This window comes from Mustela erminea, chromosome 2, assembly GCF_009829155.1.
Source record: "Mustela erminea isolate mMusErm1 chromosome 2, mMusErm1.Pri, whole genome shotgun sequence".
In the NCBI taxonomy this organism is placed as follows: Eukaryota; Metazoa; Chordata; class Mammalia; order Carnivora; family Mustelidae; genus Mustela; species Mustela erminea.
The window spans coordinates 133,706,112-133,778,200 of NC_045615.1; the positions used below are offsets into that span (position 1 = coordinate 133,706,112).

General features: G+C 34.2%; 1 pseudogene; it reads right to left on the minus strand.

Moving 5' to 3' along the window:
• Positions 1–28,893: 28,893 nt before the first annotated feature.
• LOC116582608 lies at positions 28,894–29,250 on the minus strand (annotated as a pseudogene).
• Positions 29,251–72,089: the final 42,839 nt, after the last annotated feature.

The following is a 72,089-nucleotide window of genomic DNA, read 5'->3' on the forward strand; positions in this document are numbered from 1 at the left end:
TTCCACTGGTTTAGGGGAATATTATTGAGACAGAATTGAGCTTTTCTTTCAGGATTGAATTCTGAAGAGATACCATTTTCAGTGAAAATGTAAAATATCTTTGAGTGCCTAATAATTTTTTTCATTCATTTATATAACTATTAACTTATAGTATATTCTGTTTCCTTCTAAAAATTCTATATTGAAAAGCCAGTTTATCTGAACAAAAGAATAGTCTAAGTAGTAACACCTCCATTACTGATTAGGTGAAATATTCCCAAGGGAGACAATGACAGATTTTGCTTAGATGTGCACATTCATTCATTCATTAAACATACATTGAAACCCTACTATAGACAGAAGGTTGTTCTAATCACAGCAGTAAATAAAATTACCTGACTCTATGGCACTTGAGAGAGACCACTGGTAAATAAATATAGCAAAAAATACAGCAAAATGTAACATTATATTATAATACATACATTACATTACATTATATTGTATTACATTATAATACATACAATACATTATATTATAAATACAGCAAATAAATAGAGCAAAAATATAAACAATGTTTTGTCAAAGAGTTCTGAATGATATAAAGGAAAAGAAAAGGAAGGATGGGTCTTCGAGACACGTTTTGTAGAGGAGAGACAGATTCTTGTTTGACTATGGTGTTCAGGAAAGGTTATGAGGGGGTGATTTTGAGCAGAGATCTGAATGAAATCAGGGCAAGGAAGAGCTCTGTAAATTCCGAGGCGAGATCCAGGCAGAGGGAAGAGTAATTCCAGAAGTCCTGCATCAGATTTATGAAGAGCATGTAGGAGAAAAGTAAAGAGTGAACATGATACAAACACAAAGAAAAAGAGGTCTGGTTCTTAATTTCACCATATCATGTTTATAAGATCTAAGTGCCGATGACAAACTCCACATAGACATCCTACTGCTTTCATTTTAAAAGTATGACTGGTTATTGGATGGAGATGATGGAAGTAAGAATAGATATTGACTGACCAGGTAAGGGGAAATGAAACTATAGGATAATAAGACTAATGTCTAAGATTAGATATTAGTGACAAAGGGGCCTTTGTCAAACCTCTGTCAAATCACTAGTGGCTTTTACTTCTGGCTTGTGGTCTGGTTAAAAGCAGTGTTGTCTTAATCAAGAAATTCATGGTTTTCTTGCAATTATTTGTAACCTTTTCTAGGTTATATTTAGATTGTAGGAATTCCTGTTTTAAAATAAGTAATTTTGGGGGCATCTGGGAAACTCAGTTGGTTGTGTCTGCCTTTGGCTCAGGTCATGGTCCCAGGGTCCTGAGATCAAGCCCTGTGTTGGATTCCATGCTCACCTGGGGGTCTGCTTATCCTTCTCTCTCTGCCTGTTTCTCCCCCTGCTTAAAGTCTCTCTTTCTGTAAAATAAATAAAATCTTAAAATAAAATAAAATAAGTAATTCTAAACATTGTCTTGATAACAATACCTATTGCCCAGATTCAGATTTTAAGCAAGCTGATAAAATTTTTGTCTGATTTAGCTATTCTATTTCAGGATGTATAGAGAAAACTGGGAATTCAAATATTTTGTAAGTAGTAAATTCAGGTGCTTTCCTAGCAGGGTAGAAGTTAAGGTTAAATGAGATAATGCACTAGACAGCACTTTGATCTCTTTAGAGGAAAGTTATTATGTAAATTATTGTATTTCTCTTGTTCTACACTTTATGTAGTTTATGCATAAAACCAGGTCACTTAACATGCTTTTATAAGTATTTTCTTTTATACCAGCAGAGTTATTTTTTATTGACAGACAATGTGAGATAGGTTCTTACCCAATATTTTACTTTTGTTGTATATTGTTTCTCTCTAGATACATGAAAAATTTGCCAACAGAAGACATTTTAATATACATGATTTTCTTCTCTTAAGAAAACACAGTACATATGTAGTAAATTAAGAATTGAGTATTCACTTTCCAAGGGAATTCACAAAAGGAATTTATTCATCTTGGAAATCCTTAATACATTTATAAAATGATCCAATTATGAAAATATTCCATTGAAAAATGTATTTATGGGTATTTCAGAAAAAAATATAAATATATATATAGAGATGTATACAATATATAGATTGTGTACCTTGGAAATATTTTATAATATACTATATATATATATATATATATAGTATAAAAACTATACTTGTGAGTTACTTTGAAACCTTCAATACAGTCTTCTTTAAAGAACTTCTTTAATCTCTGCTTCTGGTCCTTACTACAAAAGAAACATCATACTACACACCTCAGAGATAGAAATATGGCAAGTCAAAGAAATATTTTATACATGTGAGTGAGCTAACATGATATGCTCTGTCAGCTGCCATTCTGCATAACTGTCAGAGATTTCCCCAGGTTCAACTGCAAAGCTTGATTTCTCACTGATTACTTCTGAAAATGTAGCTTCCTCTAATTCAACTTAAATATCTCAAAACACAATTTTATGATACTATTTCAAGACTGTACTTCAAAATCCAACTGCATTATTATGCCAAATAATTTTGGCCATGAAGCCATTCATTTATTTATTAATCCATCTATCAAAATAGTATGAGAGACATCAACATTAGACCTAGGAAGTCATAAACATGAGGTCCCTTCTAATGAGAATCTCATATTTCAGTGATGGATAAATAGTTTGTGTATACATACATGTATGTATACATACATGTATATATATATATTACATTTTCATACATACACACGTGTGTATGTTTATTGGTACGTAAATGTGTATACATACACACAACAAATAATGCTGAGGTAAAGATATAAACAAAGAAGTTTATTATTTGTACATAGACTGAGGAGACTGAGGAGACTGAGGAGACTAAGCCTCCTTAACTTAGGTGATACTTATCAGACTTTACCAAAGTTGAGTAAGTCTTAGATCAAAAAGGACATTGTAGGACGATATGAACAACACTAGTTTGTCTTCTCTGACTAGAAACTTTTGAGGAAAGAGAAAAGGAAAAGAACGCTTTTTTCTGCTTGCACTTGTACTAGATGCAAACTCTGTAATTAGAAAAAAATATAGGTATATAATTATTATACAATTTGTCATGGAAGACATAGTAAATGATATACTGTGAAATCACCAGTTGTTTGCTTCCAGAAGCAGCTGAGAAGCCTTAACAAGTGTGGACACAAAAATGCCCTCATACAAAATATATTTTCATCTGTAGTACCAACATGCTTTCGTTTGTAGGTATCAAAATATATGCACAGACTGACTTCTGTTTCTGGAGTTGGCTTCTAGTTTCTGTTTCTTTTCGTTTGATAAATCACAAAATACATTTGCCCTTGTTTATGCAAATAATAATCTTTGTGTAATTACTTCTGGGGAAGGATAGATGTTCCTCCAGAAAGTGTTGCTTGATATTGCTAGGTATTTTGCGTGATTCATACAAATGGCAACTAGCTGCTGCTACAGCTTCTGCCTCTTCCACTTGGGTATTTTGTGGTTGGTTCTGAAGGACGGGTGGATCTGAAGGTCATGGTTTTAAATCTCCTCTGAAGAAAGAATCCCTTTCTGCTTAGAGACTGATGTGACCTTGGGTCTGCCCACCGTGTCCACTCTGCTATTTTCTTTACACCAACTTTGAAGATTCTGCTCTAGCAAAAGTTCATGGATATAACTGTCCAGTCCCTTCCTATTAAAGTCATGTTACCCTTCCAAATATAATGGAAGAAATTATTAAACTTGTGCTGGATGTCAGGAAAGTCTTCGCAGAGGAGACATAAGGAGGCATTTTCCAGTGCAGGAGATACAGAAGACTGACTACATGATCATTGTACAGACACAGTGCACAATAAAGGCTAATTAAATGAAGGACTGGACTGTTTCTTACCTATCTGTGGATGATATTTCTTTCCCTTTTCCGACAGGACTTTTGGAGAAATCACCAGTATAGGAAGACAGGGGAGAAGAACAAGTTCTTCCTGGCTTGTGGGTCTTTATACCTGGTACTCCCTCTGCTTGCAACAGTTTATACTCTCCCTACACATACACTGGCCCCATCTCTTACATTCACACCCTTCAGTTCTCATTTTGAGGTAACTGAGGAAATCTCCTACCAATCTTTGTGTTTTCTCTTTCTTTAGTAAAACACAAAGATTGGTAGGAAGAGTGAAGAGCAACTGAGGAATGAGCAGTGATTTTTTTACTGCACTGGAATGTTAATGTGAAAATTTGACATATCATTATAATTGTTCAGGTTTGACCAGATGTAAGTACTGTGGTAAGTGTATTGTGGTAAGTGTCTTCTTTTCCTATAATCAACCATCAATGGCTCAAATTCCCCCCTTCGGCATTAGGGCATGTCATATATGCCCCCGTGCATTCTGCACATTTTGGTCATAGCATTGACCTCATTCAACATCCTTATCCCTTCTATTTGCTTCTTACCACCACCATGCCCAGAAGGAAGGGACAGTGTTTATTTTATTATTGTAAAATCTAATACCTAACTACAACTTGACGTATAGCAGTATTTCTAAACCCTTCTAGAACAATTCAGGGTCAACAGTAACTGCTCCAAACAGCATCCAAAAGTATTCTATAAATAAATAAATAAATGCATTTATGTAGGAAAAACAAAACCTACTTTCAGTTTTCTCATATCAATTTCATTTTCAAAGCAACCCACTTCTTTGTCAGGACTGATGTCACCAGTGTTGATATTACTGAACCAAAGCAAGTTTGGAGTATTTATTTATTATATTTTTAAAGATTTTATTTATTTATTTGACAGAGAGAGATCACAAGTAGGCAGAAAGGCAGGCAGAGAGAGAGGGAGAAACAGGTTCCCCGCTGAGCAGAGAACCCGATATGGGACTCGATCCCAGGACCCTGAGATCATGACCTGAGCTGAAGGCAGAGGCTTAACCAGCTGTGCCACCCAGGAACCCCAGGTTTGGAGAATTTAGTGTTACTATGCCTTAAATGGTGGCTAGAGGTTCCCTCTATCTCTAGGGATATGGAATAAATTAATCTCATGCCCTCTTGATTACATTCTCGTCCTGGAAACTTTCTGTCTTTGTCTTTGTGGCTATTACAAAGATTTGCATTCCAACTACTGTAGATCCAAACATCAAGGTTTTCCTATTATCTCTTACAAAAGGGGGAAGGGTATCTACCTTTAGAATAAGGATGTGCTCTCTACTGGGAATATCAAAGCTACCAGCTAAAAAGCCTTGACTCTTTTTTTCCCAAACAAGCACCCTTTTGAGGTAACTGAGGAAATCTCCTACCAATCTTTGTGTTTTCTCTTTCTTTAGTAAAACACAAAGATTGGTAGGAAGAGTGAAGAGCAACTGAGGAATGAGCAGTGATTTTTTTACTGCACTGGAATGTTAATGTGAAAATTTGACATATCACAACAATTGTTCAGGTTTGACCAGATGTAAGTACTGTGGTAAGTATATTGTTTTAGGAAAATACTATTTCACCCCTCAAATGCAATAACATAATTGACAAAATATTTGAGTTCAATTCCTCAGCTGATTGGATTCTCTAGGAGGAAGAAGCTGAGAAAAAGTTAGCAGTGTAGATTCACAGGAGAGTGCCATCTGTGAAGGGAAAGGAGATCAAGTATGAATGGGCAAAGGAGCCATCAGCCCAAGGTGTAGACCTCCCAAGGGTATTATGACATGAGAAACCTCTAGAGTGAAGCATGCCCACAGTTATGGACACTGCTAGGCTTTTAAACCACCACTTTGATCAATCAGTGTCTGGGGTTTGCCCAAGAATAGCATGACCTTGAAGGCTAAGGTAGACTCCAAAGAATAGACAGCTGGAGGATTCCGAATGATGCGCATGCTGTGCAGTTGGACAGCAAGTATATTTTTTGAGGGGAAGCTGACCATTTTGTATCTCTATATGCCACAGTTCCTAATGTGAATTATTTTTTTATTTGTGTTTCCCTGCCTACATTATTTTAGAATGCATCGAACAGAAAAGAAAGTTTGATAAATATCAATCTTGAAGCTTTAAAACAAAGACCCCAAGAAATTTTCTAATACAATCCACTTCTGAAATATGGGCTAAGAAAATTTTGCTAGTTTGACCAACATAGAAGACAATAAATTATTTAATGACATAGATTTCAGATGGTAACTTTTTAGAATCTAATATACTCAATTTATCTAGATAATTAATTTTTATGAGATTCACCAATTACAAATTCTATTTATTTAATTTTATACCCCATATAACATTCTGGCATATGCTTCAAATGTAATAGCAATTTATATCTGAATAATTTATTAAAATATCTCTTAATTTTATAGTTAGATGACATGAAATATGTGTAGAAAGAATGCACAAATAAATGAATAGCTGTGGCAAACAGGTTTTCTTTTTGAGGAAAATATTTAAAACTAAATGAAATTTGGATTATATATGCATTCAATAGCATTGAGGCATTAAACATTAAAAGAAAGAATGACTTGTTTATTCCATTTACTGGAGAGTTTTGTGATGTGGGTTGTCTCTAAGGAATACTAAATGCATTAGACATCTAGACAGTAACAAATAAAAAATAAATAAAAACCCTCTCAATATTCTCTTGATGAAAAATCTCCGTAAGTCCCAGAATTTGCCATTGCTTTACTCCACAGCTCTGATTTTGGAAAACACTTGATTCCAAATTTTCTTTCTTCTTATGTATTATAATCTTTGCCATCGTTTTATGTTGAACCTGTAAAACAGTCAGAGCAAAATACTATCATCTTTAAGATTTTTTCAGTTTTTAAACAGAGACCTATTTCAGAAAAGAAATCTAGGACACCAGTAAATATTTCTATTCATTTTTCAACTAGATACATTGCAAGCATTATTAACAATAGTTCATATTGATATACCCTGTACCAGATATTGTAACTCAGCACTTACCACAGGTTCTCTTATTTAATAATTCCCACACTGGTATCAGATAAATGTTATGATTCCCATTTTACCATTGAAGGAATTCTGGCACAGAGAAGCAGGTGATGTGCACCAATTTACTAAGTAAGCTATAGTGTTAGTGTGTAAAACAAAATTTGTCTAACTCGCATACTAAGGTCTCTCTAAAACATTATCTAAGTATACTTGCAAACAAATAAATTAGTTTTTGATGCATTTAGTTACATATACATGAAATTGCATTTACTAACTGATAAGGAATGGAAAAGCAAATAGGTAGCAGCTCTGATGTTAATAAGAAGGAATTAAATCACCAAGGAATATAAAAATAATTTTCTGATACCAGGAATATGAAAGATAATACCAACCTCATAAGTTTCTTGTGAGAATTAAATGAGAATAGCTGAGATAAAATAAAAGAAGATGCTTATCAATATTATTGAAGCAGGAGGAGCACTCGAATATTAGTTTCTTCCTATCCATGCCTTCTCAGTGTAGGCAAAGCCAAAATTGTCCTATATTTTTATTTTGAATTATTTATCTATTTTATTGTGTTATGTTAGTCACCATACAGAATGTCATTAATTTTTGATGTAATGTTCCAAGATTCATTGTTTGCGTATAACACCCCCATGTTCCATGCAATATATGCCCCCCTTAATACCATTACCAGGCTTACCCATCTCCCTACCCTCTCCCCTCTAAAATCCTCAGTTTGCTTCTCAGAGTCCATAGTCTGCCATGGTTTGTCTTCCACTCTGATTCCGCCCCATCTTTCATTTTTCCCTTCCTTCTCCTAATACCCTATGTGCTATTCCTTATGATCCACAAGTAAGTGAAACCAGATAATTGACTTTCTTTGCTTGACTTATTTCACTCAGCATAATCTCCTCCAGTCCCATCCATGTTGATGCAAAAGCTGAGTAATCATCCTTTCTGATGGCTGAATAATATTCCATTGTATATATGGACCACATCTTCTTTATCCATCTGTCTATTGTAGAGCATCTCTGCTCTTTCCACAGTTTGGCTATTGTAGACATTGTTGTTATGAACATTGGGGTGCATATGGCCCTTCTTTTCAGTACATCTGTATCTTTGGGGTAAATACTCAGTAGTACAATTGTGGGGTCATCGGGTAGCTCTATTTTTAATTTTTTTAGGAACTTCCATACTGTTTTCCAAAGGGGATGTACCAACTTGCTTTCCCACCAAAAGTGTAAGAGAGTTCTTTCTCCACATCCTCTCCAACATTTGTTTCTTGCCTTGTCAATTTTTGCCATTCTAACTAGAGTAGGGTGGTATATCAAAGTGGTTTTGGTTTGAATTTTCATGATGGCTAATGATGATGTACTTTTTTTGTGTGTCTGTTAGCCATTTGTATGTCTTCTTTGGAAAAGGGTCAGTTCATGTCTTCTGCCCATTTTTTGACTTGATTATTTGTTTTTTGGATGTTGAGTTTGAGATTTTTATAGGTCTTAGATATCAGCCCTTTGTCTGTAGTATCATTTGCAAATATCTTCTCCCATTCCATTGGTTGCCTCTGTGTTTTGTTGATTGTTTCCTTTGCTGTATAGAATATTTTGATCTTGATGAATTCCCAAAAGTTTAGGGACTTTTGTTTCCTTTGCCTTTGGAGACATGTCTTGAAAGAAGTTGCTGTGGCCAATGTCGAAGAGGTTACTGCATATGTTCTCTTCTAGGATTTTGATGGATTCCTGTCTCACATAGAGTTATTTCATCCATTTTGAGTTTATCTTTTGTATGGTGTAAGAGAATGGTTGAATTTCATTCTTTTGTATATAGCTGTCCAATTTTCCCAGCACTATTTATTGAAAAGACTATCTTTTATCCACTGGATATTTTTTCCTTTGTCGAATATTATTTGACCATAGAGTTGAGGGTCCATATATAGGCTTTCTATTCTGTTCCATTGATCTATGTATCTGTTTTTTTTTTTTTTTTTTTTTTTTTTTTTTTTTTTTTTTTTATGCCAGTACCATGCTGTCTTAGTGATCACAACTTTGTAATATAGCTTGAAATCAGGTAACGTGATGCCCCCAAATTTGTTTTTCTTTGATGATATTTCCTTGGTGATTTGGGGTCTTCTGTGGTTCCATACAAATTTCAAAATTGTTTGGTCTACTACTTTGAAAAGTGCCGATAGTATTTTGATTGGAATGATGTTGAAAATATAGATTGCTCTGAGCAGCATATACATTTTAACAATGTTTATTCTTCCAATCCATGACCATGGAATGTTTTTCCATCTTTTTGTGTCTTTTTCAATTTCTTTCATGAGTGTTCTGTAGTTTCTAGAGTATAGCTCTTTTACCTCTTTCGTTAGACTTATTGCAAGGTGTCTTATTGTTTTTGATGATATTATATAGGGAATTAATTCTCTAATTTCTGTTTCTACAGTTCATTGTTAGTGTATAAAAAAGCTTCTGATTTCTGTGCATTGATTTTTGTATCCTGTCACATTACTGAATTTCTGTATGAGTTCTAGTAATTTGGGGGTGGAATTTTTTTGATTTTCCACATAAACTATAGTCATCTGTGAAGGGAGAGGGTGTTTTCACTTCTTCTTTGCCAATTTGAATACCTTTTATTTCTTTTTGTTGTCTGATTGCTGTTACTAAGACTTCTAGTACTATGTTGAACAGAAGTGGTGAGAGGGGCATTCTTCTCATGTTTCTGATCTTAAGGGAAAGGCTTTCATCTTTTCCCCATTGATAATGATATTCACTGTGGTTTTTCTTAGATGGATTTTACAAAATTGAAGAATGTGCCCTTTATGCCTATGCTCTGAAAAGTTTTAATCAGGAAAGGATGTTGTATTTTGTCAAATGCTTTTTCTGCATCAATGAGAGGGCCATGTGGTTCTTCTTTCTTCTTTTACCAATTTGTTCTATCACATTGATTGATTTGCAAATGTTGAACCACCCTTGCATCCCAGGGATAAATCCCACCTGGTTGTGGTAGATAACCTTTTTAATGTACTGTTGGATCTCTTAGCTAGTATCTTGCTGAGAATCTTGGCATCCATATTCATCAGGGATATTGGTCTGAAATTATTTTTGATGGGGTCTTTGCCTGCTTTTGGGGGAGGGAAATGCTGGCCTCATAGAAAGAATCTGGAAGTTTTCCTTCTGTTTCTATTTTTTGAAACAGCTTCAGAAGAATATTTGTTATTTATTCTTTGAATGTTGGTAGAATTCTCCAAGGAATCCATCAGGCCCTGGACTCTTATTTTTGGGAGGTTTTGATCACTTCTTCAATCTCCTTACTAGTTATTGGTCTGTCCAGGTTGTCTATTTCTTCCTGTTCCAGTCATGGAAGTTTATAGGTTTCTAGGAATTTATCCATTTCTTCTAGGTTGCTTAACTTATTGGTATATAACTGTTAATAATAATTTCCCATGATAGTTTCTATTTCTTTGGTGTAAGTTATGATCTCTCCCCTTTCATGCATAATTTTATTAATTAGGGTCCTTTCTCTTTTCTTTTGGATACATCTGGCTGGTGGTTTATTGATCTTATTAATTCTTTCAAAGAGCCAGCTTCTACTTTCATTAATGTGTTCTACTGTATCTCTAGTTTCTAATTCATTGATCTCCACTCTAATCTTAACTATTTCGCTTCTTGTGCATGGTTGATTTTCCAGATTTTTGTTGATTCTCCAATTTTTTTAAGGTGTAAAGATTGTGCATTTGGTTTGTTGTTTTTTTTTATTGTTGTTTGTTTGTTTTTTTGTTTTTGAGTAAGGCTTGGATGATTAAGGATTTTCCCCTTAGGACTGTCTTGGCAGTATCCCATAGGTTTTGGACTGATTTCTTTTTGTTCTCATTGGTTTCCATGAATTGAATTTCTTATTGATTCTCCAGTTTTTTAATGTGTAAAGATTGTATATTGGGGGTTTTTCTGTTTTTTTGAGTGAGTCTTGGTTGGCTATGCATTTTTGTCTTAGGACTGATTTTGCAGTATCACATTGGTTTTGGACTGATGTGTTTTCATTCTTATTGTTTTCATGAATTGTTTAAGTTCTTCTTTGATTTCCTGGATGACCCAAAAATTCTTGAGCAGAATGGTCTTAGCTTCCAACTGTTTGAATTTTTTCCAAGTGTTTTCTTGTGATTGAGCTCCAGTTTCAAAGCATTGTAGTCTGAGAATATACAGGGAATAATCTCAATCTTTAGATATCAGTTGAGACTTGATTTGTGACCCAGTATGTGGTCTATTCTGGAGAAAGTTCCATGTGTGCTCAAGAAGAATGAGTGTTCTGTTGTTTTAGGGTAGAATGTTCTGTATATATCTATGAGATCCATCTGTCCAGTGTTTTATTCAAAGCTCTTGTTTCTTTGTTGATTTTCAGCTTAGATGATCTCTGTATTTCTGAGAGTGGAGAGTTAAGGTCCCCTACAATTAATGTATGATTAAAGAGATCATAAAGTGGTCCAATGTATCACTGTTGGGGTCTTTCTCTTTTGTAGAACTCCCCTTAATATTTCTTGTAGGGCCAGCTTAGTGGTTTTTGTTGTTGTTGTTGTTGTTGTTTTAAAGTTTTCCAAGACCAGGAGGTCTTGGAAGCTCTTTATCCCTCCATTTATTCTAAATGACAACCTCATCAGATAGTGTAATCTTGACTGCATATTTTTCTCATTTAGTACCCTACACATGTCTTGACAACCTTTTCTGGCTTGCCAGTTCTCTGTGGACAGGTCTGACATTATTCTGATGTTCCTCCCTCTGCACATAAGGAATCTCTTCCCCCAGCTGCCCTTAAGATGGTTTCCCTGGTTTGGGGATTTGCAAGTTTCACTACTACATGCCTGGGTGTCAGTCTGCTCTTCTTGATCTTGAGGGGGGGTTTGTTCTCTCAGCCTCTAGGATAGCAATGATTGTTTCATTCCCCAGATTAAGGAGGTTCTCAGCTAGGATTTTCTCAAATGTAACTTCTAGTCCTCTCTCTCCACCCTCTCAGGGATCCCAGTAATTCTGATATTAGAACATTTCATGATGTCATTTATTTCTCTAATTCTGTATTCATGGATCCTAGGCTGTTTGTTTCAGGCCTTCTCCTGATCCTTCTTTTCTAGCAGTTTGTCTTCTAGACACAATTCATTCTTCCGCCTCATTTATTGTAGCCGTTAAAGTATGTAGATTAGATTGGATCTAACTGATAGCATTTTTAAGTTCTGTCAGATCAGCTCTCACTTTTGCCCTTAGAGAATATATGTTGCCATTAATGGTTTCTCCAACCTGGGTATTGTCTGCATAACTGTTACCCTGAAGTCTATTTCCAACATTTTGCTTATATCCATATCCATTAGTTCTGCGGCAAAGGTCACAGTCTCTGAATCTTTCCTGTGTTGGGGGCTCATCCTCTTAGTCATTCTAGTGAGGGGTGGTTGAGGGAACATACAGAGTCCAAACTATTGAGCACAACTTAAGCAAGATGCACCTTTTTTATAGGGACCTTAAGTTTGGCCTCTTGTTCTTCCAGCCTGTCTTCTGGGGAGGGGCCTGTTGTGCTGTTATTCAGGCAACCCTTTTTGGGAAGACTTTCCCTGTACCCTGTGGGGGAATGGGCTCAGTAAATACCAGTTTTGGGGGGCTTTTGTTCTCTGACAGCTTTTCCTGGGAGCTTTCTGTGTCTCTTCCAAGAGTCAGAGTAGAAGTGACCATCTCTAAACTTCTGTTTCAGAACAGAAGAGAGAGATTGCAGTCTGATCTCTAGAGAGCCTTCCAAGCCACACTGACTCCATTTTTGTCTGTGCTGCATTCCCCACAGCAGCACTCCCAGCCCACGCTTCCAGGTCCAGGCACATCTCTGCCCTTTGTGGTCCTAAAACCTCCAGCTGCCCCTAGTTCACATGAGCACTTTCACAGCTCCAGGTTTCAGTCTGGGGGACTGCGCTGAAGTCCTTTCCCCACTGCTACTGGTCTGCAAGCCAGTCCCCACTGTGGGAGGCTTTTGTGTTCCTTTGTTATTCCACCTTCCTGGCACCAGTGCTTATGGAAGCTGCCCCTTCTGTTTATCTTCTGATATCTGACCTCAGAATTGCAGCTCCCCACTTCATACCTTGAACCAGCTCCAGAGCTATTCTGTTGGTATAGATCCAGATATATCTTCTTAGATCTCAGGCTGATTTTGTGGGTATTCAGAGTGGTCTGATAGGTATCCAGCTCAATTCAGGCAACTGGTTGAAATAGGGCACCCTACTTCTCCACCATCTTGCCCCCCTCTCCAAAATTGACCTTTAGTGGTAGCTTAAAAGATACCAAAATAGATTTTAGAAAAAAAAATGTGGGGTCATTTAGAAGACAGGTAAGTCTTTCTCTATTATCTTAAAGATACAAATTAGAATTAGAAAACAAACACTAAACCACAAAATCATTCTAAAGAGGTACTACCTTCATTGGATAAGTCAAAGCCTATGGAGTTAGCCAAAATAAATAAATAAATAAATAAATTAAATAAATAAAAAAAATAAAAAGTTTCAGTAGGGGTAGTTAATTTGTTCTTTGAGATAAAATATTAACTTAAAATTAAATTGCAAACTTTGAAAACTGATGTTAACAAAGTTAATTTTTCCTCTCAAATTTGAAATTTTAGAATGATTCTTTCTTATTTGTAATGAACTCAGAGTGTGTTCATAAGTAAATCTGTCCTTTCTGAAATATTGGAATATTGGGAAAAGTTGAATAAAACTTCTGGTAAAAAATAGACCCATAAATTCCAGCCTATGCAGTAAAGAAAAAAAAAAGTTTTAAAAATATAAAGAAAAAAATCACAAATATTTGCAAAAGACATAACTGTTTACAAATCATGGACTTTAAATGAAAAATCATTAGAACTTAGACAACAATCCAGTGTTAAGAATTCCAACTGTGGAGACAGAGGAACTTGAATTGTCTTGTATCTTCCTGCACTACTAGTTGTCATGCAATAATCACTTTAGGTTCAGTTTGTTATTCTCTCAAACAGGGATAATAATATTACCCCTCCCTTTTTTGGTAAGAATTAAGTGAAAGAGTGCAGGAAACAAATCATATCATATGGTATATAGCAGGTTTGAAAAAAAAAGCTCTGTCAATGTAAATTCATGTATCACAAGGTAGATGTGTAATCAATAGCCCAAAAATAATTATTTTCTTATTTCTATTATTATTCCATAAGAAAATATAGAAGAAAATTGTAAAATGCTTATACATCAAGAAAAGTTTGAAACATACATAAATAAAACTATGCAACTTTTCCATAGTCTGTAAAAGAAAATCTGAATAAACAGGAATAAAAAGAGTGATATACCCTGTTAGTCACATAATACTTCACACCAAGATAGTCTAAAAATTCTTTGCCATAACAACCACAATTCTACTTTACAAATATGCAAATTGATTATAAACGTATGTGAATGAGTGTGTGCATGAATATGTCTAAGTACTTTTTAAAAAGAATAACCTATCTTCTTTATCCATTTGTCTGTTAAAGGGCATCTTGGCTCTTACCACAGTTTGGAGATTGTGGTCATTGTTGTTATGAACATTGGGGTAGAGATGGCCCTTCTTTTCACTGCATCTAAATCTTGAGGTTAAATACCCAGTAGTGCAATTGCAGGTCATAATGTAGCTCTGTTTTTAATTTTTTGAGGAACTGCCACACTATTTTCCAAAGTGGCTGCACCAAATGATGGTTTCACTTATTTGTGGAGCATAGGAATATCATGGAGGACATTAGAAGAAGGAAAGGAAAAGTGAATTAGGGGAAATCGGATGGGGAGACAAACCAGGAGAGACTGTGGACTCTGAGAAGCAAACTGAGGGTTTTAGAAGGGAGAAGATGGTGAGATGGGTGAGCCTGGTGGTGGGTATTAAGGAGGGCACGTATTGCATGGAACACTGGGTGTGGTGCAGAAATAATAAATCTTGGAACACTGAAAAAATAAAATTAAATTTAAAAAAAAGGATAACAATAATGATAGACATATCTTAGCAAAAGACAACATAATCTAAGTCTTTTGGTGAAGTGTTGTGATCACCACAGAGATATATACAAATAGATACATGAACAAAATCCATTTAAGAATGTATATTTTAAATCAGGAGGCAAGAGATGGATTTAGGATAAACAATGGTCATTTGAATAAAAATGAATACAGATCCAGTGACGCCTGGGTGGCTCAGTTGGTTGGATGACTACCTTCGGCCCAAGTCATGATCCTGGAGTCTGGGGATCGAGTCCCATATCGGGCTCCCAGCTCCATAGGGAGTCTGCTTCTCCCTCTGACCTTCTTCTCGTTCATACTCTCTCACTGTCTCTCTCTCAAATAAATAAATAAAAATCTTAAAAAAAAGAGAATACAGATCCTTATTTTCCACGTTATAGAGATGAATTTCTAGATATATTAAGGAACTAGTTTGAACAATTGAAATAAAAAATGTATTAGAAGACACATGGAAGACCATTTTTATAATCTTAGAGTGTGGAAAGCTTTTTAAACTTAACAGAATCCAAAACACATGAGGGAAAAATACTGACAGATACGAATACACAAAAAACTATATTTTACAAAAGAAACAAAGCTAAGAAATGTGTGATTATCCAAGAAAAATGTTAACATATTGGAAAGGGCAACTGTTATTTGTGCCTTTATATGAACACTGAAAATAGATACATGGAAATCTAATTTAAAAAGTCAGTATGAAGTCATTAATCAAAAATAGATTTTTAAATAGTCAATGCATGTGTATTTAACCTCACAAGAAATGGAATGAATACAATAAAAACAACAAAATGATATCACTTTTTACCAACTAGGTTATTGAAAATTAACAAGTCCAAAAATATTAGCATAGAGGCAATGTGGAAATGGAATGAGACTTGGTAGAATGAGATTGATACAGTATTTTTTAGAGAGTAATGTGACCAAATCTATAAATAAGTTTAAATAATACTTGTACCTTGTCCCAGAAAATCAACTTGTAATAAGCAGTTAAACACAAATGTATGCATATTTCACAAAATATATTTACAAGTATGCTCATTGCAGCATGGAAACCTTTAACAATATGATGTAAATTCATACATCATCATTACAGAATATTAGAAACTTCTTTAAATGTCAATCAATAATAAAATTATTATGTTTATTTTTATGTACGTGTTACCAAATTATTTATGCTGTGACATGGTGAAATTTAAGATATGTTATTTTGTGAAATAAGAAAGTTCCATGATAGTAAACATGAGGTTACTCCATTTTGTTGCATGTACAATCAGACATAAGCATCCACAGCCACACATGTGTGCGTGCACATGTACGTGTGTGTACATGTACTCCTCTAGTTGTGCCTCCACCATCAAATAGGAAATGGGAGGTGGCAGGAAACAGAAAGGGGTTTTATGTCTTTATTTTATATTCTTTGCTATTGCTTCAGTTTTTTTTTTGTTTTGTTTTTTTTGTTTTTTTTTTTTTTAAAGCAACATTCTGTTGTTATGTAGGGGTGAAGAGAATACGAACTACAAAATTTTCTCACACAAATCAGGGCTTTAAGTCATCTGACTCTTTTGATAAACTTTAAGATTGTTGTTTCTTAAACTATATTCCCAGAGATACTAGTGTCTAATGAATTGCACCAACTTGTCCTTATAATAAAATAGAATATTGGAATTTCCCCCCCAATTCATTGAAAAATAAAAGTAAACACACTTTTCTCAATTTTGTGTTGACTTATGTCAGCAAATCTGTGGGAACAAAAAACTATGGAACTTGAAAGCAGATCAATCTGGATTGAAATATTGATGGTTCTATAAAATGTGTTAGAAAGTTACATAACATAGCAGGTATATAGCTTTAGTCAAAGAAGATGCTCAACACATAATAGATGATAGTATCAATTTTTTCCTCTGAAATGGTACACAAAATAATGAACTAGAGATGGTAAGCTTTGCATCCAAATTCCTTCCCTCTGGGACATTGGGGAGGCTTTCTCAACCAAGGCTCTTATCTACACCACCAAATACAGAAAATAATTTGATCGACCAATCTCAGTTCCCCCATGTATCCATGTAACTATTACTATATTAGATGCCTAGGAAAAAAGTTAATCCATTATATAAAATGGATGATTTAGCTTGTTAGGGCTTAATTGTCTAAAGAATCTCCTCACCCAGTGAGAAAGACCGACATGTGTGGAGCCACAAGATGGAAATGATGTAACTTCCTGAATCACCACATAGATTAAAGAAACTCACAACCAACCAGGACATCTTTTTTGGGTATTTACAGAAAAGAAAAATAAATATCTAGATTGTTAAAGCACCGGAGAATTGGTATTTATTTTTTATCACAACTTGCATTAACCTAATTAAAATAATAGATCCTTAACCATAGTACTGTGTAATTGTTTGTAAAATCAAGAAGCAGCGATCAAGTACACATAATATGCCAGCTATTGAAATAGGAACTGGGAACAAAATATTCATAAGACTCATTTATATCTGAAATGAAATTTGGTTTAAGAGAGGAAGAGTAGAAATATACATATGAGCGGCACCTGCGTGGTTCAGTGGGTTAAAGCCTCTGCCTACAGCTCAGGTCATGATCTCAGGGTCCTGGGATAGAGCCCTACATTGGTTTCTCTGCTCCGTGGGGAGCCTGCTTCCCCCTCTCTCTTCCTGCCTCTCTGCCTACTTGTGATCTCTGTCTGTCAAATAAATAAATAAAATCTTTAAAAAAAGAAATATATATATGAAAATTATTATTAAATATATTACTATTTATCAGTAAAGATGTAATAAATATTAAGTGTTTAATAAATTTCATTAAATGAAAGTATACTAATAATCACAAGTAGCAATTACATAGTACAGTAAAACTTTAACAAAAATAAATATATATATTTCTTACAAAATTAAAGAGTTTAAATGAATTTTCAATAAGGGGAAGCTGCATATGTGCCATTAAATTTCAAGGTGATGGGTACCTGGGGGGCTCAGTGGGGTAAAGCCTCTGACTCCAGCTCAGGTCATGATCTCAGTGTTCTGGGATCAAGCCCCGCATCAGGCTCTCTGCTCAGCAGGGAGCCTGCTTCTCCCTCTTTCTCTCTTTGCCTGCCTCTCTGCCTACTCATGATCTCTCTCTCTCTCTCTGTCAAATAAAAAAATAAAATCTTCAAAAAAAAAAATTTCAAGGTGAACTAATGGAACATAGATTATGTCTTGCAAACTTTCATGGTCAAATTGCTGAAAAACATCACCACTTCCTCATATCAAGGAGATCATATGATAGTTGTCTTTCTCTGCTTGACTTATTTCGCTAAGCATGATATTATAGAGGGCACGGATTGCATGGAGCACGGGGTGTGATGCAAAAATAATGAATACTGTTATGCTGGAAATAAAAAAAAAAAATAAAAAATAAATTAAATATTAAAAAAAAAAAAAAAAAATTGCTGAAAAACACAATCATTACATGTGCTTGAGGATATTTCTACCTTCGTATTAGGGACAATAATGCTTTTTTACTCATTCATTTGAAATATTCTAAAACCTTATTTCTGTCATTGTTTTGACCACAGAGTAATTGTTTTTTACTAAATTATCCCATTAGTCTTTATTGAATGGTATCACAGGATTGTTGTATAAAGTCAATGCCATAATGATTAAGAACAATTCTATTACATTGCACAGGCATCCTTTTTATGAGAATGTGTGGAGAATATTATTTCCTGTCTCTATTAGAGAGACATCACATACTTCCTTCAGCAAAACAACAACAGCAACAACAACAACAACAAAAACAAACAAATAAAAAAAAACTTTAAATTTAATGGGCTGACTTTATTTTCATTTCCTGGATTTTGCAGATAAATGCTTTTTAAGGCAAAGACTGCCAATTGCCTCCCCTAGCACCCCCAAAATTCATTTTTCCTTTCTTTTTATAGTCAAGAATCCCAAACTTTAGAATGCATATTGTCACCAGAACATTGATTATAACATAAGAAATTTACTAAGATTTTCATGAAATCGGTTCTGTTTATGGATGAAACTGAACCATGAAACATGGTGGGGAAATGCGTATATACTAATATAATATCTAGAACAGTTAAGTGTCGCCAAACTACTCAGTAAACTTCACTTTTCTCCTTCCCGAGAAACCCCTCTACTGTACCCTCTGACATTTTTAAGTTGGGATAGAAAAGCATACCATTACACAACTATGAGTTTGACCAAAATCTGCAATGCTGACATGACCAAATGCTGGCAAGGAAGTAGTGTCACTCTTTTTCATTGTTGTTGGGAATGCAAAGTGCTTCAACCACTTTGGAAGACAGTTTAGCAGTTTCTTACAAAAGTAAACATATTTTTATCATAAGGTTCAGGAACTCCTTGGTATTAAGCCAAAGAAACTGAAAACTTATATCCACACAAAAACCTCCCTGTGGATGTTTACAACAGCTTTATTCATAATTGCCCAAACTGTTCTTTTTATTGAGACATCTTTGACATATAAAATTTTTATGTATTTAAGATGTACTATTTATTATCTAAATTTTTTAAAAAAGATTTTATTTATTTATTCAACATGGAGAGAGAGATCAGAAGTAAGCAGGCGATCCGTTAATATCTAAATTTGTTTGAATTATTGCCCCAGGCTTATAGCTGGTATTCATAATCCAAATTCATTCCTTTATATATTTCCACATATGATTCCAAATTATCTGTTAATAATGTAAATGAGGTCATGTGATTTTCTTATTTAAAACTCTTTATTGGGGGGCGCCTGGGTGGCTCAGTGGGTTAAAGCCTCTGCTTTTGGCTCAGGTCATGATCTTAGGGTCCTGGAATCGAGCCCCACATTAGGGTCTGTGTTCAGCAGGGAGCTTGCTTCCTCCTTTTTCTCTGCCTACTTGTGATCTTTGTCTGTCAAATAAATAAATAAAATCTTATAAGAAAAAACATCTCTTTATTGGGTTCTCATTCCTATTAAAGTACAATCCAAACACCTGACTTAAAAGGACCTGCATGATCTAGTTCTCCTCTATTTAGGGTCACCTCTTCCACTTTTTCTTTATGATCCATACACGTTTGTCTTCTTATGGGATCATTCTGATCCTCTAACACCTCAAATATATTTTTTCTTAACATGTGTTTATAAAAATAATTTTTATTTTTGAACATTTTTTCTTATACTTTTATACAATGGAATCCTTCATCTGTTTTAGACTTTTGCTCAATTTTTTCTTTACAAAAATTCTTACCATCATTAGCCTTTCAAACTTAGACCCTTCTTCTTCCATCATTATAATCATCTATCTCTGATTCTTATGTTTTTTTCTCCATAAGTTTATTTTATATTTTATATTGATATAGTGTTTTTTACTATTTCTTCCACTAGAATGGTAACTACATGAGGGCAAGCGTTAGATCTGTCAGTTTACAAACACACCTCCTGAGCTAGGAAGGAAACAATGAATGAAATTTCATTCATTTGTTGAATGAGAACAAAATTCTTGCTAAAATAGAATTCCTTATGGTTTGTGCTGGCCAAATATTAAACTGTTAATAACAACATAGAGTCCACTCTACTCACGTAACTATTTATAATAATATTTGAAGAAGTTACTTACTATGAGACTTTAAAAAGATCACAAAATAATGTGCTAAAGGTGACTCACATTTTCTTTCTTTCTTTTTTTTTTTAAGATTTTATTTATTTATTTGACAGAGAGAGAGAGATTACAAGCAGGCAGAGAGGCAGGCAGAGAGAGGGGGGAAGCAGGCTCCCTGTTGAGCAGAGAGCCAGGACTGGATCCCAGGACCCCAAGATCATGACCGAGCAGAGGCTTAACTCACTGAACCACCCAAGCACCCCTCACATTTTCTGATATAAAAAGTTAACTAGATTTGATTCCACATATAATATATAAGAAATCAGAGGCTATACCAAGTTTCTTGCTATAAAAATTGTAGGAATATGCTTTTCAAAGTCACTTGCAAAGACCCCTAAGCCACAGAGCTGGACGTCTTCAGGTAGAGCCAGGATCCTCTTCTATAATCATCTGCCATTGTTCCATTCTAAGTTATCTCTGCTGGGGTATCCACTTCGTGCTTCAGGATGCTCGCTCGTTACTAAATACAGCAAGTCTTTTATCAATGTCTGAGTCCTGTAAGAACTGAATTTTTATAAATTGATTGTTATGGAAGACTTCTTCGTAATATCTTCTGCTTAAAACTAACTACATGTTTTACATTTGAAAGAAAGTAGCTGCGTGATACCCAAGTTCTTGTTTTCTCTAACCTGAGAAGTGTGTGTATGTGGAGGGGGAGCTAGCTGTGTTTCCCACTGTAATCAGCAACCTCTGCTTCTGGGTGATAGGAGAGGCGTTTTAAATCTCTTTGATGAAATGAGCCATTTTCTGCTTGGTCTCGGCTTAAAATGGATCCCCCATTGTGAAGCAGCAAAAGCATCATTATACATCTTCCATAACACTGTTAAATTTCCCCTCTAAGAAATGCTAGGAAAATGTTACAGCAGTGTGTTTAATCACTCCATGGCAAATATTGTGCTGGTATCCCAGTATTTACTTACTTTAAGAAACACATTTTAAGTAAAAAACATTCATAGTACAAGAGCAATTTAAGAACTTAATAGCACCAGACTACAAAATTTTATTTGTACTTCTACCTTTAATACCCATGGATTTGGACATAAACAATAAATAGCTTTATAAACAAATGACTGATTATCATATTATGCTTACCAACATATAATTGAATATGTGTAGAAATCAAGAGAATGAAAGACTCTATATAAGCATCCAAAAAAAGTTTCTAAGAAGAGAAACAATTAGGTATTTAGTCAAGTAATAAAGAAGAAGATACTAAAGACCACAGGGAATAATGTGAAAAACAAAGTGGACAGCTTTTGTTATAGCAACAATATAATTAAGGATGTAAACAAGAACTAATCTCAGAATTTATTCTAGGTATTAAATAGGCTGCAGAAAATTCTATAATTTATTTCCTAATAGAATTAATATTAATTAGACAAGTATATTAATACTTATATGGTGAATGGTTTCTGGGCAAACAGCAGGAACACAGGCAAATAAGAACACAGGAAGGGACGCCTGGGTGGCTCAGTGGGTTAAAGCCTCTGCCTTCGCTCGGCTCATGATACCAGGGACCAGGGATCGAGCCCCACATTGGGATCACTGCTCAGAGGGGAGCCTGCTTCCCGCTCTCTCTCTGCCTGCCTGTCTACTAGTGATCTCTATCTTTCAAATAAATAAATAAATAAAGTCTTAAAAAAAAAAAAAAAGAACACAGGAAGTTGGGAATAAGGTAGAAGGACTGGTTAATGAACTTAGAAAGAGAGGACATGGCACACTCTACTATAGTGGTTCTACAATTGTGTCGGAGTCGCCTGAAGGGATTGTCAAAATTCAGGTGGCTGGGCTCCCTCCCCAGAGTTTCTGACTTAGCAGGTCTGAGATGGGACATGTGTGTTTCCCTCTCTGACAAATTCCCAGGTGCTGTTGTTGCTGCCGATCTGGGACCACACGGAGAACTGTAAGCTGGTTAAAGAGAGAAGTTCAACACAACATGCTCTAATATTATCACAGCCCCAGGATCAGTAGCACTGTATACAATGTGTGATGAAGAAAAAAAGGACAAGGTCAGAAATCTGGAGATATGGAAGAACTGAAGAGACAGGTTTAAATTTGAGATAAGGCAATATTTTCTAGGATTTGAGTTGTTGAACAAAGCAGAGGTTCAAAACTCTCAGAGAGTGTTGGCCCAGTTTAGGAATTGAACTAGATGCTCCATTGGTGAGAATTGTAGGCTTTTCATGAAAAATCTTAATGAGAAAGTAGACTATTCGAACAGTAGAATTTAAAGTGAATCTGCTGTTTTATACATTTAATAGAAAAGAGTTTGTGGCTTATGAAATTCATAGGTTTATATGGGTATCTACTGTACAATTTTAATTTGAATGGTGTGTACTACATCCACAGACAAGTATATAGTCACTGCCCAGGGTCACTGTTGACCAGGAGGCCAGCATCCATGAGGAAGGACGAGGCGGGGCATGGAGAGCATCACACTGCCAAATAAGAAGTCGGGACACATCTCTGAATCTGGTAGTCACCACGTCTGAACTTGACAAATATCTTGTAAAGATTATAGTCATGGTTGCTATTACGCATTCCAAATCACACATGAGTTTCTTTTTTTGGCTAATTTTAAATCAGAGACATAGAGGAAGGAGCATTTCAAAAAGTCAATTTCCAGCGTAACCAAGCCACAGAGAACATTCCACCATGGTCTACACCTTGTCCATTTGGCACTTATACACATCATTTTAGCCATATGTAACTTCCAAATAAACACAATAGGTTTTTTTTTTTTTTTTTAAGATTTTATTTACTTATTTGACAGAGATCACAAGTAGGCAGAGAGGCAGGCAGAGAGAGAGAGAGAGAGAGAGAAGCAGGCTCTCTGCTCAGAGCCCGATGTGGGGCTCAATCCCAGGACCCCGGGATCATGACCCGAGCTGAAGTCAGAGGCTTTAGCCCACTGAGCCACCCAGGCACCCCAACACAATAGGTTTTAACTAACGCAATTCAACTGTCCCACGTTATCTATTTCCTCTGGCCTCAGAAAGCACCTCAGATGACTATGGTTTCTTGACTGGCACAGTGACCCCCATACTTTACTCCTTAAGGTTCTGTACCTTTAAGAATCCTGACTATTTGATGTGTATTTTGCCATTGTCATCACAATATATAGGAGTAAGCCTTCTGCATTTCATTCATTCTCCCTACTTGCATTGTGTAGCTGCACTCCCTTCCCCTTAATAGCTGGGAAAGAGGTTGAGAAAGGAGATGGTGGATGAAGACAAAAATTGTGAAATAGACTAATAAGGAACCTTGCAGTGACCAGGGATGATGAGATGTCATGAACTGAGGCAGATGATTAACCTAATTTATAATATTTGAAAGTAAAAAAGTTTATAAGACAAACCCAGGATTTTTTTTTTAAGATTTTATTTATTTATTTGAGAGAGAGAGTGAGCAAGGAAGAGAGAGAACATGAGCCAAGGGAGGGGCAGAGGTAGAGGGAGAAGCAGACTCCCCACTGAGCAGAGAACCTGACGCAGGGTTCCATCCTGGGACCCATGACCTGAATGCAAAGCAGCTGCATAACTGCCTGAGCCACCTAGGTGTCCTCAACACACAAGTTTTAACATGGGATAAATGATCAATAAAGATGAATTTGCTAAAATGGAGTCTCCATCAAGAAAGGGACTGTCTATGTAAGATATTAAACAATGCAACAATATACTCTGGAAAGGTAGAATCTGACTTGCTTTTATAGGCCCCCAGATTATAGCACTGCTGTATTTCTTGCATTAATCAGAACTGGCTCAGGAACTGGGTCAGTACAAGGCATTGTAGAGATTGTATTGGTGAAGCAAATGTAAAAAGCTGAAAACAAAAGGAACAGAGGTAGTAAAACATATTGGGACTGACAGTTACCTTTTTTCTTCTTCATTTGTGTATCGAGCTCCCTCAGATCCTGGTGAAAAATTAAAATGAATAATTCTTTAGCATAAATTATAGATTAATTCTTCTGATAGTCTAGCATAAACTAAATAACTAATTTGCAATCCATTTTATAACGCCATAGGGTTCTTAGCTTGAGGCCCTGGCTATTTAATTTTTGCATATTTTAATAATGAATAAAGTCCTACAATGTTTACTGCATCCTTCTCTGGCTTGCGGAACTTAGATCTTTGTCTTTTTCCTGAATTATAGCGGCTCTGGTGTCATTAGCCTTTTTCAGTTGTGAACACCTGGAACATTTAAGTTGTCCTTTGCAGCATGGTATCTTAGCACATATGATTATGCATTAGCCCCCAATTTTATATCTTCCAAATGCTTTACAGCCTATGTTTTATTAGTTGCTGTTAAAAAACAAACCTGTAAATCATCTCCAGAATATTAGCTTTTTTTTTTTTTTCCTGTTTGTAAAGGGAGGAAAGCAACATATAAACCAAGCAGCTTGCCATCAAAGCAGTAACATCAGGAACAGAAATCTCTATTCCTCTGAAGCGAATGTACTCAACGTACCACCCACAATATACCTCAAAATCTGAGGTATTTTTAGAGAAACGAAAAGTTGAGCAAAGACCCACTGAAAATAACCAAATCGATAGTATAGATAAAGTTATTATTCTAGATACACCAGTCATTCGCTCTACTCATCATTTCCAAGAAACCTGTGGTTTTACTCTATATGTATTAAGCATTTTCCAACTCTTCAGTTTTCTTTATCTTTGTAAGCATAGTTCCTGGTTGGAGAAAAATTTAAGTCTGAAGTGTTACTTTTTTTTCCCTCCACTGGCATAGAAACGTGGTCAAACCCATGACTATTTTTAGGTTAGCATTTCTTTCAAATTCATGCTGTCTGATTTATTTTACTCTCAACCTGATCTCAAGTACTCTACATTCCTCTGCACTGTTCTACCAAATACAAATCTAATATTTCACTGTAATATATTATTCTATTCTGTAGCTCTTGGCTGTGCAGCAAAGCATCATATGTTTTAGCAAGGTCTTTAACTGAACTGTGAACTACAAACCAGATGGAAAAGCACAGATTTACAAAACTCCAAAACCAAGTATAACTCAAATATTAATTTCTTGCTGAACCATAAACTGAACTGTTATTATTTTCTTATAAAACAGCCATTTAGAATGTCAGTTTTCAGTAGAACTAAGCCAATATATTTTTTTATTCTGTTGAACTGGCTGATCAATTATTTTTTTCTCGTCTTGGAAATATTCCTCTAGCAAGTCTTTTCATTCCTATTCCTGCACTCAGACCCTAATCTCCATACTTAATTACTATTAGGGTTTTCTAGTTTCTTTTTCTAGAGTTCTTTAAGCAAATGGTGTTCAAATAAACATACTAAACCCCTCTCGTCATATCATTCCTTTGAGCCAACACTTTTAAGGCCACCGTAATATACTTTTATCAAGTTTGAATTGCTTAGGAACATATTAATTCTTATCCCATCTAATCCCATTCTGTCAATTCTGTCTATACTAAATGATTTTAAATTAGGTTATTTCTATTTTGTAAGGACTCAACTGAGACTCAGGGAGAAGTTAAAGGTCTTGAAAATGTCACTCATCTAGAAAGAGGGGGAGTCATAATTTGATGCAAACTGTTTTTGTTTTTAATTTATGCTTTTCCCATTACCTGCTTCATATGTCATTATCTGTATGCTGTCTCTGTAATGAAAAACCCTAATCAAACTCTATTGAAAAACAGGGGAATTTATTCTTCGCAAAAAAAGTATAGTTTCTAAACTGGACTGGTAAAAAGACTCAGCCTGTCCAGGACTTCTTTTTTTTTTTTTTTTAAAAAAAACAATTTTTTCAAAAGATCTTATTTATTTATTTGACAGAGAAAGAAAGAGAGCCAGAGAACCCAAGCAGGGGCAGGGGCAGAGGGAGAGGAAGAAGCAGACTGCCTGCTGAGCAGGGAGCCCCACGTGGGACTCAATCCCAGGACCTTGGGATCATTACCTGAGCTAAAGGCAGATGCTTAACCAACTGAGCCACCCAGCATCATTTCACAACTCTCCTCCCCCTCCTCCTCCTCCTCCTCCTCCTCCTCCTCCTCCTCCTCCTTCTTCTTCTTCTCCTTCTTTTCTCCTCCTCCTCCTCCTTCTTCTTAATTTTTTTTTTTTAACTTCAGTCATTACAATAGGGAAATCTTTCAGGATACAGGTCTGTGAATCATTACTCTTATGCAATTTACAGCACTCACCATAGCACATACCCTCCCCAATGTCCATCATCCACACTCTCCCTCCTCACCTCCTCCAGCAGCCCTTGGTTTGTTTCCTGAGATTAAGAGTCTCTTATGGTTTGTCTCTCTTCCCATTCCCATCTTGTTTCATTGTTCCTTCCCTTATCCCCATGAACCCCCACCCAGCCTCTCAAATTCCTCATATCAGAGAAATCATATGATAATTGTCTTTCTCTGATTGACTTACTTTGCTTAGCATAACACCCTCTGGTTCCATCCACCTGGTTGCAAATGGCAAGATTTCAGTTTTCTGATGGCTGCATAGTATTCCATACACACACACACACACACACACACACACACACACACACACACACACATCTTCTTTATCCATTCATTTGTTGATGGCCATCTAGGTTCTCTCCATATTTTGCCTATTGTGGACATTGCTGTTATAAATATGAGGGTGAACATGCCCCTTCGGAATCACCACATTTTTATCTTTAGGGTAAATACCCAGTAGTGCGACCTCACAGCTCTCCTTCTTTAACGTTGGCTCCATTCTTGGCAGAATGCTCCAGTCATGGTCCCATGATGGCTTTTGTACCTCATTATTTACATATGTATATGAATGGCAATGTTTTAGAAAAATATGATAGGACAAGAAGAATTTAGATCCCCATCATTTAGTAAAGCAGTATAGACAATATTGACTGAAGCTTGAGCCACATTCCTTGCACCTTGCTCAAGTAGTGAGATCAAACTATGCAATGTATAATTTGAGCAAGGAAATGTGGACACCTGGATAAAAATCGTTGTGTTCTTCCTATAGAAGAGGAACTGGATGTCAGTCTATTAAACCCACTGAAGGACTACTCTCTGATAATGCATGAAATGCTTTTGCAGGCTGATCTATATCAGTTGCAAAAACCTTCTCTGATCATTCCCACTTCCATCACTTTGCTCATGATGTCTGTACTAGACAATTCTCCTCCTTTCTGATAACCTGCCAAATCTAATTATCTTTCCAGCCCTAAGTTAAATCCTATCATCTTTATGAAAGCTCTCTTAATCACTCCATTCTTGATCACTTTATGCCACTGAACGGCGACAGAATGTATAGTCGTTACAGGTCTTTAGAATACTCTTTGAAGCAAAATTTCATTTTTATAATTTAGACTGTAAGAGCCTGTTGAATCCAGTTCCATTTTTATTATGTTAGTTTAGTTTATTATGTTAGTTTAGTTACTGAACCTTCTGAGTCTTATCTTTTAAGACCAGCACAATAATAATATTTACCTCATGATGATGTTGTTGGGAAGCATAATTTATATACTACATGTAAAATTCTGATAACTATTCCAGATACAAATTAAATGTACAGAAAACTTCGACTGTTTTATTTGTTAACCTCTCTACAACCAAGATGATGCCCAGTGGAGTTCTAGTTATGTACTTAGTACATGGTCAATGAATGTATCTTGGATTTTCTAAAGCTAAATTAATGTTCAATGTAGTAAAGTTGCCTTTTGAAACACATTCGTTTAGAGGGCAAATAGAACAGGACACATGCTACAAACTGAATGTTTTGTGTTTTGCTAAAATTCATATGTTGAAGCCTAATCCCCAGTGTGAGCCTTTTCAGAGGTGATTAGGTCATGTGTGTAAAGCCCGAATGCCCCTCTAAAAGTGACCCCACAGAACATCCTTACCCCTTCCCTTATGTGGGGAACACCATAAGAAGGCAGCCATCTAGAACTAGAATGCAGGATTTTACTAGACACCAAATCTGCCTATGCCTTAATCTTGGACTTCCCAGACTCCAGAACTGACATAGGTTTCTATTTATCAGGGAAATAGGTTTCTGTTTACTAGCCACCAATCTATGGCATTTTATTCTAGCAGCCCAAATAGACTAAGGCACTGACAAAAGAAGAAAACAGGAGGACAATATGTACACCAAAGCAGAATTACAGAAGGAGAAAGTGAATATTAAATGATGAAAATTCATGATTGAAAATTACATTTTTCTATTATATTTTTTATTTATATAAACACTGTATTTTTAACTTAAAAATTTTTTTTTTTATTTTTTAGAAAAAACACAAGACTTTATTATTCTCATTACAAAGGACAGGTCTCTGCAGGATGAGGTCGGGAATTCTGATGGTGGGAAAGGGACCTCGACTTGCCAGCAATGAGCGGGTTGACAGGACCATGACGACCCAGTCACCACGCAGGAACATCTTGCAGATGTGGTCCTTACTGACTGGCTTGAACTTCTTGCCTGTGATACTCTTGGGGACCTTGGTCCACATCTTCCTCACATTTTCCACCACCACGCTGCAGTGCCTGTCTGTGCCCTTCATATGGTGGCTTCTGATGAGCCCTTAGGTGTTGCCCTTGACTGATGGTGTGAACACAGAGTGGACCCAGGTTAAACTTGTCCTTCTCCCACTTCTGCAGCTTTTCTGGGGTCATCTCAATCGGGGTCTTGTTGAAGAGGCACAAGGTGGTAGTGGCTTAACCCTCCAGGTCAGTGCCATCTCTCCGCATTGCTCTAAACATTGTATTTTTAGAGCAGTTTTAAATTCACAGCAAATACCAGGGGAAAGGTATAGAGGTTTTTCATATGCTGTCTGCTCCCGCACATTAATAGCTTCCCTGTTATCGATATCTCGCACTGGACTGGTACATTTGTTACAACTAATGAACCTAAATTGACACAACATAATCACCTAAAGTTCATAGTTTATATTAGGATTCACTGTTGATATTGTATATTCTATGGGTTTAGACAATTGTATAATGACATATATCCATCACTATGGTATCACACAGAGTATTTTCATTGCCCTAAAAATCCTCTGTGCTTTACTTATTTCTCCCTCCTCCTCTCTCCAGTGTCTGACAACCACCGATCTTTCTACCATCTCCATTGTTCTACCTTTTCCAGAATGTCATAGAGTTGGAATCATACAGTATACAGCTTTTTTTAAAAAAAAAGATTTTTTAAAATTCATTTGACAGACAGAGAACACAAGTAGGCAGAGGGGCAGGCAGAGAGAGAGAAGGAAGCAGGCTCCCTGCTGAGCAGAGAGCCCAATGCGGGACTTGATCCCAGGACCCTGGGATCATGACCTGAGCTGAAGGCAGAGGCTTTAACCCACTGAGCCACCCAGGTGCCCATTATACAATTTTTCCAGATTGGCTTCTTTCCCTTAGTAATATACTGTTAAGATTCCTTCATGTCTTGTAATGGACTGAGAGTTCATTTCTTTTTAACACTGAATAATATTCCATTGTCTAAATGTACCACAGTATGTTTATCCATTTATTTTCTGAAGTGCATATTGGCTGCTGCCAAGTTTTGACAATTAGAAATAAAGCTGCCATAAACATCCATATGCAGGTTTTTGTGTGAACATAAGATTTCAGCTCCTTTGAGTAAATACCAAGAAGTGTGATTGCAGAAGTATGCTTAGTTTTTTAAGAGACTGCCAAACTGTCTTCCAAAGTGGTTGTACTATTTTGCATTCCCACCAGCAATGAATGGAAGTTCCTACTGCTCCATAACCTCACCACCTTTTGGTGTTTTTAGTAACCCAGACTTTGGCCCTTCTAACAGATGTATTGTGGTTTCTCATTGTTTTGATTTGCATTTCCCTGATGATGCCCCGCCTTGAAGCACCTTTTCATATGCTTAGTCACTATCTGCATATCTTCTTTGGTGAGGTATCTATTAAGATCTATAACCCATTTTTAAATCAGGTTATCAGTTTTCTTATTGCTGAATTTTAAAAGTTCTTTATATATTTGGATAATAATCCATTATCAGATGTGTGTTTTGTAAATTAAAAAAAAAATCTTTTGGCATTGTCTTTTGCAGAGCAGATTTTAATTTTAATAAAGTCCAAGTTATCAATTATTTCTCTCATGGTTCTTGCCTTTGGTGCTATATCTAAAAAGTGAGCCCCATTTCCAAGGTCATCTAAATCTTTTCCTATGTTATTTCTAGGAACTTTATAATTTTTCTTTTTACATATAGGTCTGTGACCATTTTAAAATTAATTTTTGTAAAGGGTATAAGATCTGCATCCAGATGCATGTTTTTGTGTATCAGTATCCCGTTTCAGCAGCATTTGTTAAAAAGACTATTTTTGCTCTATTGTACTACCTTTGTTCCTTTCTAGGTTCTCTATTCTGTTATGTTGATCTTTTCTTTTCCTTCAACACTATGATGTCTTGATTATGGTAGTTGTATGGTAAATCTTGAAGTCAAGTAATTCAGTCCTCTAACTTTTGTTTTCCTCCTTCAGTATTGTGTTAGCTATTCTGATCCTTTTTCCTCTCCATATGCGTTTTAGAACCAATTTGTTCAAATCTGCAAAATCTGAGACTTCAGTTGTAATGCTTGGAATCTAACTGTACCATTGGGAAGAATCAACATTTTATATTATTGAATTTTCTTAACCACAAACACAGGATATCTCTCCATTTATTTACTTCTTTGACTTTATTCATCAAAGTTTTATTGTTTTCCTCATATAGATCTTATACAGATTTTGTTAGATTGTTATTTATGTATGTTATTTTGGGGGAGCTAATGTAAATAGTATTGTGTTTTAATTTCAAATTCTACTCAGTCCTTGTTGTTATATAGGAAAGTGATTGACTTTTATAAATTAACCTTGTATCCTGCAAAGTAGCAAGTTTTTTATTTCTAGATTTTTTGTCAGTTCTTCCAGATATCTACATAGATGATAATGTCATCTATAAGCAGAGACAGTTTTACTACTTTAAAAGTTAGTCACCAAGAAGATAAAAATGCTTGCTACTTTGGCAACGTAAGAAAATATCGTCAATGTTTGGAAAACAAAACAATCAGAATTGCAATGAGTGATTATAGAAATTTCTATTTAAAGATGACCATGAGAAGACATTATTACTTATTTTCTATCCTTTGAAATTTACCAGTATCACACCAAAATTAGCTTCTGAAAAAATATTTTTAAAGCTAATAATAGAAGTCATAGACAAATGATATGCTATGATAACACCAGAAAAAAAAATAGAGAAATTCAGTAAGTGTGTAGAAGAATGTTCTACCTATATAACAATTAAAGACACACAGTTGGAAATAATAAATACTTTATTTAAAAAATATTATTTATTGGGGCGCCTGGGTGGCTCAGTGGGTTAAAGCCTCTGCCTTCAGCTCAGGTCATGATCCCAGGGTCCTGGGATCGAACCCCACATCGGGCTCTCTGCTCAGCAGGGAGCCTGCTTCCCCCTCTCTCTCTGCCTGCCTCTCTGCCTACTTGTGATCTCTGTCTGTCAAATAAATAAATAAAATCTTAAAAAAAATTATTTATTTATTCTTTTATTTATTATTTATTTACTTAAGAAAGCGAGAGTACAAATGGGGAGAGGACAGAGGGAGAGAGACAAGCAGACTCTGTGCTGAGCACAAAGCCTGTGCAGGGTTCCATCTCATGTTCCTGATATCATGACCTGAGCTAAAATCAAGAGTTGGACATTTAACTGACTGAGTCACCCAGGCACCCAATAACAAAATACTTAATATTTCACGGGAACTAATAGACAAATTACTAATATATTGTGAAAGAAAATGAAAAAAAAATATGCACTCACATCAATTTTTAGTGAAACCATAAATCTGTGTAGATTTTTAGAGAGCAAAAGCAGTACTATCATGATTCTTTTAAAACATGCATATCTATTGCCCCCTAAAATTTCTCTTCCAGACTTCTGTCTTACAGAAACTTCAATGTGAAAAATATTCAAGTTGACTTGTTTATCTTGTTTTTTAGATTCCATACATAAGTGAAATCAGATGGGATTTGTCTTCTCTATCTGATTTATTTTATTTAGCATAATGTACTCTATGTCTTTCCAAGTTGTTGGAAATGATAAGATCTCATTCTTTTTTTATGGCTGAGTAATATTCAGGGGAGGTTAGTAGGGGAGGTAAGAGGATGAAAATACAAACTTCTAGCTATAAGATAAATAAGTCACAGAAATGAAAAGTATAACATAGGGACCATAGTCAATAACCTTGTAATGATGTTTTGTAACAACCAAACCAATATTATTGGTGATGGTGACTACATTTGTGGTAGTGGACATTTGGTCGTGTACAGAATTGTTGAGTCAATATGTTGCACACCTAAAAGTAATATAACATTGTATGTTAATTGTACTTCAATAAAAGTATTTAAATTCAGGGTGCCCGAGTGGCTTGGTTGGTTGGGCATTTGGCTCAGGTGATGATTTTAAATCCTGGGACTGAGCCCTGCATCAGGTTCCCTGTTCAGTGGGAAGTCAGCTTCTCCCTCTGCCCTGCATCCTGTTCACACTCTCTCTCTCCTTCACTTTCTCTTCCTCAAATAAGTAAATAAAATCTTTAAAAAAATATTTAAATTGAAAATATAATGCGTAGTATTGTATGTGACAGCAAAAAAACAATCTATCAAAAAGTGACTAGTTAACAAAGTTACATATGAGATAGAATCTTAGGTAGACATGAAAAAATCACCAAATATGTAATGACTACTTTATGTCATGATACCAGAAGATAATCATTTATATTATTTAAATAGAGAAAAACATGGTAGCCCAACTTTTTAAATACAGAAAAAAATTCATCCCATGTAAAATTTTTGTATACATTGAACTACAAAATGGCAACTCTCACTATTTAGACTAGCAAAATCTCACACAGCCCCTCAGCTATTACTATGACTTTGGGGGGTCAGAAGTTCATTCTGTTGCTAATTTGATGTTTTTAGACTTTCAGAGGCAGGCATGGTAATTGCCAACCAGAGGCAATTTCAGCTAACTGTAGATGTAGGCATGTCAACACTAGATAGTAAAAACGGGAATGAGATCAGGGCCTTTCTATTTTCCCTGTAAGTAGATTTCACTGTATGTCTTAACACATTTTGTCCATAAAGAGCTCTAATGTATCTTGGCTTATAAGTAGAGTGCATTAAAAATGTTGCCAACTTTTTTTCTCAATAAGTAAACACTGTTTCCCACTGTCACTTAAAATAATCTCTTAGAAACTTATAAAGCAAAAGGAGCAGATTCTTGTTTAAAAAAAACAAAAAAACAGTTTAGACAAATACACATTCTCCACGCTATCTAAAATATTCTAAACTAGAAAGCAGAGGTGAGATAGAAGTTAAAAATAGCCATAAAAAAGATAAAGACAATAGTTTAAAAATCATTGTAGGTAAGAATGTTTTAAATATATTTTATTATATATTTTTGATGCCAGTCTTGAAAACTCAGAATATGTTTTTGGTTTTGGATTTACGTTTTGGTTAGGGTGAAGCAGAATGTCCTCCCATATGTGGTTTAAAACAGGTGCTATAAACTAACACAAAAGCTTGTATATGAACCAAGACTAAAACCTTGATTATGGGAGACAGTATTGTTCTTTGGCTATTTTTCATTTTATTGAGAGATAATTGGCCGATAACATCATATCAGTTTAATGATAAGATAATAATTTCATATAGTATATGTTATGAAATCATACCATAATAAGTTTACTTAACAGTCATCACTTCACATCATCAGAATTTTTTCTTATTATGAGAATTCAAAAGATTTTTTTCTTAGCAACTTTCACATATACAAGACAATACTGTTAATTATATTTGCCATGCTGTACAATACATCCCCAGAACTATTTTTATCTTGTAACTGGAAATGTATACTTTTTGATCATCTTCACTCCTTTTCCACACCCCCACCTTCTGCATCTGGTAACCACCAATCTGTTCCCTGTTTCTATGAGCTTGCTTTTCTCTTCTTTTCTCTCTCTCTTTCTTTTTCTATTTTCTTTTTTTTTTTTTTTAGATTCCACAAAAGCAAGATCATGCAGTATTTGTCTTTCTCTATTCTTTTTTCACTTAGCACAATGCTTTCAAGCTTCATCCATGTTGCAGAAATTCCAAATTTGATGAGGCTGAGTAATATTCCATTGTGTATATACACTGTATTTTCTTTATCCACTCATCCATCAGTGGACACTTAAGTCATTTCCATTTTTGGGTTATTGCAAATAATGCGGCAATAACCATGGGGGTGCAGATATCTGCTTGAGACTAAAATTTCATTTCCTTTGGATATATACCCAGAAAAGGAATTATTGGTTTTGTGCCAAAATTGACTTAAATGCTATATATGGCCCCCTCTAAGTTATCATTTTAAAAATAATACTTAATTATTGTCACTAGCAGATAGATATTATATATAAATTATTTCACTAAACATCATTTTAATATATTTTTAATTTTTTAAAGATTTTATTTTTATTCATTTGACAGAGATCACAAGCAGGCAGAGAGGCAGGCAGAGAGAGACGGGGGGAAGCAGGCTCCCCACTGAGCAGAGAGCCCGATGTAAAGCTCGATCCCAGAACCCTGGGATCATGACCTGAGCCGAAGGCAGAGACCTTAACACACTGAGCCACCCAGGTGCCCCTATTTTAATATTTTTAAAGTATTTATTTAAAATTAGTTTGCTTTAAAGGATAATTTTTTTAACTTCTCCATCCTATTTTTTTTACTATTGACATGAAAATCATTAAATCATCAAGTTTATAAAAATAAAATCTAATTGTGCATTATTATTATATATAATTTGCTGAATGAAGTAAGCTATAACTAAATCATCTATTAAATTTCAAGATGGCTAATCAATAGTTATGAAGCTAAGATTGCTATTGACCAAACTTCCCTTAATAACTCTTGCTGAATAGTGTTCTAATCTATACCTGTGCACCCAGTGACATTATCTATTTCTATTCAGCTTTATTGTTCATGTGCTATCCTGTGACTTTTCTCTTATGCTCTTAAATACTAACTGTGGTCTTTTCTAATTGTAGATCTAAACACAAAATAATTGTCTAATTTTGTACCTCTCTCTACATTTTGTACACCTCTCTCTGGACGTCTCCTTGATTCAAAAACCTTTAAAAGTCAGTTCAAATTATTACCCATCACACATATCATTACGATATTTTTTGGTAATTATGTAAACAATATTTGTTATTTGATTTTTTGAAGAATTTATAGATGTTGGTGTATCTTAGTTTTAAAATGTGATTAAAAAAACGCTCACTGTGTCCATGCACAGAGGAGCTTTCATAAGAGTTATTGTTATATACAATAAATAAAGATGTAGATTTAGATATAAAATCACCTTTAAAGATTAGTAGTATTATTTTCTTTCTTCTAGTTTTCTTTGGCTTATTAATATTTGTAGCTTTATGGATATGACTGACATGTCAAAACATGCCCTGGAAATGGTCTAGCAACTCTCACTTCCAAAGTGGAAAAGTTAGAATAGAATCAACAATGCCTAAGGAAACATTGTCTACAATGGGAACAATGTAACATAGACAATATGCCTCCTTTAAGTATTCTCCATTTTTAAAGAATAATGTTTACAGAGTTTTACAAGGCCTTCCATGAACTAATCTTTGACTTTTTACTTTCACTACCCATTGAAGAAAGGACTGGGGCTTGGAAACTTGAGGAAAAGGGATCAGGTCGGAAGATACTGTAATTGTTATTATGAAAGTTGATAAAGCTTGAACTAAGGCAGTAAGGATGCAAAAAATATAGCAGGAATTCAGAAGAAACTTTTGATAGAATAGAGATACTTTGCTGATTAGCGGGAAGTAAGGAGAATGAGCGCAAAAAAAAAAAAATGTGAGGCAAAGGGAAAGTGCATGTCTTTTCCTTGAAATGAAGATCTGTTTGGTAATAAGATCCTAAAGCTGCATAGAAAAATGGCACATTTGAATGTGTTGCATTTGGGATGAGGCTAATGATGTGATTTCAGTTTATACACTACTGAGGTTTTCTGCCCAGGAATGAGAATGTCACAGAGGGGGAAAAAAATAGCATGTAAAGCTATATTCTTAATATTTAACAAATATATTGCCCATTAAATGAAATATAATTTGAAAAGTAGAGTCTAGAATCTGTAGACATGTTTCAAAAATTGGAAAATATTTCAATGTAAGACCTCGTGACATATCAAGGTGTCGCAAAATAATACCGTTGAATGCTAAATTATGTATCTATAGAACAATAGGTAGCAAGTACACGTACACAAAAGTCAAATGTTATCACGTTTTCCACACAAAAAGGCATAAAAAATGAAAACAAATGTCAATAAAATCTCTCCATTTCAAGTTTTCCATCTCAATAGTTTTTAACCTTTGATACCAAGCAAGAAACAAAGGAAACAACAAAAAACAAGAAGTTAAATGAAATTAATGGAAAGTCAGAAATATGATTACAAGAAAATCTTGTATGTATTACTTTTTAGTTGTAGGAACTTGCCACGTATTTTGTTAGTAAAGTCTTCCTATTTTACAAAAATGATTAAATATATCTGTTTTTGTAGAATTCTTTAAATAGCACCATGACTTCCAGGCACACCACCTGCACCCTAACAAATGTGAATTACAGCTAGGAAGCTACCCTGAAAATAGGTGGGGATCAAAAAGAATAAAGAAACAAAAACGAGAAAGGCAAGGGAAGGGTGATACAAAGGAGAAATAACTTTGTTTCTTACCTTTCTATTCTGTTCCAGTCTCTGTATTAGGATTGATTCTTTCATTATTATATCTATTACCTTCAACTCCATTATGAGATGGCATAAATAATTTTAATAATCAGGTGAGAACCTGAAACCCAGAGAAGTTCACTTATTTCCCTTAGCCTCACAGCAAGCAAGTATCTGAGATAGTTTAGTCTGATTTCAGTCTGTTTTGCTTTCCCAAAGATAAACTATTTTGAAGGTATAAAATTAAGAGTGGTTAATCAGCTAAACTCAATAGCTTATTAGATAGATTCTGGTAATTTAAAATTTAATGGAAGAAAATGGCTAATACTTTTATTTGGGGGCTAGTGCCCACTATTTACACCTCCTTAAATAGTTCAAACTCATCTGGTTGTGCTTATTTTGCTCAAAAATTAAAAACAGTTTAAAAAATGCACATTTTAAACTAGAATAAAATAAAAACATGATAAAATTTCAGAAAACCAAGTAGAATTCAAATGAGATAGACACAGATCTAGTGACCACATTTCAACAGACTAGAATTAGGATACACTCCTTGAATTAAGATTAAGTTTAGTACACAGCCACTTAATTTAAGTCTACCTTAACCACCACTGGGGAAATGCAGCTGCCATTCTTTAGAATAAGAGCTTTCACAGAAGGTCTAGTATATTTTAGCATAGTAGCACGATTCAAAAGCTGGGACTAAAGATGGGAGTCTGACCACAAAACACAAAAATTTGACTATTGCCTTTGATTCAGTGACAAAATGGCCAGGTATTAATTCCAAGAATTATGTCAGATATTTGCTTCACTGAGTATCATTTTCTTCTTCTCTGTTCTGATCTCAGCTTAATAATAGAATCTAAGACTACTCTCCGTCTGTGATCAGATTCTTAGCTCAGAACACATAATTTACGAGGCCTGTTTCCTCTCTTTCCTGCTCATCCAGCCACAGGCACTTGCATTAGGATTCCGACATTCTCCACCTTTCTCACACACACACTCGAGGAGAAGAAAACAATGTTTCTATCTTGAGCTCTGATTGCCATGGTACACAGGTGTTATGCTTAAAACATCTCAAGTATAACTTTCCAACATATTAGATGAAACTTGAAACAAACATAAGATATTTAAATAAATCCATAAGTGGTGACTGTAGGGTTGGTTTGAAGGGAATTTATGACCCTTTGACCAGGGCCCTGTCTCATTTATACATAATGGCATTTAGTACAACACATAGCATTCATAGAATAAATGTTCAATAATCAGATGATTAGTTGAAAAGAAACATTGATATCAGTAAGGTTCTTAGAAGTAAGCAAATGAAGCTGACTCCACCTCATTCAAGTAGCAAAGGAATAAACTGAAAGATTGCAGGGAAAGTTTGGGACATGAATCTTGTACAATGGGTAGGGACAAAGACAGTTAGGGGAAAGTGAAAACAACAGAATTACTCTAGAGAATGAGTTTGGTGAAGTCACCACAACCACAGTTTTGAAGCAGATACCGTAACTCGCTCCATCATTATCACCAGGTGACCCACACTGGACACCTGACTCTGCCTCTTGCATTGTTCTCACTATTGTCCCTTGAAGCTTGATTATGTGACTAACGAGATTTGGCCATCTCCAGTATTAGCTGCTTGTCTGACCATGTCTCAGCTGTTCTGTTTAATTTGAATATTGTATCTATTTAAAATATAATAGCACCAAAGTAGAGATCAGGCTGGTTAAAGGAAAACTGGTTGGAATATTTAGCTTAAGAAGATGAATAAAAACTGTTTTAAATATTTAAAATACAAACATATGAACTAATTTCAAGTTTTTCAGAGGACAGAGCAAAGACTAATGAATAAAAATTATGACAAGGTAAGATTTCTTTTTAATAAAAAAAAGTCCAAAGTTAGAAATGGCAAGATCCCTGCTGCTAAGAGTAATTATGCAGGAACAAGACAGTCACTTCCTAGGTTGTCATGGAACAAATTACTGTTTGAGTGTGAGACTGGACTACATAATTGGTAAGATTAGAGTAACTCCAAGTCTCCAGAGTTGTTTGATCTCTGCCTTTGAATTTCATGTAAAATATTTTAAATAGTTTACATTGCTAATTGGTCTTCAAGTTGAAAGAAATTTTGCAATTGCACAAAAGAACAAAATTTGCCTCCAGCCTCTTGAGCATGATTACTTATGTGTGGTGCCACACAATTATTATTTCTCAGTGCTTTTCTTATAATTTATGGTGTTAACAGATATATCTCAACTTGGTGTGGCTATGACTATTGAAAATGCATATCCTGAATGTGCTTTTGGAATTCAGTATTTGGATTTTCATTCAAATAGTTTGCTAGACATTTTAAAACATTTCATACACATTTTACATGATTATTGAACTTTTTATTTGAAAAAATTCCAAAAAGTTGAAAAAATTACTATAAAGTTAAAAACTCTATAAAACTTTTTAAAATTAAAAAATTACTATAAAGTTATTACTATATAAGTTAACCATAAAGAAGTTACAAAATAGTACAAAGCATTCCTGTTAGCCCTTCACTCAGATTCCCCAAAAGTTAATGTTACTATATTCATTTAATCATTTTTTCACTCTGTGTATGTGATCAAAGAAAAATTACACTGATGGCATTTAAAAAAAAAAAAAAAGACTATTTGGGACTATAACAATAGAGGAGTGAGACTAAACTCAATTGCCTTGAAACAATCTGTGGGAGGATTTTTAAACCCTTGGGTGATCTAGTGGGTGGGTTCTGGAGGACACTACAGAGGAGGCTGGTCACTGTGATCAGGCCTTCTATGTTTGCTAATTGGTGCTTATCTAAATTAGGCTCCTACTCTGCCTCAGAGTTGGGAAGACAGGGACACTATCTTTCTTGATGACTACATTTCAAAGGGATGACTCCCAAGTCATTGAGAAAGAAATTGCTGGGTTATAAAACTGACGGAGGCTATGGAAATATTTACATCTCTAAGGGGCAAGAAGGAATTTATACTTGCACGTTTTCTAAACTAAATATTCTAGGGGCACCTGGGTGGCTCAGTCATTAAGCATTTGCCTTCTGCTCAGGTCATGATCCTGGGGTCCTGGGGTTGAGCTCTGCATTGGACTCCCTGCTCACGAGGAAGCCTGCTTCTCTCTCTTCCACTCCCCCCTACCCCTGCTTGTGTTCCCTCTCTCCCTCTCTGTCGAGTAAATAAGTAAAATCTTAAAATAAACAAACAAACAAACAAACAAATAAAGTAAATATTCTATGAAAAGACAAGTCAGGTGCCAAGGGTTGGGAAGGAACCTGTCTAAAGGTGGGAAGAATGGTAAGACCATGTTGGTGAGTGTGTATATATATGGGTCATGGTGGGTACAAATTACCGCATCCAGATTTCAAAATAGTGGATGAATACACAAATACATATATCAATGTACATGTGTACATGAATGTGTGTGTTTATATTTTTTTCTAAACTATTTTAGAGTACATTGCTGACATGCTACCTCTTTACCTCTATTATAATATGTACTCACACACAAAAAATTCTTCTTTTATATACATTTTCATATGTAGATTTTCTTTTAGTTTCTTCCATTATATAACTATAGTATAATTATTAAAATCAGAAAGTTAATCTCACATGTTCTTCCTGACAACCTCAGACTAGATGGTTACTGGTAGGCTAGTTTCTACAAATAATAGGACCAGTTATATTGACATTTGGCCCCAATACTGGGAGCCAGAGTTCTTCCACAGATTTTATCAACTCAGAAAAGAATAATTCTTTATGATTTATTATATGTTGCTTTCTCAGGATGCTGAACAGTAATTGATTGTGGTTACACAGGTTTGTAATGAATATGAAGATTTGTGTCTTAGTAATCTCAAGAGAATATGTTTTCCATCAATGTCTCTAGAATTTTGGAATTCCCTACTACTTCTGGCTGTGTCAGAAAACTGAGTAGGTTGAATTTAAATGCCTGTGGTGAGACCCATATGTTGTATTATGCTTTTGCCAGGTTGACGTAGGAAGCTCAGCAAAAGCAAGGGAGTCCCTTTCATTATTAATGATTTTCTAGGCCCTTAGCCACATTCTGTGAGCCATAAAAATAAATAAATGAAATATTCATTAAAACATTTAAACTATCAATATTGTATAAATGAAGATGAAAGGAATGACATGGTTTGAATAGACTCTCATTAGACCAAGTTATTATGTTAAAATTTTCCAAGAAAAATGAGTAGTTTTGAAATTCCTCAATAATTCAGAGGTTAAATTATTTTTGGTAAGTATCTATAAGTCCTTAGTTTGACTAGATACAAAAATCCACAGATATCGAAATGAGCATTTTTATGGGCATTTTTATCAAAATAAAGATATGATATTTTTATGAGCATTTTTATAAAATTTAAAATATCAGTAAGGAAAACAAGGGAATTATCTCTCGTATGTCTATTTCTAATAAATTTGCATTTGTAAGCTTCTAGACACAAAGCTAAGGTTTCTAATTTAGATCTTAACATCATCCTATTAGCATTTGGATACGCAAAATACCCGATTGCTGAGCAAGAATTTTGATTCAAAATCCCCATTAGGAGCTGGCATGCTTTTTCTGTAAAGTGAGGTGGTAAATATTTTAGGTTTTGCAGGCCATGTATGGCCCCAATAACATATCTTTTTAAAATTTTTTTTGCAACTTTATAAAAATATAAAAATTATTTTTAGCTCAAGGGCCATGCCAAAAACACCAAGGATAGTATTTGGTTCATGGGTTTGAACTGTTTGCTGATCCTTGGTTTGAATCACATATATATTCAGCTGCAGAAGGTTATAATAAACATAATTTATTTATATAGACTCATAGAAATTCTTAAAATTTTGTTTAGGGAATTCATTGTTTTCATTTAACTGAAAATATTCTGAGGCAAAAATTCTAAAATGTATATATTGCTGATCTTATTGCCAACATGACTACCAAACTAGTGATTCTATTAACATATTAGGAATGAGTAAAATGAAAGGCTGAATTCAGATTTAGAAAATATGTAGTTTGGGTCACTTGGGTGAGTCAGTCGTTTTAACAGCTGTCTTGGTCTTAGGTCATGACCCCAGAAACCTGGGATTGAGCCCCATATCAAGTTTCCTGCTGAGCTTCTCCCTCTCCAGCTCCCCCATGCTTGTGTTCCCTCTCTTGCTATCTCTTTCTGTAATAAATAAATAAAATCTTTTAAGAAAACATAAAATACGCAGTTCATATTTGTCAACCTATTGGTAGACTTGTATAGGCAAACCTAACATGTTCAAGGTTATTCTAAATCAATACCTAACTGAAAACGGAAAGAGTAATGCAAGGGTTACCTAGTTATTGTGTGCCTTTGTGTGTGTATGTGCATACATTTGTGCATGTGACTGTGTGCACGTGATTATATCATACAAGTATTATAATTGTTAATTAACCTACAATAATAATGATTATTGTAATTTTACTTGCAGAAGGAATAATGACATGAGATGGGCAAATACATTACGATTTATTTTACTCACCACTATATAATCAGTATTTAGTAGAGTGTATGGCATTGAGGATACTAAATAAATGCTAAGCAAATGGATAAAAAGAAGTTCTGATTATCAAAGTGCTGATATCAGTGAGGACCTAGTGGTAGAGAGAAAATCAGGTCTGAAGTAATAAAGGAAACCAAAAGAAAATCAGAACAAGATTCAGACTCCAGGGAGGAGACAGAGACTGCCCTTGGAACAGGAACACATGACAGGAGTTGAAAGTTAGGGTAGAGGAAGTTCCAGTACTTCAAGTCAAACATAAGAACAGAGGAGAATCATGCTGAATCCCTGACACGTTGGCCTCTCAACACTTGTTTGTCTTGACTAACAAAGTCGGCAGTGGAGAGTGCCTTGAGTTGACCGTACAGGTGGTAATCTGATGGTTTCTCTGATAAAAGTTATCTTTGATTAGCCTTTCCCTGATGATGAGTGATGTCGAGCATTTTTTCATGCTTCTGTTGGCCATCTGTATATATGCTTTGGAAAAATGTCTATTCAGGTCCTCTGCCCATTTTTAATCAGATTTTTTTTTTTTTTTTGGTGTTGGGTTGTATAAGTTTTTAATAAATTTTAGATATTGACCCCCTTGTCAGATTTGTTTTTTGCAAATACCTTCTTCCTTTCAGTAGGTTGTCTTTTCATTTTGTTGAGTTTCCTTCACGATGCAAAAGCTTTTTTATTTTAATGCAGTCCCAATAGTCAAATATACTTAAAAAAAAAAAAAGATGTGTTCCAACCTAAAAATGACATCTTTGATTCTCAAAGGTAGCCCAGAGGCTGACATCTAGCAATTGTTTTCTACTTAACTATTTAAATAAGTAAATATAGTGAAAATGAGTTAAGCAGATCATTAAATTTCTATTTTTAAAAATTTATTTGTATTTATAAAGTTGTCACATGGTTTTATGAAATGATTACTAAATATGTTGGGACTCATCATGACTAGCAATTTAGTAACTAAACACTATTTTCTTTATATTATGATTCATAATTATTAATTACTTATCATGATTTTAATATTCATTCTTTGGGTTTAAGGACAAATATCAGTTCAGACCATGAACTTTTGTGCCTCTTTCTTACAAAACCAGACTGAATATGTCATAAATATATCATTTCAAAATAATATTACATATTATAAAAACCAGTAAAATATGTAATTTCTGCAAAATAAGTCAGTATGAAAACAGAAATATTTTATAATTTAATTTCACAGACAAGGCTGAGTTTAGATTTTTTTTATTGTTTGAAAAACTAAGAACTGGAGAAAATGATCACAAAGAAAATAGAGTAGTAACTTAAGCAGAAAATGCCTACATAACTTTGTAGTGCTGTTAGCAATGAACTGTGAGTAACAAGAATAGGTGAATTGCTCTTATATAACTCCTGATTTTCCTGAATTCCCATCCAGTCTAATAGTTGCAATACTTCACACAGTTCTTAGCATAACATAGTAATCCATAAATAATTGATTTGCTACAAAATCACATTTTTTTAACTTCAATCTTGGATGAAGTTTCAAACCATAATGCACTAAAGCTGGCCCCTATCAATTTGCACAAGCAAATTTTCAATTTTCAGGAAAGATGCAAAACCTTATTGAACGATTGAATCGTATGAACTTAGAATTAAATAAATTATACTAAAAACACAAGTAAAACATACAGAATTCATCACTTCCTCGCCATTTGAATACATTGTACTACCTTTGATCATAAGATTATTTATGTCTATTGTTTCCAGTTGGTGAAAATACTGCATAAGGGTGTATTACTGCACATCACTCCCCATTTCCACATTTAGCGAGGTCACTTTATAGCATGGACTATGCCATGGTGGAAGTATTTATGTCAAAGAAATTAGCAAATGCTATAAACCAGAGCTATTTTCCTGTTATAACACCGATCATCAAACACTTATCAGCATATAAATTTTCATCAAAATCAACATTTATTTTTCCTATTTGTAGGATGACCATATAAATGAGACAAGGATCATGAAGAGAAGACTTGATTCAAAATATTATATAAGGTGAAAACAACGGACATGTTCATGCAGATTTACTCATTAAAAAGGTCACTCTAAATTAGATAATAACACAGAAACAAACATTTTACTTGAAAGGACAGTCTGAATTATCCTTTAAGAAGACTTGCTAAGGTAGATCAATCAATACGCAATTGTCTCTAAATGACAAAAAGACAAGTTATTACAGTCTGTATGCATCGATGAATGATATTTATAAAGCTTCAACGTTTTCTCCACCTTGAAAATGTCGAACATGTTTTTCATTTTGACCTCTACACTGACCACTGTATTAGTAACTACACGTTATTAGTGACATAAGCAAGTTTCCAGAAGTTGGATTCAAACATTTAGTATATTCAGTAAGAAGCCAAGCCTGGAAATTATTAGCCTCCCTGAGCACCTATTAGTTTTATTTTTTATTAGTTTTATTTCTTATGGAAGGAAACAAATTTGGAAGAGAGATTGGCACTCATCAAGGGGAAAATAAAAACTCCAGGGAAAATAGATTAAAGATTACATTCAAGATTGGTTTCTAAATTTCTCCCTGTTAACCATTGGGTTTGTATGGATATGGCAAATGAGAGAGGAATTAAACAAATACAATTTCACTTACAAACTCCAGAAATACAGATACATATATGAATGTGTCTGTAGAAATATATTTGCAGACACATACAATAAAGAATTTCCCACCAAATACTGGCAGTAGTTGTCCCCAGGTGGTGGTGTATATGGTGATTTTCATACCTCTCTTTTTTTAATTTAAAAATTTACTATTTAAAGCTCTTACAATTAGCATGCATTCCTTTATTATAAACAAAATAAATTGAAATACAAATTCTGGAGACTTTGAAAATTAAGTTTGTAATATTTTCAAATTTGATATGGATAGGTTTATTTCCTAAAAACATAAAAAAATAGTATTTAAAGCAAGAAGTCAAGTTTTCTGTCTTTTAAGTGCAGTAATATTTCTTTTTGTCCTAAAAATACAAGCCAAAACCAAGTAGGAAACAATTCTGTACAATTATATGTTGATATATTAATGTTCTTTTGCTATTTAAGTATAAAATTTAATTTGGGCATAAAATACTGGTTAACAGTATAAGCTGCAAATGCCAGCAGATGTAGCTTGAAATCTTTACCACACCATTTACTATATGATTTTGAAGCAACTTACTTAACCTTTCTCCTTGTTTTCTCAACCATAAAATAAAGATAATAAAATCTACCTTGTAGGAATTTTATGAAGATTAACTATAAGAATATGTCTAGCATGTCATTAGCGATCAATAAATAGTAGCTTGAAATATCACTGAAAGTGGAAAGGTATTTCAGAAATACATTTTAGCAGACTTCAATGGAACCCAGATATTCATTCAGTCTTGAGATTTTGTTCTAACATTAGAGCAAATTACTTTCACGTGGAAAAATGTAATGCTCAGACCTCTGGTATTTAGTGTGATAGCCATGATACAAGTGTTCATTACAAACTAAAGTAAACTAGGCTGCTAGGAGAGTTGTGTAACCTTTGCTGCTCTCCTTGCTGTGGCTGGAGTGTCTCTGTCCTTCTAAACAGGCAGGGAGCAGAATTGCATATGTTGTTCCCGCTACTGCTGCTTCAGGCTTTACACATTAGCGTTAACCTGGGAAGTTCTGATGTACAGAGCCAAGGATCTGTTTGAATCTTTTCACAATGGATTTACATGGCAAACTGATATTTTGTAATATATGAGTCTAGGTATTGCCTACATTTGTGTTAACATAATGCTTTCTTCAGATGTGGCTGAAGTCCAATTCATTGTGATACTTAGAGCCACCCAATACTTACTGAGAGACTGCTATGTGCTGCATGTCATTCTTGGAACCAGGAATCAGTGAACATATCAAAATGTATATTTCATGAAGCTTATCCTTAGTTGCAGGGAGATAATTATAATAAATAAATCATTTATAGGTATGTTAGAAGGTGAGAAGTACTCTGCAAAAATAATGCAAGGTAAGAGAAATTGGTAAGATATATTTACGTGTACCTCTAGTCCCTACGTAAATATCACCTCAATGACACCTCCCCAACAACACTCTATACATTTGTAATCTCTCCCAAAGTCCACTCTCCAATTCCGTTAAACTAGCTGTATGTTCTCCATAGTAATCATTGTCATTATTATTTATTATCTTTCTTCTCCCTCCCATGTGAATGTAAACTTCATGAGTGCAAGGATTGTTGTCTGTTCTTTGTGTTATTCTCGCTTTACGCAAAACCACCATTGGGAAATGGTTCCATGATGTGGCAGAAAATCTTGAAAACTGAGCAAGGAGCAAGTGATGAAGAGCCATATTAAGGAATTTCACACTTATTGAACTGGGCATTGTAAGCCACTGAGCACACAGCACAATCTGTTTTGTGCTTTGGAACAATTATTTCACTCTTGCCGTAGGATGGGGAATCGATGGAGGCTCTAGCAAGAGCTGATGGCCTCCTTCAGGTAGTGGCAAGGAAGCTAAGAAGATGTGAGGCCAATAAGAGGTGAATGGGAGTTGGCGTCAACTGGAAATTGAGAGAGAATTAGAATTTAGAAAGATTTTCAAGATTCTAGTTTGAATTACTAGATGGAGAATAATGCATTTTAATGAACAGTGAGATGTTCAAAAACAGGAGAGGGACACATTTGAGAATACATTTTTAGTTGAGACCTTCTGAGTTTGAAAAAATATGTGGGATACTCAGGTAGAGTAAGTAAACACTCAAACTCAGGACAGGATCTTAGAGGTATTAGGATGGTAATTATGACTTTGGGAATCGTGAGCATATTGGTAAAAGTTGAATATTGTGGCTAAAAAGTAACAATGTTTTATGTGCTAGGGGAAAACACATAAAAAAAGGGAGTCTTTTTTTTTTTTTTTTTTTTTTTTTTAAAGCAGCATAAAATCCCATTGGCACAACAATCCAGAGCACAGGTAAAATAACTCTCCCTTAAAATAAGCCTGGAGGACACAGTGATGTTTACTCCTATTCCTACTGACACAATTATAGGAAACTTCCTTTTCCTCTCCTCCACTTGGACACATGGTACACATCTTGGTACACATCTTCCTATTGTTCCAAAGATCAAACCTTCCTTCTTTCATTACCCTTTCCCTGTCTGCAGTACCTACTGATTCGGATGGTGTTCCATTGTAACAAATCAACTAAAGATCTGAACTAACGACACAGTTGGTCATCACCAGGAGATTCCACTTTTCACCATTACCAAACACCTAAAACCCTGTCTCATAAGAGCCTTGATCACTGCTATTTTTTTCCTGAAGGTTCTTCATCTGATGCTAAGGTTGTAAATCAATTATTTGGGTTCTCTCTTCTTAACTGTAAATCCCTTGAGAGTAAAATCATGTATAACAAGAAACAGTTTTCTACTGCTTCTTTGTTCTTCTTTTGTATTCATCTGGAAAATTCACCTGTACAAACCAGTTTCTATGCCTGAGCTACTGCAGTCTTGAGAAAATCACATAAATATCCTCATAAGGATCATCATATGAGTATTGTTAGAAATTTTATTGGAGGATTATTATGGATGGGCAAAGATTTCCTTGTTTTCTGTCTCTTTTTTATCCCACATTTAGAACAAGTGCTAGTTTCCTTTCTTTAGCAATTTCTAGAAGCCTAAACCCCAACACTACTGACTCCTTAATTCAACACAACTCAATCCTCTTATTTCACAGAGGAAATAGAAGCTGAAAATTCTTTCAACTTCTTACCTGTTAGTGACATCTATCTTTCATCCTAACCCATGTTATTGTGGAAAAATATATTCTATTCCCATGTTAAGGTAATTTTTTCAGTAAATACCATCCAAAATTATAATACTCTAATATCATAATCTTTCAAAATTTATACTTTATACTTTTTACTAGATCGTTCCAATTTATCATTATACTTGTATTTCCAATTCTATAATCTATGCAACAATTTTTTTGAATCTTCTTTCTCTTCTTTATTTTCTTTCTTATTGTATTTTCTTTTTAGTTTATAACTAACCTTCTTATAAAAGTGGTCTACTTTCTTTGACTCCATTTCTGAACATCAAATTCTCTCCAAAACACTGCATTATGGGTTCTAATATCCACTAAAATTCCATACATTGATAGAGCCAATAGAAGAAAAGAAGTTTATTATCTTCGTTTCCATTTCTTCCATAGAATTTGATACCTTTATATATCTTATACCTTTTGAAATAAAATTCTGCTTTGGTTACTAGTATGAAATGTGCTCCTTTTTTGTTTGTTTTTCCTTGTCTTTAGTTTTGTTTTGTTTTTTCTCTTTCTCTTACTATCCTTCTATTATATTCTGAATATGTCCCCAAGTTCCATTTAAAGATTTCTTCTCATTCTTTGTAAATAACTAGTTTTCTCTCTCTTAGCTTCAAATGTCTTTCATTATATACTGGCCAATTGAAATCTGAATTTCAGCCCAGATTATCCCTCTTGAACTCCAGATTAGAATATTTAGCTGTTCACTTCTCCCATGAAAACTTCACTTGACTTTTCTAAGGTATTTAAAGCAGATTATATTTTAGGCAAAGCTCATCCTTTCTCTTATTCACCCCAAAGACACTTGTGTCTTCTTTTTCTCCCTTACCTTGAAGACACCACAAACTCAAGTCAGAAAATTGGAACTAATTCTGAACACTTCTTTTCCTATTGCAACTCACAATTTGTCAACAAGTTCTTTTCATTCTATTCCCTAATATCTCCATCTTCTCTCAATCAAAAATCCTAAAGCTTTATCCTACATCAGCATTATTAACTCTCCCAATTATGGCACTAGCTTTCTGACTAGCTCCTTATTTTCAGTTTTATACCTTATAATCCTATGTGTTGCTTCTAGGGCAAGATTTTTTTTAAGTGATAATCCTAGCATGTCAGTTTGCTATGGGATATGTTATAATGTTTATTTTTTTTCTCAGCAGTTAAACTCTATTTTTTAATGCACTATTGAAATCTTACTAAAGGTTATTCATGATCTGTCTTCTGGTCACCCATTTGGCCTGATCATATACATCTATATTATTTACTGTTCATACCATAATCCTTCCATGCATTCCATTTGTTGATCATTTTGTTTGTTTGAATATATTTCTTCACTTCTTTGGAATGGCCTTTCCTTCTTGTACATTTAAAAAATTGCATTTATTTTTCTTAATATATTTCACATCATCATGAAGCTTCTCCAAATCTTACAAGCACACTCATGATGCTATACTTTGTTAATGATTTTATTGTTTCACTTATATATTTTATTATGACAGGTCTATTCTTTTTTTTTTTTAAGATTCACTTATTTATTTATTTGAGAGTGAGAGAGTGTGAGTAGGGGAGATGGGCAGACTCCCCGTTGACTGAGGAGTCTGACATAGGGTTCAATCCCCAAACCCTGAGATCATGAACCAAGCCGAAATCAAGAGTTAGATACTGAGCAACCCAGGCACCCCTACAGATTTATTCTTTTATTTTATTCTTTTATTTTAAAATGTAAGCTCTTTGAGCTCTTCTTTCTCTTTTTTTGAGTTCCTTTAATGGTGCCCAAAACATATTAGAAGTTTAGTGATTGTTTATTCAACTGAATTAAATAAGAAGGGAATATTAGGTACAAAAGAATTATCGCATAATTATATTTATTAATTTTTCTTTTTTGAAGAAATTTTAATTTCAGTAAAATTACATACAGTGTTATATACTGTGTTATATATACAGTGTTACATAATACAGGGTACTATATATTCTATATATTACTATATATAAATAATTCTACATATCACTCAGTTCTTATCATGATAAGTGTACTCTTAATCCCCTTCATCTACTTCACCTATCTCCCCACCTACCTCCACTCTGGTAACTCAGTTTGTTCTCTATATTTAAGAGTCTGTTTTTTTCTTTGTCTCTTTTTCTCTTGGTTCATTGATTTTGTTTCTTAAATTTCACATATGAGTGAAATCATGTGGCATTTGTCTTTCTCTGACTAATTTAGTTCACTTAGTATTGTACTCTCTAGATCCAACCATGTTGTTGCAAATGGAAAAATTTCATTTTTCCCAATTTTTATGGCCGATTAATATTTATATATTAATATTTATGGCTGATTTGATTTTATGGCTGATTAATATTTCATTATATATATTGGAAAATTATATATATAATATGTATTATATATATATGCCACCATTTATGCCTGAGTAATATTTCACTATATATAGTGAAATATATATATTTCATCTATTGATGGACACTAGGACTGCTTCCATATCTTGGCAATTGTAAATAATGCTTCAATCAACATAGGTGTGCATATATCTTTTTAAATTAGTGTTTTCATATTGTTTGGGTAAATATCCAGAAATGAAATTATTGGATCATAAGATAGTTCTATGTTTAATTTTTTGAGGAACTTCCATACTGTCTTCTGCAGTGACCACACCAATTGGCATTCCCACCAACAGTGCAAAAAGGTTCCTTTTTTCTCCACATCCTCACCAACAGTTGTTTCTTATGTTTTTGTTTTTAGCTATTCTGACAGGTGTGAGATGATGTCTCATTGTAGTTTTGATTTACATTTCCCTGATGATAAGTGATGTTGAACATCTTTTCATGCCTGTTGGCCATTTTTATGTCTTCTTTGGAGAAATGTCTGTTCATGACTTCTGCCCATTTTTAAATGGGATTATTTGGTTTTTGGGTGTTGAGTTGTGTCAGTTCTTTATATATTTTGGATTACTAACCCCTTAATGTACATGTCATTTGCAAATATCTTCTCCCATTCAGTAGATTATCTTCTTGTTTGTTGATTGTTTCTTTTGCTGTGTAGAAGTTTTATTTTGATGTAGTCCAAATACCTTATCTTTGCTTTTGTTTTCCTTGCCTCAGGAGACATATCTAGAAAAATGTTGCTAAGGCTGATGTCTATAATCTATTTTTTATTCCTTCTAGTGTACTTTTAATATCAGTTATTTTTTTTCATCTGTGATTGGTTCCTTTATAGGTTTTCTATCTCTTTGTTAAGTCTCACTGAATCCACTGAGTAGCCTTATGGCCATCAGGCATATTACTTATCTCCGTTTAACTTAGCTCTCATGTTATGATTTTATTCTGTTCTTTCATTGCACACTTCTCTGCATCTCCATTTTGCTTAACTCTTTGTGTCTGTTTCTGTGTGTTAAGAAATTCAACTACGGTTTCTGCTGTTGAAGGTAGTGGCCTTGTGAAGAAAATGTCCTGCACTGCTTTGCATTGCAATGTCTCCTGCTCACCAAAACCAGGCATTTCGAGGACATCTCCTATATGATTTGTGTGTCCTACTGTTGTGGCTGAGACATGTTTGCCTTCAGCCTAGTCATCTTCAAAGTCTCTCTTTCCTGTTGTGGGCAGGGTTTGGCCTCTGTGTTGTTTGTGATCTAGTCCTGAGTTACCCTGTACTTGAGTTGAATCCAGTCAAGCATTTACTGTAGTTGCCATAGCACTGAACTGCAGGGTGTTCTCCCTGGGAAACTTTCTATGGTGGGTGGGGCTTGCAGTCCGATATGATGTCTAACCCCAGCCCACTGTTGGGGCCACAGTTGGACTGGTATATGCAGTTATATTCTCCTTTTCCTAGGACAGGAATCACTTGGGAGTGGTGCTGTCTCCTACTGAGGCTGTTGGGGTTGCTTGGACACTGCTGGGCTTATCTTTAGATTGACTCCTGCCACAGGCATTTTGGAAGGAATGGTTCCACAGGAGAACACGGGGCTGGGGTACATGGTATCTGCAAGGTCTGCACTGGTCCCTTGTGCAAGGTGGTATGCAGTGCAGCTGGGAAAACACCTGCCCATGCCAGGTTGGATGGTGTGGATGGGGGGAGTGGTCAGCAGAAAAGTGGGCAGGTGGGGCATGTTATAAACAACATAGATGGAGAGTGTTCATGCTGTGCTAGTTCCCACAGGTGTTCATGTATCTGGTCTAGGGGTGGGAGAGAGAATAGCACCTGCCAGCAATGTTGTTCTTGGAGAAGTCTCTGCCCCTCTGAGTTTAGTGACTAAATCTTCCTTTATACCCCAGACATTTTTCAAACTGCCATTTCTATGTTGTATCTCAGTTTGGTTGTTTGTTGTGCTGTCTCTTTAAAACAAGGTCACCTTCCAGCTCTCCCAGAGATAGACCAGCTTATTTTTAAAGCTGCAGGTGTGAAGCCCCACTGATTGTTAGAACTCATGAAATTGGACCTCTCTGGTTTGCAAAGCCAAGTGTTATGGGGCTTGCTTCTTCTTCCCTATGCAGGTCCCTCATGCCTGGAATACCTGTATAGGGTCTCCTTTCCACTTTCTGTACTTGTGAAATCCCCTCTCCCTGAGAACAGTCACACGGGTCATTTTGGTTTCTGACCACATCTGAGCCTTTCTTACCCTTTTTGCTATGGCCTCTTCTTTGCATTTAAAAGCTGCAGAGAGTCCTTTCTATAGTCTTTGGTTTGTTTTCCTGGTTATATACTCTGATATGGCTGTTATCTAGTTGTATCTATAGGACGAGGTGAGCCTAGGATTCTCCTACTGTTATTTTCCCAGGAAGTCTCTTCTCATATTGTTATATTTAAATATAACCTTTGATCCCTTATAATTTCACCCTTAGAAAATGGAGAATAAATTATTTTCTCCATCTGATCATGGTTATATTATATGCTAAAAGTTTAGGAAAATGAGAAGTCTGCCTTCTTAGTACTTTCAATCATTTTGAACTTGATACATTCCAGTTTTCATATTCTTGCTCATTAAATTTTTGATGATTTTTTTCTCAATTATCTTATTTTGTATCTTCTAAAATTTTTTAGCTGTTTGAGAGAAGAATTAATATAATAACTTAGTAGCTAGTTACATATTTCACTTTTAGATTGTAGACTTGGAAGAATCACTTTTCCTCTCTTCAAAATACAAAAATCCATTAGCTTTTCAACAAATTTTTTATCCTTTTTATTTTAACTAATCATATTTTTTCAATAACTGTCTTATTTTGCTTTGCTACAAATATGCTAGTTTATTTGCACAAATTCATTAGTATATCATTCCTTTGCTCACCAGACTGCCTCCTTTAAGAAATTTTGAAATGACTTCTGCTTCTGTTTTTAGCTTAGTTATGAATTATGCTTTATTTTATTTTCTATTTAACTTTTATAATTTGAATTTGCTAATGACAGAGAAGGGAGCTGAGAAAAAATAGCTGAAATCTTTCCAAATTTGATAAAAATCATTATTCTGTACACCCCAGAAAGTCAGTGAACTGTGAATAGGACAAAACAAAGAAACCTACACATAAGCATATCATAGTGAAAATGTTAAAACCCCAAAAAGAAAAAATCCTAAAAGCAACAAGAGAAAAATGACTAGTCATGTACAAAGGAACCCTATTATAACTCACAAATAAATTCTCTTGAAGTGGAAATCAAGTGATCTTACACAGTAACTTAAAGCAACTATAACAACAACAACAACAAAAAAGAATACCAGTAATAATGTAACTATAAAAGTCATTATAAATGCAAAGAAACAACAAAAGAAGGTGTGGTTGTTTCCATTCTTATTGATTTCCACTGCTACTTCAAGAGCAATGGAACATAGAAACAGAAATCTAGCCGCTCTAATAAAAATCGCAAATTCTTGCTGTTTTCTTGTGAAACTAAAAACTGGTCACTTAGATTTAAATTTAACCTTAGAAATACAGTCAATATATTTTATTTTCAAACATATTACATAGTGGCTTTACTTTATGTTGATAATATAAGCATCATATAGTTTTCTATTCTACCTATAAATAATTTCTGACTGATTATCAGGTTGCGAAGACCTCCAACCTCCGGTAGTTTTAAAGGTAAAACTAGCTTTGAAATACAAAATCTGCTTCTCCTAAGTGAAAGAATTTAAACTGCGTTGTGGATAAGTTGTTGTAAGCAAACCCGCTAAAACAGTGTGTTATTTCGGAGGTAAATGGACTGAAACGGATGGAAGGGGAAAGAGGAGAGCTGTCCTGGAGGCACAGTGTCTGTGTGGCACCAGCTGTTGCTGGGAGATAATGTGCAATGGCAAGTCATGTAGACGAAGCAATCCAATCGCCTGTAGCCCTCTGCTTTGGACTGTTAGGAGAAACAGCCTCTACTTGAGTTCTTTTAATTGAAGATGAAGGCTGGAATTTGCAGTGCCCACTTAAAATGACACTTCTTTATTTGACTGAAATATAAAACAGGGCTCAAAATTTGCCTGTTTTATTCCACAGTGGGATTCAGCCAGAGCTGAATTCATGGAAGGGGCCATGGGAGTTTTGTGGGGGAGAGAGTAATGGGTAAAGAGTAAGGTAGAATGCATTAGTAATCATGCTGTAGAGTCTGTGGACATTTTTTTAATTTTAAATTTAAATTAGAATTTATTTTAATTGTTGTTATTTAAATACACAGAGAAAAAAAAAATGCCATATAAGCCACAGTCACCTAAATTTGCTTTTTAGAAGTCTAATTTCTACATTAACTGATTCTTTTATTATGAAAGATGAAAAGACAAGACATGATGTGGATTTCTCAGAATATAATAAAGAGGGCTGAATTTATCTAGGAGTTATATCTTTTCACAAAGGCTGTATAAAGGGGGTCTACAACTGAGGGCAAGTAAGAGAAGGTATGATTAGGACATGAAGAAAGGGTCTCATGTCCTCCATGCTATTTGTTATGCTCCACAAATAAGTGAAACCATATGATAATTGACTCTCTCTGCTTGACTTATTTCACTCAGCATAATAAAAAAAAAAAAAAAAAAAAAAAAAAAAAGAAAGGGTCTCAGATGATAAAGAAGAACAATTAAATGGAAGAAGCATGGGAACAAAGTAAGACAGCAGTTGAAGACTTGAGTACTTACATGGTATTGTCATGGCATTCCACAGGCAGTACCTGGCAGGTCACCTGTGAAAGATGGGTAAATTACACACATTAGAAGCAGACTATGGAATAGTATCTAGCAATTACAAGCAAGGCATTTTATTTGCACATACCCACAAGGATGGGTTTTAACAATGGTGCACCAAGTGAAAAATTTGTATTATTTATAATAAGATATAAAAATGAGACTGTTGCTAAAAATTATAATATATGCATGCAGAAAATACATTTTAGAATTTTCAGTGAAATAAAAGATATGTTTAACACATGTAAATGAATATAGAGTAAGGGGAAGGGGCTTGTGGAGACAAAGTGTATGAAGAATGAATAATTAATCAAACTTGAGATGACCCAAGACATATGAGGGAGAAGCTGCATTAGTCTGGCCTGGCGGCCATAACAGATTTATCACAGACTGAGTGGCTTAAACAATGTTCATTCATTTTCTCACAGCTGGGAGGCTAGGCCTTTGTGATCAAGGTGCCAGCAAATTTAATTTCTGGTGAAAGCTATCTTCTTCGGTTGTAGACAACCACTTCTCACTGTGCCCTCACCTGACCTTTCCTCTGTGCTCTTTCAGAGACAGAGAGAGAAAGATCTTGGTATTTCTTCCTCTTCTTTTATGACACCAGTTTTATCAAATTAGGGCTCTACTAATATGATCACATTTGACCTTAATTACTTCTGCAAAGGGATTACTATATAGTAACAATGAAGAAAAGAAACCTGCACTAGAGGAAGACTTAACTGCTTTCTTCAATGCTACTATATGGTTAATTTAAACCAAACTATAGTATAAAGAAGGGACTGAGACGCCAGCTGGCAGAATCTCTGTGGATTTACAAATGCAAACTGGCTGGGCAGGAGTCCTTGAACTCATACTTCAGTAACAAACAAGTCAGTTGCGTGCATACAGAGAACATAAGACAGGAGACATTTTACCTTTTTTTTTTTTTTCTTTGTGTTGCCATCTAAACATTAGTATGTCACACTTTACTTTTTAAATGACTACTCTACATATTTTGTGACAATGGCTAAAGACAGAATGGTTCCTTAGCCATTGGAATGAGATTTTCAGGAAAAGGATGGGGGAGACTATTATCTCCTCTGGCGGTGGTAGGTAGATATTTGGCAAAACAGCATCTCTAGGATTTTCAGCAGCTTCAGATCACCCGCGTTAGGGCTAGAAGCAATTGGGTTCGTCAGTGGTGAGTTCCTCCTTTTCAGTCAACAGTCATCTTTTCATAAATTTTATAAGCGTGTAATTTCCTATATTAAATCCCTTTTTGTTAGAGTATCTTAAGTCATTTCTGTTTTCTGGATGATTATTGAATAATCATAGTAATCATTTACTAGGAACATTCTAAATTCTCTGTTAATAAACTAAAAATAAAATCTGATTGCTCAGCATTTAATTAAGCCAAGCTTCTGTACATTTAAGATTTTATGACCTGTATCATTTTCAGTGAAATCTCATCTTGATAATTTTAACTTATGGTAATAGAGTCTATTGAAATTTTGTCTAAATTGTAGAAGAGTTAAGTATTTGTAAACTATGACTAATAAAAGTTGCACTTGAACTCGTATTTATAATAAATTTATTCAAATATCAGAGAATTTATTCTAAATATTAAAGAACAAACTGAAGAATTTGGAAAATATTGAGCAATGGGGCTTAAGAGGATATTTTTAACTCCTAAAAACTATTTTTTAAAAACATATGTTAATTTATTTGTTTCCTTTTTAGTGTATTTCTCATCATATTTCTTTTTCAGAGGAAAAGAGTAAGGTATATGAGAAGAAAAGTAAAAATTAAATTAAATAAAAATGAAGAAAAGTATGGGACTATTTTTTATTGGTAATGGAAAACTGGGGTGTCTTGCTTTAGTATCAGATTATTTAGATCATTTATTTTTTGCAAAAATATGTTTAAAATATTTTTCATATATATAAATCTTAAATTCCTTTTTAGAATTCTTTTTCCTTCCTCTAGACAGCTTTTGATTCGGGTTATAATTTTTCTGAATTATTCACTTTTCAATTTCTTGATCCAGGTATAACTATAATTCTTTAAGCATTTGAAGGAGTAAGACCTGATTTTGTTAAGGCCTTAGGATCCCATTATCTAGTGTTTTAACTTCTTGCCTTATCAGTCTTCAATGGTCCATCATTGTGTGCACTGTTATCTTTTTTTTTGTCTTTTTCTCGCTTTTTTAAAGGATTACATTGCATACTCTTATTTCAGATAAATCCTGTGTGTATTGTATATATATATGTGTGTGTGTGTGTATGTATATACACATATATATGATATATGATATATAATAAAAATTCCATAATAATGGTAGTTATTTTTTAAAAAATTAAAAAATATTTTAAAAATCTTTCTGTTAGTTTATAAAATTGTGATTTAAGGAATCTCCCATGTTACACCATTGAGAGATCAAGCCCAGGAGAGGATCTTTAATTTAAATTAAAAGAAATTTAAAGAAAGATTCCTTTCTTTCCACTTTTATTGAGATATTATTGACACATTTCACTGTTTAAATTTAAGCTGTATGGTATAATTATTTGACTTACATATATTGTGAAATGATTATGACAATAAGACTAGTTAATACTAGTTTGTTTTAATGGATGATTAGCTAAACAGATTTTCACTAATTCCCATAAATACACTTAAAAAGAGAGACTTTTCCTTTTTCCCATTTGTCTTATTATTTTTTTAAAACAAATAAATATTTTATTTATTTGAGAGAGAGTGAGAGCAAGAAAGAGAAAGAGCATGAGCGGGGGTGAGGGGCAGAGACAGAGGGAGAAGCAGATTCCCTGATGAACAGGGAATCTGATGCCGACCCAGTCCCAGGACCCTGGGATCATGACCTGAGCCTAAGGCAGATGCTTAGCCAACTGAAGGACCCAGACACCGCTCTCATTTGTTTTAGTCAGCTAGGTCTGCCATAACAAATAACACAACTGTGGCTTTCTAACAACAGTAATTTTTTTTCCCACAGTTTTAATGCTTAGATGTCATCAATATCAAGGTTTTGACACAGTTATTTCTTCTGAAGTCTCTCTTTGGTGACTATATTGTGTCTCCATATGTTTTTGTTTATGTCCTAATCTCTTCTCTTTATAAGCATACCAGTCATATTGGATAAGACCCACCCTAACTATCCTATTTCGATTTAATTACTGCTGAAAGGCTTTATTTCCAAATAGTCACATTTTAAGGTACTAGGGATTAGAACTTTAGAATATGAATTTTGGGAGAACATAATTCAACCCATAACACATACCTACTTATTGACCACAAAATCAGAGAGAACAAGGTTAGTGAGCACCATCATAATCCCCCTACGTTTGTATATAATAAATGTAGTGGAATAATATCCTCTATTAACTATTACCAAAGGTGGAAGATCCACTCTTATGTCAGTTAGTGGTCATTTATGTGTATAATTCCTAACAGAGATAAAAAAGGTTTTGACTTACCTAACATGTATAAACCTTATCATGCAAGACAAAAATAATGAAAAAAATTCTAGAAAATGTGGGAAAAGTGCTTCAGCACAATAATTCAAATACATTTGAAGAGGAAAAGAGGGGGAAAAAAACCCTTTAGTGCATAAATGTGTTTCCCTAAAGATGCACCATGAATAATCATTAATATTTCCCCAGAGTGTAGAAAGGAAAAAATACATTTAAAATGATTAAAACTTCATTTTATTATAAGATGAGGCAAATTTATTTTAAAATTTAAGAAGTATTGTTTCTTATTTCAAAATAATACTTAGAATGAGGATATGTAGCTAATAAGTACAAAAGCTTGATTTTTTTTTCTGAAAAGATAATTTTCAGTTTCAATGAGACATACAATTCTAAGAATGACTCAAATATGACAAAGTTATTGCAGAGTTTTACAGTTATAGGTTTTTGATATTGCTAGGAACAGGAAGTAAGGACTTAGGTAATTTTCTATGGCAGGAAAGGGGTGTAAAAATTAAAGAAGAAAAGGTATGGATGAAGCTGACAAAATCAATGACTTGTTTCACTTTTACTTAATATTCAATGGCAAACTTTGTGAAATTATTAAACCTTTATCAGTGCCAAATTTTATTTTTTAAATGTTTCAAAACTTATTAATTATTTTGTTATTATTGCCAAGATATTTCACCTTTTCCCTTTGTTCTTTCTTAGATGTCTTGATTCACATCTTGGAAAAATGGGAGAAAATGAATTGGTACTGTATGTCAAATATTATTTTAGGCATCTTGATATAAAGTCATTATCAAAAACAAAGAAACAAACAAAAAATAAAGTCATTATCAATTGTCCTTGATGATTTCAACCATAAAAAAAGTATCTTAAAATTTATTAGTGCTTACTGTATCTAAGAAAGGGAAAACCTTTTTCCTTAAAAAAAGACTGTCCTCATTAATATAAATAATTTCATAACATAATTTTGTATCATTTCTCTGCTGAATTTGTATGTTTGATAAATTCTTAAGATCCCTCACAGCTAAATAAATGAACATGGTATCTAAAAGTATTTTGTGAAGTTTTGTTAGCACAACATCTAGGTTTTACATTTTGAGGACATTATTTTTCCTTAGAAAGACATTATTTTTCCTTAGAAAGTACCCTATGTGCTGGCTTATAGAAGATTTCAGACATATTTAATTATACTGAATAATGTATGTAAATTAAGGGTGTTGATGTTATGTAAATATGAGTAGTTTATATCAGTAGTGGACAGAAATCTAGGAAAAAAAGAATCATGAGAGGACTAATGAAGAAAAACAAAGTAAATATATACAACTGAGACATTTTAAAATAAGAAAATGTAAAAGAATGCAGCTAATTTTCTTTTTAAAAGATTATTTATTTATTTATTTGACAGGCAGAGATTACAAGTAGGCAGAGAGGCAGGCAGAGAGAGAGGAGGAAAAATGCAGCTAATTTTCTAAACTTCACAATATCTTGAACTACAGCTACATCTAATAATTTTAATATTGAAATTCCTATGACTCTTTTGGGTTCATTGGATTACACATGATTTAACTATAAATGGAGCTTCCTTAAACTGTTGGTTATCCTTCTGTCAAAGTGGAAAGATGACAGAGGCAGAACAGGTAAGACCTCCTTTGTTCTAGACCCCTCCCATTATGATCACCACCTAGTAAATCTCCCCTATAGTCTCACCACATATGCTGTGCCATGATCACATTGTGTTATATTTTGTTGTATGTACATTTATTTCCAATAGTGGCATCAATAAGGCAGTGTTTCTCAGTTTAAATGACAATTCTGAAAATTTTAGCTCTCTGTAACAGTCTTGAAATAATATCTGAATCACTGATGAGGAAAATATATATATATATATTATCAAAATTATGATAATAAAAAGTGATCAGTTTAACAAGCAAAAGATCAAATACTATGGAAAACTGAGAGGAGAAAAAAGTGGTTTTGGTACTAGGACAGGGAATATGGCTTGAAAGAGGCAGCATTTGATATACATGGTACATCAAAAAATTACTCATGTGCCTCATACATAAAAATTCATTTATTTTCAGGGTAGAATTTTAGTTTCATTTAGTTTTATTACTTTTTTAAGCTACCATTTGACATTGTCATATTCTAGCCTTAAAGAAAACATATCAACATGTCAGCCAGCCTTTATAAACTGTGGTTATACATGGACAAGAAAATGGAACTTTCCTTTAATATTGTTTCCTCTTAAGTTATTTTAATAATGTAATTTCAGAAACAATTTCTGGTAAAATTATTTTATTTTATAAATAAATTTTTATTTTATAAATTTATGATAATGAGTTATAATTTCCATTAAATTAAATTACTAGGTCAATAATATTATTTGATGTGATACAAAATACAAGTTCAGAGTCAGGGAGCATATTGATTCCCTGAAAATTCATACCTGATGTTGAGCTAAAAAGTAAAAATGGTGATACAAAATTAATGTACAAAAATATGTTGTGTTTCTATACACTAATCATGAAGTAGGAGAAAGGAAAATTAATAAAACAGTCCTATTTACATTTGCACCAAAAACAATAAAATACCTGGAAATAAACTTAACCAAAGAGGTGAAAGATCTGTGCTCCAAAAATGATAAAACACTGGTGAAAGAAATTGAAGATGACACAAACAAATGGAAATATATACCATGCTCATGGATTGGAAGAACCAACATTTTAAAAAATGCTCATTACAGAATTTTGGAACACTGAAACAAATTTAATTAAATTAAAAAAAATAAAAATGTTTATTAGAAAAGTAAAAATGGAATAGTGGTGAAATTTATTATTATCGCTGTTGCATTTTCTAACCCTTAGTAACAGCTGTTCATTTTGAAACACATTGTGTGACTAGGTCATATTTGTAAGTGAACATTCTGTGATGAGGACACATTTAACATTTCTACCCTATTTTCTACCCTATTTTCTAAATTACAACCAATACATGGAAATTAGATCATCCTTAGAAAAGAGTTATAATTTTATCGTCACATTTACATGATGTTGTTCAGAGTTTCTCTTCTTCAGAAGTAAGTATGATCATTTTCGCCTGCTTATTTTGTCCTTTTAATAAAGAGAAGATTGTTGTACTGAAGACTGTTAAGAATTATGCAACAAAACTCACTCCATCCTGTGAATTTGAAAAAAAAAATATTTTCACATGCAATCTTTTTTTCTTTCATTTAAAGTGGTACTTTTCTTTAAAAAAAAAGTATTGTTGACAATGTCACATTCTTTTCAGGGATACAATACAGTAATAGGAGAAGTCTACACCTTATGCTCATATGCAATCTTTATACAGTGGGTTTCAACTGATGGGTAAAAATTACTCATGTGCCTTGATAACTCTATAGGTATCTATAGATACTCTGAATCAATGGATATGCCAATCCTTTTTAATGTTTGAAAAATTTGAAAAATTCTAGGTACATAGTATTATATTATCCATTAGCAGCTGGAATATTGAATTAAGTGTGGGATTATTACATGGTACATCAAATAATTTAAAAAAGCAAGTATTATATAAAATAAGCATTGTTGTTAAATTTCTGTGAATAAAAACCCTGAAACATAGGGTAAATTTAAAACAATATGCTCCATTGCATATCCTAGATGTTTGCTGGACCGTGCAGAAACTTTCGTAGTGAATATATAGATGAATAGATGAACAACCATGTGGAGAATACAATGAAACAGAATCCAATTTAATCTCTTCAGCTGAGTTGTAAATAAAATGTTTTCCAAGTATATGACTCAAAACAGAAAGCCCCAAAGCCTCTTCTTTAATTGATTATGTTTAGTGTATATTATTTGTAGCTTTCCTCATTTTATATCTACCATCACAAACTGGATTTATAATCTCTCAAGTAGGTTGTACTTCTTTTGTTTATCTGGTGTACTTATCATAAAATAATGCCTTGAGTAGGCGTTCTTTACATATCGATTTTTTGTGAAGTAAAAAATGCATTTCTACATTATCTGAATTGAATATTGTCCTATGATAAAAAAAGTATACCACACTTGAAAAATGAATGGTATTATATATAAACACTAAGTGAATTGTTTTTGCAAGATTCAAATATATTCTCTATGACCTATTTCATTCTCTAAGTCTATGATTTGGTTAAGAAATAAATAACTACCCAGTGTTGTCTATATTTTATTCCTATAGTACTATTTGATTCAAAATCTATTTTCTTGAATTAGGTATTCAATGGATATACCAACTCCTGCAAATGATGAGGGATTTTTTTTTTTTTTTTTTTTTTTTTGGCCAAGCTTGCCTCGGTAGTTTTAAAAATGAATCCAGCCATTGACTGGTGTGTTTTAATTGCTATAATTTGAATAATTAATTCTATGTTTAGAAAATGAGTTCAAGGTGGTGTGTGATTAACCATGTTTAATGAAGTCATTACCTGATTAAAACGCATTTCATGCCCATGACTGATTATATCTAAATGCTAATCAATTTGATTTAAATTGCCTCTATATATTTGAATTTGTTACAGTTTTGTGTTATACCTACTGTGATGAAAACTACATTGATATTCTATTATGGTTTATTGTTTATACTTCTGAACTTACTATTTCTAGAAGCATATTATAGGAAATAGTGTATCAATTTCACTAGGAAGAAACATCTGCAGAAAATGTTCTTGGTTTAGGAAATTATTTCATTTTGGAAAATAGAGCTTTTAATAAAAGGAACCAGTTTGATCAAGAAGAGAGCTCTTTAGTGATAAATTAGGTGGCTGAATTTCTGAGGGACTTTCTTATATATTAACTCTAGCTGCGCATCTTCACAAGTAGAACATGTCAAACTTGCCATGTGGCCTTGAGAAAGTGAATGATTTTAAAGAAAAGACATTTGAAGTATTTTTAATAATAGAACTCAAGAGTGTGAAGAGAGATTTTTTAGAGGACAGACACCAGCTGTTTTTCTTCTACACTGAGCACAGAACAAGGGAAAATATAATTAAACTAAGAAATGAGGTGTTTTGGGTCTTAGAATTGCTTTGAAAATAGAAACTAAGTCTGTTAGATGTTGAAATACATTGCTGAGTTTAGACTATAATACTCTTTTGTAGAATTTTAAAAGATGCATAATTTCTCATGTGATTTAGTTATAATACATGGCTTCCTAGCTAAAGTAGTCAATAGCTTTCCCAGGTTGTTTCCTTCAGCAACAATCCTTTAGTGTTATGGGACAAAATTTTCATATTTTCAGTACAAATCGGGGTTCAAAAGACAAACCATTGTTTACACCGTGAATTCAGCTGTATTGACTATGATCTTTGACATTTACAATAAATAAATGCATACTTACTTACATAAATACACAGGCATACATACATGCATGAATCTATATTTTTCCACTATACTTTAAAAAATGTGTTTCATTCTGCAAATTTTCACATCTGAAGATAATGGGTTCTTCAATAGTTATTGATAAATTGTTGCTATTGGCTGATGGACAAAAAAACGTAAGTATATCTTCCAGAGAAACATGCTTTAGATTTATTGCATAATGCATGTGATGATTTTGAAAATGAATAAGCAGGTGAAGTGTTGGCACTATTGACATTTTGGGCTGAACAATTCTTTGCTGTGAGGAGCTTTCCTGTGCATGCTATGATATTTAGCAATATCCCTGGCCTCTATTCAGTTTATACCAGTAGAATCCCAACCCTCCAAAAATTACAGTGAAAAATGACCCCGACATTGTCAAATGTTCCCTGGAGGGTGGGAATGTGGTAGTGGTGGTGAGAAAAGTACCCTCGAAAGTCACTAAGGTAGATAATGACCAGTTTATATCAGCACTTGTTTTGTTAATAAATATGATTATACGATCTGCAGTTATTGTATGATGATTAACATAAAGGAGTGAAACTAATATAGTCCCTAGCATATAAGTTCACCCAAGAAATACTTTTATAAAAGTGAACAAATTGATAAATTAATTAACATTATAATGAATAAGTAAAATGGAAGAAAAGTAAAGATTACAATGAATGCTGCAATCTGGAATATGTTTCTTAAAAGATACTAATAAGTTCTGTATGTATCACTATTCAGCTCAAAAATAGATTGTCTTATGTGCAATTTAAACATAAAGTCATCTCAACATAACCAAACTAAACTTACTTTTCAAAATTTTCTAAGCTTTACTTATTTCACTCAGCATAATCTCTTCCAGTCCCGGGGTGGGAGGTTGGGGTACCAGGTGGTGGGTATTATAGAGGGCACGGATTGCATGGAGCACGGGGTGTGGTGCAAAAATAATGAATACTGTTATGCTGGAAATAAAAATAAATTAAAAAAAAAATTTTCTAAGCTTTATAAACTTTCTAGCTATTTAAAAATAGCTAAAATAATTCAAAAATTTTACTATACTTTACATTTTCAACTATTAAACAATTTTAAATACATTTTTACAACAATAAAATTGATTTTATTTTCCACTTTTCCTTGATTATTCTCTGCTTGGCAGTGACTACCAGTAATGCGAGTTACACAAATGTGACTGCTAACAAGAAGGAACATTGATTAATGATCATATGTCTGCCAGTTAATTTTTTTTTAAGATTTTATTTATTTATTTGAGAGAGAATGAGTGAAAGAGAACATGAGAGAGGAGAAGGTCAGAGGGAGAAGCAGACTCCCCAGGGAGCTGGGAGCCCGATGCGGGACTCGATCCTGGAAGTCCAGGATCATGACCTGAGCCAAAGGCAGCCGCTCAACCAACTGAGCCACCCAGGCGCCCTGCCAATTAATTTTTTAAGACCACACTTTTTTTCCAACCAGGAGTCTAGGCTTCTACATTTCTAAGAATATCTTTCCTAATAATTTAGAGAAGATTGTATTCGTGATTCTTAAAATGACCAAGGCTGATATTCTAAAAGGTTCAGCTTCATTCCATTAAGAGGATTTCTGGGGGCATCTGGGTGGATCAGTCGGTTAAGCAGCCAACTCTTGATTTGTGCTCAGGTCAAAATCTCCATACAAGTCCTGGGATTGAGCACTGTGTCAGGTTCCATACTCAGTGTGGAGCCTGCTTGAGGAGTTTCTCTCTTGCTCTCTGTCATATAAATAAATAATTTTTTTAAAGAAGATTTCTTCCTCTATGAAAATGTGCATTACCTAGAAAGTGGTCTAAATTTTTTAAAATGGAAGACAGTTAAAAGTCTTTAAAGTCATCAGTCATCTTGGCTCTTACCACCTTCACATGGGATGAGAGATTGTGCCTTGCGTTGTGCTCCACACTAGGTGTGGAGCCTGCTTAAGGTTCTCATTCTTCAACTCTCTCTGCCTCATTTCTCTTTCTCTCACTCTCTCTAAAAAAGCAAATAAACAACGTATTATTATTTAGGCTCCACACCCAGCAAAGCCCAATGTGGGCTTGAACTCATGAGTCTGAGATCAAAATGTGAGCTGAAATCAAAAGTTGGACAATTAACTGACTGACCCACCCAAGAGCACCAAGAATTATTATATTTTTAATCAACAGAGACTGAAAAAACAATTGAACTTCCCAAGAATGTGTCACATAAGCAATCTTAATAGAGTACTACACCAATTATTGCTTTCATAGAATTATAATTCTCAGAAAACTGCATAATTCTATTAAACTTAAAAAATAGCTGCTTATGCAAACAGAAGCACATTAATTTCTATAGAATTAATAAAATATAAGTAGATATTTATATACCTTACTACAAAATATAACCAATATTTATTAAATACTTGCATGTTCATCTATAGCAGAGATCTATGAATATTAAAAGTTTTTATTTTTACCAGTGTTGTTTTGTAAAATTTTATAATCTTATTTTCTAGATAGAATGACTACTGTATGGTAGAGTTCTGTAGCTCAAGTATTTTTGGCTCCATTTAAAATAAACCAGTTTTTTGTTTATTTGTTCACAAGTATTCAAAAAGCTAGAAACATTTAATCAAATACAACAGGCTAAAGATCCTTTGGAAATTCTGTCACTACATATAAGTGAAAGAAATATTATTCTCTATACACATAAGATTATTCTTGAGACTATAAGAATATATAATCAAAACATTTTAAAAGCCACTAAAGTTGAAATAGACTTATTACTAATTAACTAGATATTACTAATACATTGGCAGAGTGCACATTCTTTATCATTGATTCCTTTATAATGTTTTAAGTCTCAGGTTTTGGTAAAGGAATAACAGAAACTAATTCCATAAGATATTTTAAAAGGCATGGCATAAAAAAGCAAGGTTTCAATTCATTCAGCTTTTTAAAAAATATGTAAATTAAGGTGGGGCAAAGCAATATAGTGTCAAAGCAATATAGCAATATACCTGCTAAATATAATAAAGTAAAAATTTACTAATGGCATCAACAGTAGTAAAAGAAAGAATAATGCCCTAAGAATTAAGCTGAAAAAATATATCTTCTTTGAAGTAGAAAATATTCTCCCTCTATTTTTTTTTTTAATATTTAATTTATTTTTTATTTTTTTTTTATTTCCAGCATAACAGTATTCATTATTTTTGCACCACACCCCGTGCTCCATGCAATCCGTGCCCTCTATAATACCCACCACCTGGTACCCCAACCTCCCACCCCCCGTCCCTTCAAAACCCTCAGATTGTTTTTCAGAGTCCATAGTCTCTCGTGGTTCACCTCCCCTTCCAATTTCCCCCAACTCCCTTCTCCACTCTAAGTCCCCATGTCCTCCATGCTATTTGTTATGCTCCACAAATAAGTGAAACCATATGATAATTGACTCTCTCTGCTTGACTTATTTCACTCAGCATAATCTCTTCCAGTCCCGTCCATGTTGCTACAAAAGTTGGGTATTCATCCTTTCTGATGGAGGCATAATACTCTATCCCCAGGGGTACAGGTCTGTGAATCACCAGGTTTACACACTTCATAGCACTCACCAAAGCACATACCCTCCCCAATGTCCATAATCCCACCCCCTTCTCCCAAACCCCCTCCCCCCAGCAACCCTCAGTTTGTTTTGTGAGATTAAAAGACAAACCATAAGTGACTTTTAATCTCCCTCTATTTTTTTTAAGTTAACAAAACTTGTATTTTGGGTAATTTGTAGATACACAGCAACGCTGAGAAGAAAATATAGTGTCCATAACCCTAGGTTTTTAGTATGGGCATCCACAATCAGAGTGATACATTTATTACAAATGATGAACCAAATTTGACACATCATTATTTCACAAACTTCATATTACATTAAGGTCATTCTTGGTGTTTTATAAGCCTACCTGATTATTTTATTATGCTTCACTTTATTGCATTTCACAGACATTGAATTTTTTACGAATTGGAGGTTTGTGACGATCCTGTGTCAAACAAGACTATCTGTACCATTTCTCCAAAAGCACTTGCTCACCTCATGTGTCTGTGTCACATTTTGGTAATTTTTACAATATTTTAAACTTTTTCACTATTATCATATTTACTATGGTGATCTGTGATCAGTGATGTTACTAAGGCTATGACCTGTGCCCACATAAGACAGGAAAGTGAATCAATATATGTGTGTGTTCTAAGCACTCCACCATAGCTGTTCCCCTGTCTTTCCCTCTCCTTAGGCATCCCTATTCCCTGAGACACAATAAAGTTGAAATCAGTCCAATTAATAACATAACAATGTCTTCTAAATTTCAAGTGAAAGGAAGAATCACATGTCTCTCAATTTAAACCAAAATCTAGAAATGATTTAGTAGAGAAGGCATTTTGAAAGCCAAGATAGTTTGAAAGATAGACCTCTAGCACCAGTTAGTGAAGTTGTGAATGCAAAGGAAAAGTTCCTAAAGGAAATTAAAAGTGCTACTCCAGTGAACACATGAATGATAAGAAAACAAAGCAGCCTTATTGCTGATATGGAGAAGGTTTTGTTGGTCTGGACAAAAGATCAAACCAATCACAATATTACCTTAAACAAAAGTCTAATCCAGAGTAAGGTCCTAAGTCTCTTTAGTTCTATGAAGGCTAGAGAGGTGAGGATATTGCAGAAGAAAATCTGGAAGCCAGTAGAGGTTGATTAATGAGGTTTAAGGAAAGCAGCCAATTCTATAACATAACAGTACATGTGAAGCAGCAAGTGCTGGTGTAGAAAGTGCAGCAAGTTACCCAGAAGATCTAGCTAATGAAGGTGGCTACACTAAACGACAGATTTGCAATTTAGATGACACAGCCTTCTATTGGAAGAAGATGCCAGCTAGGATTTTCATAGCTAGAACAGAGAAGTCAATGTCTGGCTTCAAAGTTTCAAAGACCAGGTTGACTGTCTTGTGAGGAATTAATTCTTCTGATGGATCTGGACAAAATGAATTCAAAAACTTCTAAAAAGAATTTATATTTAGATTCCATTCATGGCTCTTTATAAGATGTCAAAATACCAACATTGGCTAGAGTGTAGGAGAAGTGGATTCCAAGCCTCATGGATGACCTAGAGGAGCTCAAGTCTATCAGAGGAAGTACCTACAGATGTGGTGGGAACAGCAAGAGAACTAGAATTAAAAGTGGAGCCTGAAGATGGGACTGAATTGTGGCAATCTCATCATAAAACTTGAACAGAAGAAGAGTTGCTTTTTATGAGCAAGCAAAAAGAAAGTAGTTTCTTTTTTTTTTTTAATTTTTTTATTTATTTATTTGACAGACACAGATCACAAGTAGGCAGAGAGGCAGGCAGAGAGAGAGAGAGGAGGAAGCAGGCTCCCTGCAGAGCAGAGAGCCCGATGTAGGGCTCGATCCCAAGACCCTGGGATCATGACCTGAGCCGAAGGCAGAGGCTTTAACCCACTGAGCCACCCAGGTGCCCCAAGAAAGTAGTTTCTTGAGATGAAATTGACCCCTGGTGAAAATTATTGAAATGGTAACAAAAAATTGTAATATTACATAAACATGGCTGATAAAGCAGTGGCAAAGTTTGAGAAGATTTACTCCTGTTCTGAAAGGCTTACTGTGGGTAAAATGTTATCAAAAAGCATCATAGGCTACAGAGAAATCATTCATGAAAAGAAGAGTTAGTCAATGTGGCAAATTTCTTTGATGTCTTAAGAAATTGCCACAATCGTCAGTTTGTTTTGTCAGATTAAGAGTTACTTATGGTTTGTCTCCCTCCCAATCCCATCTTGTTTCATTTATTCTTCTCCTACCCCCTTAACCCCCCATGTTGCATCACCACTTCCTCATATCAGGGAGATCATATGATAGTTGTCTTTCTCCGCTTGACTTATTTCACTAAGCATGATACGCTCTAGTTCCATCCACGTTGTCGCAACTCACAAAACAAACTAAGGGTTGCTGGGGGGAGGGGGACTGGGTGAAGGGGGGTGGGGTTATGGACATTGGGGAGGGTATGTGCTATGGTGAGCGCTGTGAAGTGTGTAAACCTGGCGATTCACAGACCGGTATCCTGGGGGATAAAAATATATTATATGTTTATAAAAAAATTTAAAAATTAAAAATTAAAAATTAAAAAAATTAAAAAAAAAAGAAATTGCCACAATCATAAAGTAGTTTCAAAAGAAAAAAAAAAATAAAGGAAGAAATTGTCACAATCACCCTAACTGCCAGAAACCACCACCTTGATCAGACAGCAGCCACCAACATTAAGACAAGATTTTGTATCAGCAGAAGATTACAACTCACTGAAAGCTCAGATAATAGTTAGCACTTTGTAGCAATAAAATATTTTTATTAAGGTATGTACATTTTTAGTCAATTCTATTGTACATGTAATAGACTACAGTATGGTGTAAACATAACTTTTATATTCACTGGGAAAGCAAAAAATTCATTTCACTCACTTTATTGCAGTATTACTTGTTTGTGGTGGTCTGGAGCCAAACCTACGATATCTTTGAGGTATGCCTATAATATAGAGATCTAAACATGGGAAATAGTCATCACAGTTCATTAGATGAAATTACATAAGAGCAATATGCAAAAAGTGTATCTCAAGAACTTTAGTGAATCTGTCTAAAGTTGCAGAAGTATATTTGGCTTGTTTTCTAAAATGCATTAAATTACATTTGCATATGGATGCCATTTAAACGTTTACTTCACTCAATCTGTCTTAATCCCTCGTGAATTATAACAGGAAATGCTAAAAGATGTTTTAACTTTCTCTAAGAATTCAATTACTGAAATATACTTTATTGAATTGATTTGTTTATGGTACATATTTCTCTAGATTGTGTGCATATGTTTTAAATTTAGATACATGTTCAGGTGACACCAATACATATAACTTTAAAAGGCAGTATAAAAATAGAACTATTTAATTTATAAACTTTTGATCTAACAATCATATCACAGACTCAGATTTGGAAAGCACTTTGAAATCTATATTTGTATCATTTATTCATTAGAAAGCTCAAAACTCAGATTTTAACTCATGCTTTGATAAGTATTTGATGACAATAGTACAGTAGCTAATGTGCTTATTTTTTCAGGTTAATTATTTTTAGTTATCTCAACTATTGTACAGTATTTTATGACTATACCTAAGTATAGATATAATTGTTATAAATATAGTGGCTTCTTTTTCAACTTTTAGAAGCTGTCTGCATTCCTTGGCTAGTGGCCTTTTCCTTGAACTATCCCAACAT